The sequence below is a fragment of the Pyxicephalus adspersus genome, chromosome Z (genome assembly GCF_032062135.1).
Source record: "Pyxicephalus adspersus chromosome Z, UCB_Pads_2.0, whole genome shotgun sequence".
Taxonomy (NCBI): domain Eukaryota; kingdom Metazoa; phylum Chordata; class Amphibia; order Anura; family Pyxicephalidae; genus Pyxicephalus; species Pyxicephalus adspersus.
In genome coordinates, this window is record NC_092871.1 from 19,066,874 (window position 1) to 19,130,054 (window position 63,181).

The window sequence follows — 63,181 nt, forward strand, 5'->3', positions numbered from 1 at the left end:
TAATTAGCAGATTCGCGACCCCTATTGCTCATTATTATGAAGGCAGGAATCCGGCTGGCAGTGAGGAGGCGAGTGTACGAGCACACTCAACTCTGGACCACGGAAAACCGGCTCGCTGGAAGCGCGAAAGTACGCGCGACCAGCGTGCGTGGATTTCATTGATGAATTAGGGCCATTGACTCAAAGTGTGTTCCTTTAATCACCGATTTAAATTTAGGAAAAAGAAAAAAGTCAAAAGGTGCCAAAATCTGTTGAAAATGGATGACGTTCCAGCGTAGCAATGTGTTTGTCAGTCACAGAAATGCTGTGTGAGAAGGAGCATTGTCCTGGTGAAGTATTAAACCATTTTCCCACATTTCTGCCATCTTTTCCTGACTCTTTCTTTCAGCTTTGTCAAATATTCCTTATAATAATATTGGGACACTATTGTCTTTTCTGGAAACCATTCTGCCAAAATTACTCCCTTCATGTCACAAAACACGATGAGCATGGCTGTGCATTTGGACTTTTTTGATTCTTGGTGATGAAGGTTTCCAGTGCATTGACTGTTGTTTTGTTTTAGGATCATACTGGAAGATCCAGGTTTCACCACAAGTGATGACTTTTTGAAAAAGGTTCACTTCCACCTCACATTGCTGCAGAATGTCAAGTTTCCTTGCGACCTCTTTTTGCTCTGGTGTGAAATTTTACTTAAAATTGGAAAATGATGTGTTGCTCGAATTTTAAACTTATTTTAATTTCAGCACGAGGGGAAACACAACTGTATTAGGCAGTGACTAACAACAAACGAAACCACAGAGAGTGCCTTTGTCAAGTATGTTTGGAAAAGTTTAAACATTCATGGCAAGTGCTCATAATCAATTCTCAGTGATTTGTTTCAAAGATAGAAACACAGTCCCCTTATTTTTTTAGACAAACCCCTTATGCAATATAATTCCATTACATTTTTGTTTGTATTAAATATAGTATTTATATTTTCTAAAAAAAATTCCTGAAAAATTAAACATTTATTAAAATACATAAGGATCCTGTATACTATAAAATAATTTAAAAAACTAATATGTTAAATAACTAGAAAGAAAATAACATTCCAGGCTGTATCAGTCAATATTATTATTATTTTAAGCAGTGGGATCTCTTCAATATCAGAGAAATAAGAAATAACAGTTTAGTGCCTTTTATTATACTTATGGGTGTGTCAGAAAATCCACTATGGCAGAAAACCTTTTCATATACTGTTTTATTGATTTTTGTTCTAATTCTTCTGGTAAACCTAGCACCTTCTTTACTCAGATTCTAGACTTTACACACCCATGTACTTCTTCCTTGTAAATCTCTCCATCCTTGACATGTCATATGCAACCACAATTCTGTGTACTGTCATCAAATCCTACTTTACTGGAGACCAAACCATTTCCTTTAAAGCTTGCATTGCTCAGATTTATTTATATGTTTTATTTGTGAACTGTGAGGTATTTGTACTAGCAGCTATGAGTTATGACCGCTATGTCGCCATATGCAATCCATTACAATATCCTTTGATCATGACCAGCAGATCATGCTCTTCAATGTCACTCATCACTTTACTATTAGGGTTTAGTGATTCTCTTTTCCTTCCAGTTTCTATTCGTTAGATTATATTAAAACTGGTACTATAAACCATTTCTTTTGTGATTCACGAGCCGTCCTTCAACTGTCCTGTAACAGTACGACCATTTTAGACTACTTGATACTTACAGAGGCTGCAATCTTCAGTCTCCCTCCTTTGTTTTATACCATAATCTCCTATATGTACATCATAAGAGCTATTCTGAAGATCCGTTTAGCTTCAGGAAGACAAAAGGCTTTCTCTACTTGTTCATCACAGTTGATAATTGTTATACTTTATTATACCATTATATTTTGTTTGTACCTACGTCCCATGTCCATGCCCACTACAAGTTACGATAAACTGTTTACACTTTTGTACACTGCTGGAACACCATTGGTCAATCCACTGATATATTCTTTGAAAAATGAAGATGTTAAGTCTGCCTTTAAAAGAATTTTCACAAGAAGACAAAATTACTGATCTTCTGCTGATTTGCTGGGCAAAATAAATAAATATATAGACGCAGATTAATGTGAGGTATAATACCTTTAAGGAAGGGTAGTGAGGAGTTGCAACCAAGTGAATTCCATGTATTTTCCTAACATGACTTTTTAAAACAAACTCTTATTGGTTATAATTAGTCCTGTATTTTTTCATGGGTCCTGAAAAAAGGCCTAATGTATATTGCATTTCTGAAAGTATGTAGACACCCTAAAAATAATAAATTTAGGTGTTACGAATACCCGTTTCTATTTCGTCATGACTGCCCACTATGCACAAGGTTAGCTCCATAAAGTCATGGTTGATGCGTTTGGTGTGAAAGTACTTGAGTTGTCTGTATCTTCTACTGTACTCTCTCCCTAAATATATTATGATTACAGAAATTGTAAGAAAACATAGAATGTATCCCAGGGGAGAATATTTAGGTTACTACTGTAGTAGTTGCCAATCCAATTAATATGAATTTGAGAAGAGGGGAGAGACAAGTGTCTTTTTATGGCAAACTTGTATTGTTAAAAATATAAAATCCTTTAATCTAAACAACATGCAACAGAAAAATAATATACAAAACAAACATTCGATACAAAATGATACTTATCCCCCCCCCCCGCAGGGGAGTCAGTATTGTACATAGAATTTAGATATTGGACTTCCTACAAATTATTGAAGACTAATAGAAAAAGATCTTACAAGCTTAGTTGAAAATTGAATGCATAATTACGGTCTCATCTCCGACACGTTTCACCTTCATTAATTCTGAAATTGGTAATATATACTCTACTAACTTACATAGTGCATCATGGACATTTTGACCATAGGGAGAGGCAATGTGTTTCCTATTTCTCCAGAGCGAAACATTCCAATCAAAATAATACTGAGACAATTTGGACACTCTAACAGTAAAGAAAGATATAAAGGGGATGCACAAAGTTAGTACGCATTCAATTAAAGTAGGGTATATTTTAAAATAAGTATAGATATCTTACTTGAATACCAGTAGTTGTGTGTGCGGTTTTTATAGTGTAACAATATCGCTTGCTAATACTTGATGTATCTGAGAGTTTTTCCTGATATAAGGACTTATCTGGGGATTATTCAGGGAAACGGAGAGAAAAAAAGCTTTATTACTCAGGGGGAGATTTTGTTAAGCATAAGCTTACCTAAATAGAAAGATATACTCACTATATCTTAGGCAAGGTGTTTATATACTGAGTATATTCTGTAATATATTATATTAAAGGTTAAGTATAAATATTACAATTCTAACATTTGTAATATGTGTGTTTAGAATATATCATGTGTAATATATACACATATATTACACAGGGGGGGCATGCCTCATTCATTTCTATTAGGTATTATAGCTGTGATATGTTCGTCAGTTCTTGATATAATAAATCCTTTTAAGAAATATAGTTACATATATTCTTTTGTTACTATGTTATTTGTGTTATTGTACAATAAAAAATATAAATGTAAGAAAAAGAAGTACCTGTGTGAGTTTGGTGGGGCTTTTTTTTATTCCTATATTAGATGGACAAGCTGAGACAGGTAGATCCTAAAGAGAGAATTATAGGTGTTGTAAGATTTTTAATTTTTTAGAATTTGATTATCTTATAAAATGATTGTAAAAAAGTATACTTACATTTAAGTTGTATCGTTGTGGTATAGTGGTATAGTGGCTAACCCACAAATTCCTCCCAACTCACTACTCGTAACAATAGACGTGGAAGGTCTATATTGTAGTATCCCTCATGACAAAGGTATTAACATCATCCAAAGCTACTTAAAGGAATACTACCCACAACACAACCCGTTCAATTAATTTATCACTTCCCTATTAGAATACATTCTGACTAAAAATGTTTTACCTTTTAAAGATACATACTATCTTCAAACACATGGGGTTGTTATGGGTACAAGGTGTGCACCTTCTTACGCCAGCATCTACCTGGGCAAATGGGAGAAACAATTTCTCTCCAACACGCTTAACGCAAAATATCTTCTCCATATCTTCTACTCCATAGAAGATATATCGATGACATTCTAATGGTATCGACAGGCTCAGAGTCACTCCTTAGACAATCTTCCTTGAATTACAAACAAATTCATATACCCTTAGATTCACCATGTTTTCAAGCCCCAATAAAGTGCAGTTTTTGGACACTTTTATAAGAATTACTGAGGAAGGAACAATTAACACAACCCTTTTCAGAAAGAAAACCACAGGAAATACAATTCTTCATTCCTGCAGTGCACATCCTTACCCCCTGAAAAAAAGCATTCCTTTAAGCCAATATTAGGCTTAATACAGTTAGACATATAACTAGAAAGTCTCTTGTCCATATACTTCAGGGATAGACACAAAATATTGTCAATTCATAAACAATAAATTACTCTCTAAATGGATTATGTAAGATCATTGTATATATCAATATGTATGTATATGTAAGATCATTGTATATATCATAACATAAGAACGTATAGTACAACGGATAAGAATAATACCTGTGTATAAAGTATATATGCCTTCCTACAGACAGATGTACTTTTCAACATAACTTATTTGTTAATATAATTTTTGCATGACTCTAATGGCCCGTGTGCCTTTTGTACTGCATACAGTATGTATTATCATACCTGTATGACCTATCACCTGTATATTCATACAGCACTATATGGTACCTGATGCTTTTGCTTGCTGTTGTCTTATCTGTAAATTATGTTCAGCATGAAATGTGATTGATGTTATGTTAAATCTATTCAAATTGATTATGTACACTATTATTCTGATCATTTAATAATCTTTATGTTTTATGTGAGCCACTGTTATCTACAATTGGGACTACACAGCATACCTCTGGACAGTGGCTAACTATATAAAGGGACTGCAAAGTATCTTTCTTTTTGTAATTAACCTCCAAAACCAAACAATCATAGATATAATAATTCCTAAAATATGAATTTCTCCTCTTTTCTCCTTTTTCCCCCTCCACCACTAGCCTTACGAGGGGCGGGAGCACCTTTTAACTAGAGTGTACTAGGAGGCTGGACCCCACATTTTGGGCACTGCCCCTCCTCGTCCCACGTTTGGGCACCCATCCTAATGGTGCTTGGGGGTGATTGTTGGTTCCAAGGAATTTGAATATGTGATTGTGCTGTTGTTATAGGACAAGACACGGGGAGGTACAACAAGCTTTTGTAGTAAGCCCCATGCTGCATCTTTTCAAGTCACCAGTAGATTGACACAGTATGCCATGAAGGATATGTTGCATCTCTGCACATACTTATTTGTTCATACGTCTATAGTCAGGTATACCCTGCTGCTGGGAGCAGACATATTGGGGCATATTTACTAACAAATTATAGGCAATTCACATGGCAAAGTGAACTATCCCCTTGCAATAGATGCTTCACATTCCTTAGTAAATGAGATGAAGCTCTTCTGACTTCAGTAATCCAATATTTAGAAAAAATCCTGTTTTTTCAGATTTCCTTGACTTGATTGGGTATTTTTTGCACAGTGAATTATTACAAAATTCATTAAGCTTCATGAGTTATTTCTTGCAATGTGGTAAAACACAACATAGTAAGCGGAAAGCCTAAATATCTTTAGTAAATTAGCCACTATTATTTTCTATATGATGGTAAAGGGCAAGAATGGCAAACATATGAAGGATGGGTACCTTGGGTAGTTGCAGAGGCAGTAGTTTGATGAGTTAGCCTTAGGACACTGAAACTCTTGTGAGATTTCCTTACCTGGCACTAGATATAGTGGATGCAGGAAGATAATCCTGTGGAGGTCCGGTTAGGAGTGTGGAGCATGTGTCCTGTGGAGTCCTCGGGATGGCAGTCACCTGTACCTGTGGGGCAGATAATTTAGGATGGCTGCTTTAGTGCTCTGTAAATTGCCCATCCCCTGCCCCAGGGCAAAATCCTTTCCATTGTATTCTATACTTTTTGATTTTTTAATGACACAAAAATTACAATTCTGGTATACAGAACGAGAATGTAAATTAAATAATTGTCTTTTATATTGTTGCACATATTTATTTGTTTTTTCACACTTGAAGTTTTATTATCAGAGTGAGAGAATATTGTTTTCAGGACAACCCTCAATTGCAATCATTGGTGGATGAGAAGGAGGGCATGCACCAATGATAGCAATTGGGGGTTGTCCTTGACCTAGTATAATTAATAGCATTCTATGATTCACTAAATGTGAGTATTTTTATGGTCAATATTTTCTTATACGAAACCTGATTGTTAGACTAATGAACATCTTCTCTCCCAGTCCTAAAACGAATCTCTAGTTTCTGGCAGGAAAATAGACGGAAAATTTCAATGACATTTAATAAGTTATATCACATTCACATATTTCCTTAACATACAGCATAGCTTCTGTATTTGGCAATAAAATCATACCTAGACCAAACGCAACCTACTCCCTGTACGGCTACAAGGAACTTGACCAAGTAAGGACCTCAACTAATACACTAACTTTTGGTCCTGTTCCACCAACCAAGGTTACAATAGTTATACCAGTTCAATACTGTATGCAGTCAACATATACACTGGTCAATAAACATATTCTTGCCAAACAGAATAAAGCTATTTTAGGTTATGTTTGATGCACAAATTCTAAATATGGTATTGGTTTTGCTAGATTTTAGAATTTTTGAAATAATGACCTCAATAATAACCTCAAACCTATACAAAATTAATTTTTGGACAATCATCAGGACATCATGTTGAAGGCTCCAGCAGTAGTCTGCCATCATGTGTCTATCCCATCTGCCTTGATACCTTTCTTCCATCACCAAATTTCAAACTTTTCAGTTTTCAATTTTTCCACTGACATAGACACTCTACACAAGTTTTGCATACCATATGGGGAGCCCAATACTTATCTTGGCCTAACAGTTTAATACCAAAATATGCAAGATATGCTTGTTTCACAAATTCTGTAATGTTTTCTTCTCTGTTTTTGCTGAGAATATTCACCACAATTGTAGCAAAATACATTAGAGTCATTTAAACAATTTCCTCTCGAAAAACTCATATTTCTGTAAAAAAAAAAAAAAAAGGTATGAATAAAAAGAAGGCAAATGAAAGTTTCATGAAAATAATGCTACATTTATTATGTAAAATGCATAACATCGGTGTAAATAACATGCTGTTAACATGCTGTTAACATTTGTTCTTGTTAAAATCGCCTATTCAGATTCCTGTATCACAAGAACTAGAGCCAATTCAATAAAACACAAAATTTTGTTGAGCTGTGTAATAATTAATGCAATCCTCATCCTACATGGTTCCATTTTCTCCAGCCGTATGGATGTTTAAGGATTTTTAGTTCTCTAAGTCCCCTGAGGAAGCCAAAAAATGTGAAACGCATCAGGAAAAGAGATTTGGTAGAAATCCTTGCTAACAATCCAAATATTTGAGACATCGGGACAGGTTCTATGTTGATGAAACTGACAATGTACTGAAAAACAATAATCTGTGACTCTGAGAAGTTTATTGTTTACTATATTTTCATTTTTGTTTATTAAGTTTTTTTACAACTAATGAAATAAAATTTATGAAATTTTATCTGTTAAACAATTAGTGCCTTCAAAAGCCTTCCTCTCCTCCCTTTTCCCCTTCTGCAATTCATTGCAGAAATAAGGGTTGGCACTACATAGGTTTATCTAAATCAATATATACAATCCTCCTTTATGGTATCCCTCTAATTCCCATATAAAAAAAAATATACAGATTTGAAAAGTTTTGAACAGCATTCTTAAAGGTATATAGGGGTAAGCAAAATATCAAGGAGGGGTAATAGTCAATAGTTTAGCTTGTCCCAACAAGTGTATTTCTTGGATTTGTCAGGCCATTTTCTAGTTGAGGGAACAGATGAGGATTTCAAAAAGAAGGGGTTAAAGTTTGTGCTGCATTCAAAAGTTGTCTTTAATGACAGATCTCTCATATGTTAAAAGCCTGTTTCAGGAGATAGAGGGATGGACCCACCAATAATGTTATTGCTCATGCAAATGATTTTGAACAAAAAGGTTTTAATAAAAGGGCAGCCCCAGTATTTATAAAATATTGAGCCAATGCCTGGCATCACCAACAGGTATTAGGTATTCATTGGAACCATTTATAGAGCTTTTGATGGGATTACCAGTGGGGGAGAAGCTAGTATGATATTTCCAGAATTCCAGAATTCTAGCACTGACAGAACATTTGTGTGTCAAAAGTCAAGTGTCATGCCATCATGAATCAGTAAATGTATACTGTAAAGGTAACTCCTATTCTCTACTAAAACAATCGGGTTCCTCATTTTTCAGCTCATTTAAATGCAAACAGTCCCTGAGTTAAGGGCATCCGACATACTAACAACTCCTAGATATGAATGGGGCTTCCCTGCTCGTTTGTGTGCAAGACAAAGGCTTGATAGGGGGGAAGGGGATGGTTCACATGACTTGCAGAATAAATCTTTTGCTAAACACAGCTGAGACTGAGCTCTTCTGCAACATCTTGTAACTATTTAATGACCAAGACAAACTCTGCAGTTGTTTCTTTTAGCATATGAAAGCACAGCTTGCTGCAGAAGTTATTGAATGTATAGGCTCCATAAAGTTTTTTTGTTGCTTTGTTTTTTTTGCTATGTTTGTAAAAAACTCACAGCGAGGATTTCATACAGTAACTGACACCATGATGCCTAATAATATGTTGAGACAAACATTTGTCCTAATTGCATTTATTAAGTTAATGTACCTGTTCTGACTTGCATACAAATGCAACTTAAGGACAAACCTACAGTCCCTATCTTGTATGTAACCCAGAGACTACCTGTACAATAAATAAAAGAAATAGTATAACTAATGGGGTTCTCTTGAAGCAAAGTTGTTCAAAAGCAGTAAGTACATTAGATTGACCCAATTTAGTGATGTAGTGCCTAATCTGTAAATATGTCCACCAGGGGCATTCACTTCCTTCTCAAAAGATGTGTCATTTTACCATGGTCCATTAATCTGCAATTTTTTTTAAAAGATCCATCATTTTTGTAGGCATCTCTGTGGAAAAAATGCTTTGTCTAATTCTGGTGTGAAATTCTCATTTATGGGGCAGCCAGGAAAGACATTTCAACCCAGTATTGCTAAAGGTGGTCTCTAATGATACCCAGGCTTTCCTTCCAAGATGGCAATTCAAGCCTAGGATTCTTGCAAGGCCTAATGAAAAAAGGATCATTGGAAGGGAAGAAGTATTGGTATTGCAAAATAATTTTTGACTATCCCTACCCTGATTCTATTAAGGGGGAAGAGCTTTGATTTAGGACATATTACTTGGTGTTATTAGGATAAATTAGGATATTTTGCGGAATATCGACCTGGGTCCAAAGTCTCCAATGGTGGAAGTGTAATTAGGTAATATCTCAAACAATCTTATCTGAAGAAATATATTTACCAAAAAATAGTTGTTGTTAATTACCTTGCAATAAGTGGGACCTTTAAGGTTACAGTATCTAAAGAAGGGCCTATTGTCTACTAGAGTGTAATTCTGAGAGAATCCTAAAGCAAGAATCTTTCAATAGCTGGTAACTGTAAGGTTTAAACATGGGGTGATCATTTGGATAGAATAAAGAACAGCTAAATCCAACTGATTGACATAACAACCAGGGTAGCAATTGTATAATAGGAGTGATTCTTTAGTTTATCCCAATCTCCAGGAGGGTATCAGAGGATAAGTTATGCGGAAACTTTAAGAATATTCCCTGGATCTGTCCAAATGCTAATTTTCCCCCTTTAAAGAGGGATTTTAAAGATGAGTCTGATTGGGCTTGGTGGATTTGGAAGACAGGCTGGGGGATGTAAGATCTAAGCTAGGAAGTGAGAACTCCGCCTACAACTGTGTTAATAAATGTCTTAATGGTATCCAGAAAGAGGCACAGAAGAATTCCAGATCAGCTGGTGTGCGTAATAGAAGCAGCTTACCTTTCCTCATAACTTGTATTTCAATAGGAAATCTTTAGCTGTATGCCAGATTATTTTGTAAGAGTACCTGCAAAAGTGGTTTCAATGATTTTCCGTTTTTCAAAGTGATTGAAGACAGCTCATTAAATGTCCTATTGAAGGTAAAAGCTTGGTTTCGCCAACTTCAGAAATACGTATAAACAACAGATTACAAGCCATGGAAGTGAATTTTCTAGTGCTTTTGTACGTAAGGCTCTATGGACTCGGATAAAATCTGCAGGCCTTTCAAGTAAATCATTGAATATGGATCTCACTACATATTGAAGTTGGTTTGGCATGACCGTTTCAGGGATTCCTAGAATCCTAATGTTATTTCATCTTCCACGATTATCTAGGTCTTCTATTTGCCTGTTAAGGGCAATTAGGTGAGTATTATGCAGGAAGATATTGGATTCTAGTGTGGCTATGGCTTTATTTCTTCTAACACCTGCCTCCACTACCTCTTCCATCCATGTGCATAGACAGTGTAAGTCAGTTTTGAGAGCAATAATAGCTGCCTTTAATACCAACAGCTGTAGTAGTCAGGTCTTCCAGAGTCAGGGGATTGGCTGCCTTCCTTCCATAGAAGGTAAAGAGCCTGCGCTTGAGATTTCCTCATTACCTGACCCAACCATCTTAGATCCCGCAAGTTTATCCAAATCCACCTATTATAAATATTTTTGGCATGGTTATGACTCAGGGATGCTGGACTCAAATTTATTTAGAATTTTTGCCTATTGCTCTGTTAAAAGTGGCCAGTGAAGCATTAGTGTCCCGTGTCTGTGTGAGAGCAGATTCAAAATGCAGTTTCACGCTAGGGGAGACAGGGCTACTAGGGGGTGCTATGACTTGCACCACACGCAGAGTCTAAGCGGCAATCAGGTCTTCTCCAGAGCCTCGACTTGTGAGGATGTTGTGCTGATGGTTATCGCCAGGTTGCGGTTTTTAGGCAAACCAGGGTGGGCAGGAAGATACATGGTACCAAATCACAAGACAGACTAATTATCAAGGAAGGCCGGGGTCAAGGCAGGCAGTAAGCAAGAGAGGTCAGATCACAAGCCAGGGGCCAAATGCCAGGGATCCAGGAAATAGACACCAGTGACACAGGGGACAAAGGAGACACTGGAAGCAACAGGAGGCATAGGTGACGCAGTAATATCCACAGACAGAGAGGAACAGCACAAGAGAATTGTCTGGAAACAACAGACTTGGCAACAGGAGCTGGACAGAGGAAACATTGAATTAACCAACAGGTGCACAGGAACTAGCTCAGAAGCTAGGGGCTCGGCACTAGTGGAGACACGTTGCACGAAGGCTAGGTGCTGTGTCTGAGCTAGCTAAATAGCCAGGCATTATTAAGAGGCTATTTTCTGATTGGCCAGTGGGCTGTGCAAAACTGGTAAAGCTTGGAAGAACAGGTATGCCCAGAGTCAGAGCAGACGCCTGCTCTTTAGTGAGGAAGAGGTAATTGTGACATGCGGCCATCTTGCTTACGTAGTAAGCCATGCCACCCACATATTTCCTTAACGCAACAAAAAAAAAATATTGAAAAAAGAAAAACAAATTTAAATTAGGTAAAAATTTAAAATTAGAAAAAATCTCTATAAAATATAGGGGCTGATTAGGGTTAGTTCATGGTTAATAATCTGTTGGAGGAAAATATATATTTTTTAGGAAATGCTGTAACTTCATATTCCTCATTAAAGCTTTTGGACACTGTTTAAATATGTTCAGAAACCTCAATCTCTAGCCAGGATTTACCAGTAATGGTAGTAGTGGGGAAGAGAAACATGGAGTAAGGTCTATGACCGAGGTAGTTTATTGACGTTTTTCTAGGATATACTCCCAAAATCCGCACATAGTTTGTCAGCTTTACCTATCCCTTCCCTACTACAACTTCTAATACACAGACACTGGCTTTTTATACTAAGGGATCCAAAATCCTCGTATTGGCCCTTGAAAGCCTGGTCACCATTGTTTAAAGGCTGTTGGTGACTTCTCCAGGACCACAAATATTAAAGCGGCAGGGTTCACTTCAAATTTATGGGACAGCAGCCTTGAACTTTCTGCAAGTAAAATAAATATACAAATAAAATATTTTAGACTTCCTTATGCAAAAAAACATGAATAGTAGCATCACTAGGTTAGATTCCGGACCATGCATGGACGGGGAGCTGTGTGTCACTCAAAGGGGAAGAAACTTCCCCCCAGAGTGATATCATGATGCCTGAACCCACCCACTCTCCCATCGCAGGTCTGAGCCCACTGTCCCCAGCCTGTGATCTGTACGGGGGACATGGTCTGTCCTTCTCCTGACCCCGCTGGGGGGGTGCACTGGCCCGAGCCGCAGCCCACTAGTGCACTGCGGACCAGGGGTTGGGGACCCCTGCTCTAATCAACTGCTCTGGACCCAACCAGAGTTGCGTGGAACCATAGGTACCTCCAGAAAGTGCTAGGGGTTCCTTAAGTATAGAGCAGTTTGTGCCTCTCAGGTCAATTTATGTGACACCAATGATCTTTTTGGCTATGTGTGTGGGTGACATTCCTCTCATTAGCAAGAAATGTATAAGGGATTCTTCCCATTGATCACCATACTAACATACTGTGAGAGGTGGATATAGCAAAGGTTCCCTAAAAGTTGGGCCTAAAAGTTATTTTAAAGGTTCCCATATAGTAAAAAGGTCAACAAAGGCTCCTCTAATTTACCATATCCCCTCTTTAAATATATGGTCACTACAGGAGTTTAAAGCAGTGTTTCTTTTGTAACATGGGGAACCCCTTGAAATAAGTAGCGTGGGTGTCAGTGGAAGAATGCCTCTTACATTGTTGGCCAGTGGAAAGAACCTTGCAAATAGTCAAAAAGATAATTGGTAATACCTGATGGAATTTGCTCATGGCTGAAGGAACCCCTAGCAACTTCTGGAGGAACCTTAAGGTTCCACAAAACCGTGGTTGAAAAATGCTGGGTTAAAGTGAAGGTATTCTGCAATACACATGATCAATTCACATATGTTAATAATTACCTCATTTTACCATATTTTCAACTGTAGTTTTTATTTTATCAGCGTTGAAATTCTTCATTTTCATTTTGATTATTCAGTCTCATTCCAAAATGAATTTCTCCATACTATCCGCAGCTAAAGCAGTGACTTACTTTTTTGATAAGAATATGTAGATGCTTGAATGTATATATTATGGCTACATGGTTCACTTTAAGAAATTTGGTGCCATGAACCTGAACCTAAATTCTTACTGCCTTTCACCTAACTTTATATAGATGCCACAAATGCCCTTTTGTTCTTGTCATAGTAACATCGTTATTCTTCTTTACCATACCACATCCTTCTTGCCCGATGCAGTATTATGATACTAATAGCTAGCCAAGCAACGTAACATGTAAAGCTTCTTAAACCAGATCGATCTGTGATGCTGTACCAACAATCCCACTAAATATCATCCATGAACAGGTCTAAATCAAGAAAAAAATTCTTCTACCTACAATGCAATTGATGTTTTCCTTACTTTTCACTATACGTGTTGCCATGTTCTGGCAGCATTGAAGAGGTGGAGAAAAGCTTTTAATTCAAAGTAGACGATTTTACCAACAACAAATGTTAACACAGCATATTATTAACAATCTTTATTTACACCGATGTTTTGCATTTTATATATTAAATATAGAATTATTTTCATGAAACTTTCATTTGCCTTACTTTTATTCACACATTTTAATTTTTTACAGAAATGTCAGTGCTTCAAGAAAAAGTTATTTAAATGACCCAATGGTCCACATGTGTTGTTTTAAAAATGGTGAACTTTCTACTTGCACAGCAAAGTGGATCAACAAAGTACCCATGTTTCATCTGCTTGTGGGATAGTAAAGCAAAGCAGGATCACTCGCAAAAGGGGACATGGCCTCCAAGGGAAAACATGAATAAAGGTGCAGTGAACATCATTATTGAGCCAATGGTTGACAAATAAAAAATCGTTCACCCTCCACTACACAAAAAAATTGGGATCTAAGTGAACATTCACTTTTCAAATTAAATGTGTTCTTATATAACTCCATTGGTTCTATTACAACTTGAGAATTATAGTTTTTTACAGCTATTCCATTAAAGTTACTATTTTTAGGTAGCTAGACTCCAAATGATGGAAGAGAAGAATGTTACTTGGCAAAACTATTTCATCATTAAAGGAATTACTGACTCGGCACAGCTACAGGCCCCCGTCTTCCTGCTGATTCTAGTCATCTATTTTATTATTCTTGCTGGAAATTCAGCAATTGTACTTCTAATATGCATAGATCCGCAACTTCACACACCGATGTATCACTTCCTATCCCATTTATCTCTCATGGATGTTTGTTACAGTACAGTCACCATGCACAAGACACTGGAAATGTATATTTCTGGAGATAAACAAGTCTCATTTTCTGCTTGTATTGCTCAGATGTACTTCTATGTTGGTCTCCTCTGCTGTGAGTTTTTGCTGCTAACTGCCATGAGCTACGATCGGTATGTTGCCATTTGTATCCCCCTACGGTATGTTATGATCATGAACAAGAAGGTATGTACCCTTATGGCAGGTATAAGTTGGATTTTGGGACTCCTGGAAGCTCTTCCTGCTATTTATATCATTTACGACATTTACTGCTTTAAATCCAATATTGTTAACCACTTCTTTTGTGATCTTCTGGTTATTATGAAGCTTTTCTGCCACAATGCCAGTAGTATGGAACATCTCATATATGTGGATTCTGTGTTTGTTGGGTTTCTCCCCTTAGCCTTTACCATTTTGTCCTATGTCTATATCATCAGGACCATTGTTAAAATTCATTCTGATACTGGCAGATGGAAAGCTTTCTACACATGTTCCTCTCATATCACCGTTGTATTGCTGCTCTATGTGACCCTATTCTGTTTATATATGAGGCCCACCTCCACATTCACGCTGGATTCTGATAAATTAATTTCACTGTTTTATACAGCACTAACGCCCATGTTGAATCCGCTGATCTACAGTTTGAAAAATAAAGAGGTGAAAATGGCCTTCTGGCGACTGGTGTAAAAGAAAAATAAACTAATATTTTAGCCTTCCAACTTTCCATTAAAGAAGTTTTTTTTTCAGTTGTGTTATACATTCAGTAAATATTTCAACCTATATTTGGCTATACAATAAGTATCCTAAAATATATGTATATTACTCAATAGATAAACATTAGTTATAATTATTATTCCTTATCAACACTACTTGTTCTAAACATGCTTGGAATCTTTCAGCCTGCATAAAACAACCCCAATGTTGATTGATTGTTGATTGAACCCCATTGATTAAGAAGGTCATATTCCTCAGTATTTTTATTATCTATGGGTTACATGAGGAACCGTTATAGGACTTTCTATTGCCACTTTAGGTACAGTACATTGCAAATGCAACAATAGACAAAATCTAACTTTACCTTCATTGTACAGAAAATCTAATAAAAGACAAGCAAAATTCTGCAACATTGTAATTTTTGTTTAACTAATAAAATAAACAGCATTATGTTTTATATTTTATATATATATATATATATATATATATATATATATATATATATACATAGCCAGCGATGTAGGAGGAATTCTCCCTTCCAACAGACCACCACATTTATGCATTGTCAGCTGTTGATATAGTGATTATAGAAGGGCTTCCCTGAAAACCTGAAAGTTATTTCTATGGGTTTCCCGTTATAAAGGTTGAGAAACACTGCATTACAGTGACAGTCTGAATGCTACCATTAGGGAAAGCTAAAATGATCTCTGGTATCATGTTGCTGCCTCTAACACATGATTTTAGTGTAACATTTTTTTAATTTTGGCTCACATGCAAAGGCCAGGAAATGAAAGGTTACTTATTAATAGCTCAGGTAACAACTCACTTTTCACCTTACATCTTACTCTTTCTTCTAACCATCTGCTAGTTTTATTCACCCTGCCTGTTGTATACTACACTCCGCCACATCTTAGATTGTAAGCTCCATTGGGCAGGGTGCACTTCCCTCCCCGGGCCTGTTTTATTAGAGCTCTCCAAAGCTGGAGAGAATACACTTTCTTTAGTGAAGCTGGGTGCACAGATCCGGTCCAGGATTGAAAACATTGGCTAAAAAATACCAAATTATTTTTTAAGAAATCTATTCCAGGTTTGCTGGAGCACCAAGCTTCACTGTTGAAACTGTATCCTCTCCAGCCTTGGATAACTTTAATATATCGGGCCCCCTGTGTCATGGATTGCACTTCTGTGTACAGGTTTGTCACCGGCAGCCCTTATTTATTGCAAGGAGCTGTGTAATGTGTTCTTTAAAAATAAATATTAAATAAATTGTAAGCTCTTCTGGGCAGGGTCCTCTCCTCATCCTGTGTCACTGTCTGTGTCCCTGTCACTGTCCCTATTTATTGTGCAGCACTGCGTAATATATTGGTGCTTTATAAATACTGTTTATTATTGTTAATATTTTTTTTATTATTATAAAAAGGACAATATAATAATAATAATAAAATAAATAACAAGATAAGCCTATGATTAGAAAATGAAGGATATGAACTGCTCAGAACAGAAGTACAAGCACCAGGGACTCCATTGTCAAAAGAATTTCAGTCCAAAGACAGATCTATAGAATGAGGGTTTGCTCCTAGACGATGGAAGTCACCATGGATAAGGACAACCTGTCACCACTGGTACTTAGCAAAAGGCAGACATGGACTCTGTATTAGGAGAACTTACATAAACCTTGTCTTGATTCTGTTCAGCAGAGACTGCTGCAACCCTACACAAAAATGTCACAATGGATATAGCAACCTGAGATGCCACCCTTTTGGTGGTGATGGTTCAGAGAGCTGGCTGAAGGGTGAGCCACCAGCATTGCACACATTAGGTATCATTAGTAGAAGCCTTGTAAGTCAGAGAAATACCAAGAATAAACCATAGAGAATGGCTAGTACTACAACCATGTAACCAGACTGCTGAAAGCGGAACAATCACCACAATATTACTTTATATAAAACATGCAGTTAGGTTAATTGGCTTCTTCCTAAAAAATTTACCTTGAATTGCAATAAAGACATATGACTATGGTAGGGACTATAGACTTTGTACAGCGCTGCATATAATGTTGGTGCTATATAAATACTGTGTAGAAATAATAATAGGAAGAAGAAGATATAAAAGTGTGGAAAACCCTTTATGTAAGGGAAACTTTTGTTTTTTTAACCTCCCTAGAGGTATTCCCGAGTGTGGCTCGGGGTTTATTTTTAATACCAAAAGTGGTAACCCTGAGCCACGCTCGGGGTGGAATTGCCAGGGAGTTTTCTCAGCCTTACCTGGTCCCAACGTGCGTCCTCCAGCAATGTCCACGGCGTCTTCTAGTGATGCCCGGCGTGTGAATGTTGGGGGCATGAGGCCAGGGGACGCAGATGCCGGCTGGGCTGGGCAGTGCGAGCGTGCAGCTGGGAGGCAGAACCAGATGGGAAATTTTTAAATAATAAATATTTTTTAATGTACCGTTTTGACATAAAAAAATACTTATTATTCAGACCGCCAGGGAAGATAATACAAGTTGCTGTGGTAGAGAGTGAATGGGAAACCCAGAGCCTCCTGGGATACATACATCACCTATCCCAGGAAGCTGCGGGTTGCTTCTTCTGCACATGTCCGATCTCGTATGCAGACGTCTGTCTTTGGATGACTTTCCTGTGGGATATCCAACACAAATCAGATTGATCAAAACTTGTGTTTCAATATAAGATTGGAATCAGTGGCAGACACAGAAAATAGCGGGCCCCTATGCACAACTGAGTAATGTGGCCCCACTGACAACCAATCCCCCCCCCCATCTCTATCCCTCTCCCCTTTTTTTGCCACTCTCCATCCTCTCCTTTATTTGCTCTATCCCCATCTCTCCCCCCGTTTTTATCTACTCTGTCCGCCACCCCAACCTGGATCTTTATCAGGCCTTTTTTTGCCATTTTTCTCTTTCTCCCTCTCTCTTTTTACCCCCTTCAGGTCTTCCCTCCTTCGCTCTTTTTTTCCCTTCCTCATTTCCTGTGAAGCTGATAGTTTACTTGCAGGTCTGTGTGTGCAGCTGCACAAGGGCCCCTGGTCAGTCTTCGGTGAGTAGGGGCCCCTGCAGCAACTAACACAATCCTTTCTAGGAAGTCCATTCTTGGTTGATGGCTTCTAGCATGCACCTTTACCTGTACGACCTGCACTCCAAGCTGTCAACTGAGGGTGGGCTTGCAGCCAAGGACTGGTTGAGCTGCTGCAGGGGCCCCTACTGACCAAGGACGGACCAGGGGCCCTTGTACTGCTAGTTAAAATTTCTGAGTGGGGATTGACTCTGAGTGGAACTATGTGACCACTTCTAGTTTTTGGTAAACTATTGCGCCATAGGGTGTGGTGACTCTCCTTCCCCCAGAACACCCAGACTAATGCGTCTTCGAAATAGAATAGGGATGATTGCGCTCCAATGCAGCTCTACAGCCATCCAATGGAATACAAGGTAACCATGGAAACGGATGATGGTAACCAATGGGTTCTCTCATGTCTATGGACATTAATTGGGCTGTGTCTTCTTTTTATTGAGGGACACTAATCATTTTGGCGTTTATTTTAAGCTGTTTATATATATATGACGAGAAAGGACGGCTTTTTTTTCCTTTATACAAGAAACCCGCGTTCAGCATTGATTATGAAGGAGTTTATTTCACATTCCCTTTAGGAAATCCGCTTTAGGGAAAACCCGCAGTTCACACACGATTCTTTCCCCTCCCACAGCTGTCAATCAGCCCGAAGGGCGGCGCGCATGCGTATTGCGTGGTGGTTCTCGGCGATGTCCCGCCCTAAGGGGAGGTGCTACCTGTGCTCAGTTGACTCCCATCCAGGAAGAGAAGTTTTGTTTGGGAGAAGTTCGTCTTGTGAAAGGTGATTAGAAATCCGAAAATCGGGCGGTGGCGGAGTACAATGTGATGGGTGGCCGCTCCATATACTGCCTGTCAGCCTGTGTTCTGTACAGACAGTGTGTACATTATATTGACAGTGTGATCTACATGGGGGGGCATTATAGTGACAGTGTGATCTATGAGGGGGGGGCCTTATAGTGACAGTGTGATCTATAGGGGGCACTATATTAGCAGTGTGATCTATGGGGAGGGCATTATAGTGACAGTGTGATCTATAGGGGGGCATTATAGTCACAATGTGATCTATGGGGGGGGGGCATTGTAGTGTCAGTGTGATCTTTGGGGGGGGGGGAATTATAGTGACAGTGTGATCTATGGGGGCACTATGGTGATAGTGTGATCTATAGGGGGCACTATATTAGCAGTGTGATCTATGGGGGGAGGGGAGGCATTATAGTGTCAGTGTGATTTATATGGGTGGGGGGTTGTACTATAGTATCAGTGTGGTCTATAGGGGTCACTATAGTGTCAGTGTGATCTATAGGAGGGCATTATAGTGGCATTGTGATTTATATGAGTGGGGGGTTGTACTATAGTATCAGTGTGATCTATAGGGGTCACTATAGTGGCAGTGTCATTTAAAGGAAAGGGTCACTATAGTGGCAGTGTGATCTAGTGGGGGGGTTATTATAGAGTTATATGGGGGGGGTGAAAGTTGCCTTTCACTAACCCTAGAAATGGGGTGAAGTTGTGCCTTTAGCCCTCCAGTTACGTCCAATCAATAATCCTGTTCTTTCTCTTTTTTTCTCATTTTCTTTGCTCATATTTTTATCACCTTTATATTAATAACTTTTATTTGGTTCCCCCTCCATCACTAAGCCGCATTTGCAATGTGAACGCCCCCAGTTCACCCCTTCCTGCTCCTTTTGTAAATCATCCCCATCATATAGCATTTATCTATTCAATGATCTCCTCTTGTGTTATGTGATTTTATAATATGATTATAATATTATTATGATATATGTTTCATTGCAGTGACTTCACAGGCTATTCCGTACAATGGAGGGCAATTCCAAGCCACTTACCAGCCTCGCATGGACGTCCGGCCAGTCACTGTGCCCCAAAGGACACAACATAGTAAGTTATGTTTTTTAATTGTATAAATATGTAATTTAAAAATTCCAACTACACCAACACCTCCTTCTTACTCATTAGTCCAGCATTTCCCAACCAGGCTTCCATGGAGCCGTAGGGTTCCTTCCGAGGTTGCTAGCGGTTCCTTGAGCAATTTGTCCCTCTCAGGTCAGTTTAAGTGACATTAATGATACATTTAGCTGTCTGTAAGGGTGACATTCTATCCACTGGCCAGCAATGTAAGAGGTATTCTTCCCACTGACCACCACACTAATGTACCTGAGCTATGGATATAACAGTTATAATAGTAAGCTCTTCTCCTGTGTTACTGTCTGTATCTGTGTTTCATTTTAAACCCCTATTTAAGGTACAGCGGTGCGTAATATGTTGGTGCTATATAAATCCTATTTAATAAAAATAAATAGGGATCCATGAAAATCTGAAACTTATTGAAGGGTTCCCCTATGTTAAAAAGGTGGAGTAAGGCTGCATTAGACTATGCTATGTGTTGTACCTCCCTTAAAGCCCATCACCCAGTTATAACTAAGAGTCTTCATATGATTGGAAAATGGTATGGTTCACACACAGCAAGGATTCTAAATATTAATATTTGCTGAAGTTTGCCCTTAAGGTGGAACTGAACCAAACCTTTTGCACTTTCTAATTGGATAGCCTATTCCTATTCATAGAAGGGATATTTGGTGTCTTATCTGCAATAAAACATATTTACCTGGCTGCAATCTTCTGTACAATGCACAATAGCAGCATACCTTGGTGCTGGGAATGAATAAACTTCTCATATGTCATTCTGGACTGGCCAATCAGGATGACCGATGATCCCCAGTAAAGATATCATCACCGGTATTGGAGTGAGTGGAGGTGAATAAACTTCCACTTTAAACCAAATTTGGAATATTCAGCTCGTGGTATACACTCAGTAGCGGTTAGATCCACCAGCCACTAAAATAATATTTGTATAAATGCTTTGTTGTTGATATATATTTTGTTTTTTAAGTCTTTGTTAACTTATTTTGAATGATTTGTTGTTTTAACAGATTGTAGCCACCGTTGAAGGAGCATCAGCCAGTTTTCTGAAGGGATTTAATCAGAAATCTGCTTTGTATTTGACTTGCAGCACAGAGTCCACATCTGAGGTATTGTTAAACTCGTTTGACATGTTTTTGAAATTTTGAAACATTTCTGTCAATCTTGCACATTACCATTATCATAATCTGCTTATTGCAGCCTTCAGTGGAACACTTTGTAAGTAATAGGGAAAAAAAGTGGTGTCTGATATTGATGTTTTTAAATGATCTTTATAACTAAGGGAGTAGTGGGAGGAAGGAGAGTACCATGGAGCCGGAGTAGAAAATACCCTGGTGTTAATGGTTGTGGGGTTATAGAACTTGCCTTGGTGTCAGCGGCTGTAGGAGATGCCGTGGCGTCTGCAGTTGTAGGAGATGCCCTGGCGTCTGGAGTTGTAGTAAAATGCCCTGGCATCTGCTGTAATACATGATGCCCTGGCATCTGCGGTTTTACATGATGCACTGGTGTCTGCGGTTGTAGAAGATGCCCTGGTGTCTATAGCTGTAGGAGATGCCCTGGTGTCTATGGCTGTAGGAGATGCCCTGGTGTCAGCGGTTGTAGGAGATGCCCTGGTGTCAGCGGTTGTAGGAGATGCCCTGGTGTCAGCGGTTGTAGGAGATGCCCTGGTGTCAGCGGTTGTAGAAGATGCCCTGGTGTCTATGTTTTCCCCGGCTCACCATTTTTGCCCTGATTTTCTGTCTTGCTGACATTTTACCGGGCCATAAAGGAGGGTAACTCTACAGCAGCAGTAAAGACAGAAATATTACAATTCTTTTTAAAAACAATTTTTGTACAGTGAAGGGCTAGAACTCCAGATCTTTATTTCTGGAATATTTTGTCTTTATTTTTTTATATTTTTATATATTTTATATTTTTATGTTTTATATTTTTTATTTGTGTATATTTTTTTATTTGTCAGATCTTTAATTTGGAATATTTTATTTTTGGAATATTTTGGAATATTTTTTGGAATATTTTATTTTTGGAATATTTTGTTAAAAGTCTGATTTTTATCCTGCTTGTATCCCTATTGCAGATTTGTACCTTTATTCCTACTCTTTTCAAATTTATAAACAAGCTTTGAGCTTCATATATACTTTAATGTAACTTGGTTAACAAGTGATGTACTCGCAGATAGATAACACCTTAGGATGGCTGCTTCTCCTTCATTGTCCAATCACAAGCTAAGGTTTGAGTGGTTACGAGACGGAATTGCTTTACAGCAGTAGAAAAAAGGTGACTAACCTGGCTATATTGTCTGGTGGGCTGTGCCTTCTAAAGAAATATTTATTTATTCATTTGACTTTATTTTAATGAGTCTTGTGCATCACATGTTCCTGGGGCCTATTTAGACCTTCATAGGGGAGCCTTTAGTTGTACTTTGAAGTTATTAAAATTAGATAGGAAACTGAATATATAACAAAATACTGAAAAAATACAATACAAGCTCAATAAACAATACTGATCTCTATACATTGTATTTTATTTCCAGGCTATAGGACAAGTGATTACAGATGTTAGGATACTGACTGAAAAATCCCCTTTACCGGTTGGATACGCCTATATTGGGGAATACATAGATCCAAGTAAGTATGTGGACAGAACAGGTGCTTTAACACAACATCATTCTGTATATATTTGTGTGTTCTAGCTGACTGGAAAAACTGGTATAACCTGCTTGGACCATGTAGACTGCTTTATAACCTACGACTAGGTAAAGCACGTCATAGCAAGCTGACTCACAGAGACATTGTATAATATGGCAGGAGCAAAGTATTTGCAGGAGTCAGATCATTCTGCTTTATTGATCAACTGGACTTTGTACTAATCTTTTTAATTATTACATGGGACCATCTGATGCCTCCCATGCTTAAAACGGGCTTAAAACTCAACTTTTTACTTTACATAAAATAGACAACCCTTATATATAAACTAAAAATGTAATGAATTTTAAAGTTAAAGTTAAATTTAAAACTTTAAAGTTTAAAAAAAAAAAGGGTGCAGTACCTCCTTTTTAATGAATTGGAGCGCAGAGTCACCCAGGACACCTATGTGACGCATCCCGAAGGCTCTTGGCTGGTCCTGTGCATGCCCGATTGCGGGCATGTGCAGCAGGGGCATTTTTTTCCACTAAGGGGAAAGAGATACCAATCTCACGCATGCACAGTGAGATCAGCATCTTTTTTTTTTCCCTCCTTACAGTGGGCCATATCAGCAACCCTTAAAGTTAATGTTGGGATCCCAGGTGAACCCCTGCTATTATTAGGATATCCACAGCTCACAATATATTGGTGCAGTGGATAGTGGGAAGAAATCTTCCTACATTACTGACCTGTACAGATAGCTAAATAGATCATTGGTGTCAATTATTCTGATCCGAGAGGCACAAATTCCTCAATACTGGAGGAACCCCAGCAACCTCTGGAGGAATCCAGGCAGAAAAACACCACCTAAATAATGTATAGCTGTGTTAAAGATTTATTCTACACTATCCCTTTTACAAGTGTGTTTATTATTGCAACCTTAATTTTAAATATATATATACATATATATATATTTTTAAATAAACCTAATATTTCAGTATTTTAAAAATTGTGTATATTTTTTTTAATTACACAGTATACACTAGAAGTATGTAGAAGTACTATTAGTCCTCAGCTTAATTTCATTGAATAATATGGTCTATAGGTATTCCATTGCAGAAACTATGTTTTTTTAAAATTGTGGTCATGGAATATCTTGGAAAGAATTGCACAGAAGTAATTTTACTTAAAATAATAATAATAAAAAAATCCTCAACTTTCAATGTTGAAAGTTCCTTTCCACTTCCTTTATTGTAAGTGTAACTAGTGACATACTGTTAATAACCAGGGATATAATTGTTTATGCATGTCTAAGGTATTGCAATGTATCCCATCATTTATGCATTTAGATATTAACCACTGAGCTGCACATCCTGGCTTACTGCACAAAATTATGAACTTTGCTGGCAGGCAGAAAAAAGAACTTTATACTGCATCAGATTTTGTTCAGCTTTAAAGACCATATTAAGCAGTATTCAAGTCTTGTTGGTTAAGTTTACAAGTTATCCTTATTAACAGTTTTCTTTTTCTTGATCTCTCCAGAGATTACTGTGCCAAAGAAGAAAAGAATATGTATAAAGCTTACTCCCATACATACTGCTGAAACTGCTGTCGCTGATTTTAAACTGGCTTTGAAAAATAAGCCGCTTAGTGAACCCTATAAACGAATTGGGTATGTGTTAGAGACAACAAAATCTTTATAACAATTGCAGTATTTTCCCAACTCTTTTGTGGAATTCAAAAAGCAGCCTGGCTTGATATTGTTAAATTATATCCCTTTTTTATATGTTTTTATATAGCACTGGCATGGCACTTTAAAAGCTCCATAGTCCTATCACTGACTGCCCCTCAGAGAAGCTCACAATCTCTCACAATTCACTACTCTGGTCATATGTCATTACCTACCATAGTCAACATAGGTCAATGTAGGGGGAATATAATTAAACTACCAATGTATTTTGGGGATATAGAGGGAAACCGGAGTGTCCAGTGTTGCAAGCATAGGGGGGACATCTTAACCGTGTGAAGGTAGTGTCCTGGCCAAGAGTCAAACCTGAGGTCTTATTGCTAGGTGAGAGCATTTGACACTGAGCCACCAAGCTGCCCAGTTACATTTGTAGACTACATGCACATTTCCCAATGGTTTATTTAAAAACAGAAGTACCGGTAAACCTTGCTGGTGTATTTTACGTTATAGCACACTTACCTCTTAGTGTGCACTACTCCGGGGCTAGGATCTAGTCACTGCCCCATCCAACACAATCACCATGTTCCTCTCTACTTCTTAGCCTTGTGATTCTCTCTTTCAGCCTTTGGGTGCAACCTAATAAAAAACTCCTGCACATGTGTCCCCAGCTTTCAGTTCTTTTTCTAGATATGCTGAGATGCACTGCCATGTGCACTGTGCACTACTCATAAAAAAATATTGGATTATCATAACAGATGGACATAAATAACTTTTAATGAAAGGTCAGTGGTTGAGGTATTTATTTATCTTTATTCCGCCATCATCCAGGGTCACCATTTACTTCCTGGACCTGGATGCTGGCTTTAAGATGTTCATTGTTATATGCTACAAAAATACAATGTTTCATTCTGATCATCAGGAGGAAGAAGACTAAGGACATGATCCCTCTGGCTGGCAGCAGACTAATACATCCTTATTTTCAGGAACTCCTAGACTGCTTTTTACTATAACTGTAGAGGCTTTTCTAATAAATGATACTGTTGCTGTATATTGGCACTTGTAAGGAGTTTATGCATACAGACAGAGATTTACATTTTAATAATATTCTTTTTTCAGTGTTATATCATTTTTCTATTCTGTGTTTTATAACCACAGTGATATGAGCGGCCTGGCATTATGGTGCAAGCATGTTTTGGTAACTGCCCCAAAACCAACACCAAAACCTCGAAATGTTACAGCGGGCATGAGAGGACTTTCTCTGGACAACACCAGTCCTGCACAGCCAATGTAAGTGTCTTGGGGTTGGAGGTGTCAGGAGATGATAGTAAATGGGGTCTAGAAGTTGTGGCCAGCTTCTTTTTATCTGGTGAATTAAAGTAAACTGCAGGAAAGCAGTGTGGGGGATGCCACATTGACTTTATTTCAGCCATTGCTAGTTTCATGACTGTCATGTATCTATCTTATCCTATAGATAAGGTTTATGGCATGGTGCTGATCTGCCCAGCTATCAGAATTCTTGATGTGGGTGATTTGCGAAATAGTGAACTAATGGGGTTTATTTATATACTTACTCACAGATCAAGTCTATAAGAAATTCTTTAAAAATGGCAAAGGCTCCAGAGTTGATTTATTGGACCTTATATATGATAGCTCTCCAAGGCTGGAGAGAATACACTTTCAGACGTGAAGCTGGGTGATCCAGAAAACATGGAAACATTTTGAATCCTGGACCAGATCCATTCCACGGTTGCTGGATCACCCAGCTTTTTTGATGAAAGTGTATTCTCTCCAGCCTTGGAGAGCTTTCATAAATAAGGGCCAATGTTTTGGATGTGTACACCTTTAAGATTTAAGACAGAAAACCAGGTCTTTAGAGATGAGTAATGTTTGCGTCCTGTTTATCTTCCGTCTGTACTTCCCAATTAAAACTGTTGAAGAAAACGTCTCTGGATCCAGCTACTGACAAACATTTCTGCTTTTATTTGTGGATAGCATAGAGAACAGAAAGCTTCTGTCTGATTTTATTGCAGTATGTGTCCTCATTATTGAAATCTTTCCATACTAACTGGGACAGTGTGGCCATTGTTAGCCTGATGGAAAGTAAGGCAAAAACCCTTCCTTGTTACATTAAAAGAGTTTCTTGGTATTTGGCTTTTAAAATGGAACTAAAGTTATATTTGGCATCACGCAGGTCTTTCTTGTAGAAGGGGACAGGTGATGTTCCTTCTGCAAAACATATTCTTACCTGTCTGATTGTCGCTCATCTGTCAGAATTCGCTGAGCTGCAAATGCGCAATGAAGCGTTTGTTGCTAGGAATACTGAATAGACTCCATGCACACCAGTGTGGGAGTTAAGTCATCCAGGCTTGCCAATCAAGATGGAATGTGGTATGTGTGCAATGGAATGGAGACAGGAGAATATCCCCAGAGTTTAATCTCACTTTAAGGGAAAAAAAACGGGGGGCCTGCTACATTTTGTGACTTGACTAGGCAGCATACCGCCTTATAAAGGTTGACATGTTTGGTAAAATGTCTTTCAATTTTCGAAAATTATTGGGGAAATTGCCCTTATGCACAACAAGAAATTGTGACCATAGTCACCAAAACAAATGGAAAGAGTGAGTCTCCCCATCAAGGCGCACAGACAGCAATTAAAACCCACACACAAACAATCCATTCCATATCAATACTAGAGGGTGCCCGGCCAACAGTGATACCATGAGTAACATAGAGGAAGAAAGAGCTAGCACTCCACAATGCACCTCTGTGTTTTACTGAAGTATTATGACCAAAAAGGTAAATAAACACAATACCATTCTTTTTAATTTAGCTTTAGTAAAAAGATTTCAGTCTTGGTAAAATACTGAGCTGCATCATGGAGTACTGAATCTTTCTTCCTGTGAGCAATAAAAGCCAGCCATGGGCTATAGAGCTGCAGCACAAAAAATGTTTTGGCTTTACATTACATACATGTTTAACTGAGGGCAGCAATATTATCTTAAAGTACAAATAAACGGTTCTGTATAACAGCCTAAATCTTACATTCAGTTACCATGTGATACAAAAGCCAAACACCTACTGTATCTTCACAGGCCTACAGTTGTGCCTCACATGTTCCCCCTTCCAGACACTGCAGCTTTTAGTGGGAGGGTTACAGAAGCAGAGGCCGTACGGTCAATCCAGAAAGCAGTGGGTAGCACTACTTGAGGCTAAGTGTGGATAACCATTGCCAACTAATTTCATTAATCCGCAGTTGCTAGATTTTACTGGTGGGATCAAGATACTTATCCAGTAATATAGAGGTATTACCACACATATTTTTTAATGGGAGCTCATAGTTTAACTATTATTTTCTATTTTTTCATTAGACACGGCACAAATGAAGCTTCTGTTCCAAAACTAAGTCGAGGACCTTCCATCTCTGAGCATCCCATATACGAGTCTAATGTCTATGGAGTATCTGGTGAGTGAGATTTCAATATAATCAATCCCTATTTGAAGTACAGCACTGTGTAATATGTTGGCGCTATTGAAGTACTGTTTATTATTATTGTTAATATTATTTATAATATTAATGTCAATTATCGGTTGTGTAAAACAATTCATAGCCACCAATAAGTAGTTGGGGGTCTCATGGGGCTAGGAACTGACCCTAAAACATTTCAAAATACAAATCCTTTCTGAGAGGTAAATAATCTGGTAATCCTAATCTTATGTCCATACACTTATATATTTATTTCATTTACTGAAATCTGATATTTTAAATGGGTTTGTTTTGTACTTTTTTTGCTATTTCTCTCACTTGACCTCACACTTGTCTTCCAGCTATTGATGGAATTCCATTCACAATACACCCAATGTTTGAAAGCAGAATTGTAGAGCCTTCTGTAAGTATCCTTTAAATCCCTGTGAAAATTCCACCAGTTATTTGATACAGTTACTTGACACCAAATTATAAATGGATTTGCCAATTTACCTCTATTGCTTGAGCACGCTTTACTGTATAGTAAGTCTGTAGTATAGGATCTTAAAGACCTGTATCATATTTTAATGTATTATTTGTTAACGTCATTGACTTCTTATGTTGAATGCCATAGTACTTTACACCATAGAGTAAGTTATGTATGTTTGTATGTAGATACATGAATAAAGGGTATACCCCCCCCCCCAAAAAAAAAAAAAACACACACACATACAGGACTCTTCAGGGTAAAACATAGCAAATTGTGCATTGTTCTCCTCAGCCCCTTTTACCTGGATTCCACACCTAGTACTTTTCAGTAACCATGCAAAAACAGCCTGGGTTACTATACAGGGGCAGTGGACAGTTGGGACATAGTACAAAGATGATGGACAAATTAGGTTTACTAAGTGGGTATTTTATTATTATTATTATTATTATAGGTAGGATTTATGGGATTATATAAAGCTACATTGTATCATTTATGTCTGCATGAAGTTCAACATTCAACTTTTTCTATAGCCAAAGAAGGAAATGTTTATGGTGAATAATATTTAATTGCAATGTTTAATTGAGATGTGTTTTTATTGATTGCTATGCCAGATAATGTCATCTCATGACCTTCGAATCAAAACCCTGGCTGACATTGAGAATGAGGTAGGCCAAGTTACAGATCTGTATCACAGCTTGGGTCATGTGATTTTTTTTTTTTTAAACTACTTTTTGTATGTGAGATATTAGAACTCGCTTTATTAAAATGTAACTAAAAATATAGTCTCCTATGGACAGCATGGCAGTCACTTGTTGCTTTAAATATTTTAGGGTACTGGGATTATGTACCACCAAAAATACTATCTGCAAGGCTCTTTTATATTTTCTTTGTATTTGTATTCTTTGTATTTGTATTTCTGACACCAGTGAACATTTTGGCCATCTGTAAGGGTGAAATTCTACCCACTGGCCAGCAATCTAAGAGGAATTCTTCCCACTAGCCGCTATGCCAATGTACTTGGAACTGTGGTTATAGTTATTATTAAAGGGGATCCATGATGACCTGAAAGTTATTTCATAAATGTTCCTCCATGTTAAAAAAGTGTATAAAAACTGTAAATGATGTCTACACTATGCTCTGTACCTTTCTGCAAGTCTATTGCCCTGTTTCCAAAATTCAAACATGTCACGTAGTCCCAAACAGGTCCTAGTTTTAGCACTTTTTGCTATATGATACCAACACACTGTGATCTGCGTCTCCTGTATTGAAACCCTGTCACTTTCAATGGAGACTGAACAGCATTAACGTGATATGTAGCATGACCACTTAAACACTTTGGCCCTGATTTAATAAAGCTCTCCAAGGCTGGAGAGAATACTCTTTCACCAGTGAAGCTGGGTGATCCAACAAACCTGGGATAAATCTGGTCCAGGATTTAAAGCATTTGCTAGCAAATAGCAAATGACTTTGAATAAATCCATTCCAGGTTTGCTTGATTACCCAGCTTCACTGGTGAAAGCGTATTCTCTCCAGCCTTGGAGAGCTTTAATAAATCAGGCCCTTTGTTCCTGCAATCTGTATTGTTCCAGTGCTGTGTTTGTTTAATCTCAGAATAAAATGGATAGGACAAGGCCAAAGGGAGCCAATACAAAATCACTAAATTACAATTGCTTCCCTTGTCATTTTAGCTCCAGCACGCTATAACATGTACAAATCCCGGATCCAGAGTAATAGATTCTTAACACTTCTCTCCTGTGGTACTTTAACATCCCTCCAATTGTTATTACTTACCAAAACTTTATACATATACCGGTAGCCACACTGTCTGGTATCGGACTAGAGACCTCCTACTCGTATCCAACATCTCCACAGTTATTAAAGAAGAAACTAACTTGATCCAATAGAAACTCTTTGTCTAGTATACAGTCTAATCAAACTCTATTGATATGTATAGGGATTGGACTAATAATTATTTTTCAATTTATTGAAGATATGTAATAATATCTTATATGTTATCATCACTTGTACTAAAATACACATTTTTGCCAAGAAAAACCCTGCTGTCCTATTCTCTCCTCTATTTGTATAAATTACTGTACCTCTATTTGTATAAATTACTGTACTTACTGTAGGGGTCGGCAATGTATACTGATACAGAAAGGAGACAACTCTAATATTAACACTATGCGCCTAATTTATAAAAGCTCTGCAAGGCTGGAGAGGATACAGTTTCATTTCAATGATTAAAGTGTATCTTCCCCAGCCTTGGAGAGCTTTAATAAATCAGGCCCTATATATATATATATATATATATATATATATATATATATATATATATACCAAAGATCTAATTTCCAACTTGTTTTTTTTTTTCAGTACAACTATGGATTTGTGGTGGAGCGTACTGCGTGCACTAGATGACGCTGAATAAACTGATAACCGATGGACCCTGCAATAGCCAAATGACAAACGCTAGATATATAGCCAAAAGTTGTTTTCAGTACAGTTGCTCTACAGTGCATAGGCCACCTGTTATCTGTACCCAGCAATTTTGATAAGCATCTCAATTCAATGAAGTATGATATTCAGAGATGAGTGCAATCCCTTGGTCTTCGGCTGCTCCGTAAATTGTTTTCCTGAACAACACTACAGTAAACTCCCTGTTATACAGCTTTTGAATTCACAAAAATGCCTTTAATAATGTTTAACTCCGAATTTTAGGGGTTGATTAGAGAAACAAATTTTTATAGGCACACTGTCACCTTTCCCATGTAGGGCATACTGTATCTTTGTAAAATGTCTTCCCCTTGAACTCTATGCTAGTGCTGCCTCACTGCTCTTACTTCCGTGCCATCCTTTCATCCACCACTAAAGTCCCCTTGACTTGTTTCAAAAGCTAAAAGTTGTGTTAATGTTACTCCCTCAATCATGCAACAGTATTCAATAATACCTAGATATTGGCTACCAAACACTGTGAATGGGAATAGGTGATATACTCCCCTATACACAAAAAAAACAGGTAGTATTGTGCTGTGAGAGAACAGGAATCTGTGAAATTCTGGAAAGCTGAGTGTCAGGTTTGGAAAAGCTCTTTAGCAAAACACTACCCCTTTCCCCTGAATGGCAGGGTAACCCTCTCCTAAAGGCAAGGCGTAGAAGTATTTGACCTTCGGGATATACAGCCATATACAAAACTAGCCTGGGTTTTACCTTGCAACAATTTTTATTCTTTAATCAAGACTCTCATTTTTTTTACCCAACGACTCACAGCTATCCACCATGGCCATCCTCTGCTAAGCTTTTGGACCTTAAAATGAATAGGACACATTTTAAAAAAAGAAATGCAGTTATTGTGGCTCATGCATTGCCCAGAACAACTGTACTTTTTATTTTACTTTTTTTTTCATACTTTGGATTCCGTTGCAAGATTGACCAAAGTGTCTTTTACATGTAATTGTTACCTCTGTTAGTCTTTGATAACAGTGATCTTGCACTAAACAATTTTATATGGTTTGGACATGTGTTCAAGGTACATTTTGTCTGGTTTTCTCACTTTTCCAGTTCGAGATTAAAACACAGAGAAGATGACAGTTTAAAAATATACATTTTTTTTAAAAGAATGCTGGTCATGTGACCACTCAGTAGCGTATGGCCAGAATAGGGTAAACTACTTGCATACCCCTAGCTAGCCCTGGCAGCAAGTGCATATCCAAGGGGCAAGCAATTACAGCTAGCTTTCCTTAGGGGTTGGTGCTCATCTGCAGAATGAATGAGAGCATGCATCAGATCAGCACTAGATATATATTTCATTGTTAAGTGCATGTGTGAAAACTAGCGTGTATATGTAACCTACACATATATTTGTTACCCATGACAGAAATACCTGATTTGTCAATGTTCCAGAAAGTCCAAGTTAGAAATGTTGAAAAAATGTTATTAAATTCTAAATCAAAGATTCCAATTTGGTTTTGTACAGTGTTTTCATTACCGTTTTTACTATTTATGCATGTGCAGTGTGTTTATTTTCTTTCTTAATCAAACTTTGAAGCTGTTGAATGGCTGGTGTCATTGCTGATCACATGAACAGCACCACTGCAACTGCAGCAAAAAAGAGACCAAAATGACATGCATACATGTAAAAGTTGTGAGAGGTCCACACTTGCATTTGAGAAATGTAACACTGTATCACTGGAATTGCTAGTGATGCAGTGGTTTTATCTCTCAATAACAAGAATTTAAACTAACTCATGGAGCCATGGATCCATGTGAGCTTATCCCCTCTGTATTTACTGTGTTGTCGGCTAATATGATGATACACTGTAAACAATTTTACTACTATGCACTTACATTTTCGAATGGTTTTGTGCATGGTGTCATATTTGTTTTTACTGATCCTTGCGTCAAGTTTATAGATAATCTGTATTTTGGTAGTACCAGTTCACTTTATGGTATTCCATTTCATAAAGTGCACAGTGATTGTTCCTGTTCAGTTGTTCATCAATCAGCAGTCTGACCTGATACACTATATTTATTTAATGATTTTTTTTTTAGTTACTTTGAGCTGCTACTATTTCTTATTATCAAGTGGTTTGAAACAGGAAATGACCTGTGTAAGCAACAGCCACCATTAATAATAGCTTTAGCAAAGCTTACTCTTGAGCAATCTACATGTGCTCATCCACAGCTCACAGTACATTAGTGTGGTGGTCAGTGGGTAAAATGCCAGACCTACAGACAGCCAAAAAGGTCATTGATGTCAATCTGACCTGAGAGGCGCAAATTGTGCATTGCTTAAGGTACTACTAGCAGCCTCTGGAGGAACCCTAGGGTTCCGCTATATACATTTATATATAAATATATAGCTTTTTCGACAGTGGCAATTAGGACATTTGTTAAAGAAAACTCTAGCCAGGTAAATAAAAATGTAATTTATTCACCCAAAAGTCCAACACAATCTATTCTACTTGGTTCTTGAACAAAGTCACACAAAATAGTACGCTTCTCTTATTTGACCCTCATTTTTAATCACTACTACACAACCCTTCGTTTTTATTCTTTTCACAATTTAGCACTAAGCCTCACTCAGTGGCCTCTTTCCCCAAAATTCATAAATCTTTTTGCCATGTTTGTCCAGATCACTCCTAGAGGTCTTTTTACAAGGCAGGAATTTAAACATTCCCTCAAACATTCCCTGATGGAGAATCTTCCAGGTCCATGTGAATAATGGCAATAATTGATTCTTCTCAAGGGGCTTGTTAAATTCCCTGCATTATAAATAGAGCCACTGGAGTTCTTGAACTTAACCCAGACCTTTAGCAACCAATCTGTTGCAAAACCCCAATTGCTCTGGGAATTACTACTATATTTAAATCAGCCAGCTGTACTAATCACACTTGTTTTTATACATATCTCATATATCTATATACTGTAAATAAATCCATGGTATAAGTTAATAGAGTTAGTGTACTTGAAAGTTATAAATATATATCAATATATAATAAAATACCTATGATGGCATAAGCTACTGAAGTTAGAGCTCTTGAAAGTTATATTTCACAAAATCATTAAAAGCCCACTGGTACCTTTTATCCCCCGAGCTTGGCTGAGAAAGTTTCACAGTAATACTTCCAACTCCCCACCCATACTTTGCTCGTCTTGTTGTATCAATAGGATTCTCAATCTCACTGTTCTGTTCATCATGATAAAAATAGACGCCCCTCTATAATGAGCAGGGAAGACAGGTTAAGCTGGGAACACTGTAGGAGATAATAAACTTCATCTTGTATACTATTCTACTCTATCAAGCATTAAACAATCTTAAAAATAATATCTGTAACATAGATTCTGTCGTGATAATGCTTCACAAAGCCATTGAAATGCTTGGTGGTAATTGCGATACATAATCATGTTCCAACCCACAAAACGTTCTTCGGTTTCAACAAACCGGGTCCAACACCTATGAAAATCTGGAAGAAAAAAAAATAGAAACATCAAGACTGCAGTTTTAGATAGTTTGAAGACAAGATCTGCTCAATGGTGTCCTAGTCAGGAGTGAAATCCTTTCCCAACCTTTGTAACTCAAGAGAACCTCAAATATAATAGTTAGGTTTGGAAAACCCCTGTAAAAATAGTTGAATTTGCAGAATGCGGTATATAGTATATGTAATGAGAGGCAAAATAAAAAATCAAGGTGAACCTGTCAATTTGCTGATTATTTCTAGTATTAATAATTACATTAAAAACAGAAAATGTACTATGTATTATTCCCTTACATTAGTGGTCAGTGGAAAAGTCCCCACTTAACATTGGTGGCCAGTATGCCTCATAAATTGATTGGCTTGACTTTCTTTTTAAATCAACACATAAATAATACAATAACCCTTTGCTTTAGAGCTAGATATAAAATATCCCCAATGCAGGTAAAATGACAATTGGGATTTTGCATATTTAAAGTAAATAATTTCAGATTTTAATTAGTAATTTACCCTGCTGATCCATGACACGAATTCGCACACCTCTCTGGTAAAGCATTCGAACATTCCACTTTGAAGTTTGTCTGTGCAACTTTGCGAAATTGATCTGCAGCTTGACCAGTGGGTTCCTGGAAAGAAAATTGTTTAGAAGGATCTGAATGCAGTTGTCACAGGGGCTCCAAGAGATGTACCAGACAATCGTGCAGTTTTTCCATTCATCTCGGAACCTTTCTCCAATAAAAACCTCTTCTGCGTGTTCCTCGTCGCTGTTTGTAAAGTGACCTGAAGCGATTTGATTTCCCTGATTGTACACCTCAAAGCAAAGATGAGTTGCAGGGGGGTCGGTGTCAAGTCCATAGTGGGATTTAAAAATTTGAGGGGACATTGGAATCATCCTTGTAAAACCTGAAAGGTACAATATAAATTTATTTTATTATTTTACACAAAGATAGATAAAACAGGTAAATGTTTATAGATAAATTTTATTCCTTCATTTATATGAAGACGCTTTTATATTTTGCTTTTTTATATTCTTTTTTTATTCTATAAAACAATTGATTTTAAAATGTTTATATATTATATTACTTTTTATAATACTTCTTACTACCACTTACAATTAGTTTTTCTATTAATTTATGTGGCTTACAAGTTAGAAAAATATATACTTTTTTTTTGAGAATAGATAAATGTAAAGATAGCATAACATATGTCATGAAGGAGCGCAATTACCACATAAACATATGTTTTCTAACTAAAGAAATCGGAATGTACATTTCTTTTAAAAAATTACAATAAAACGAAAATTGAAACTAAAAGAATCGACCTCATGAATCATTATAGGTTATTATTAGTTGTACCCCAAGTATGAATATAATTTTAATTATTATTTAATTTTAAAAATGTTTATATAATAAACAATATTAACATTTAAAAAAAAGGAGCATAGCGAATACTGTATTATCCTACAGAATAATATAGTTTTTGTTTAGATACTTGTTGACCATGTCATATAAAAGTAATAAACACAGTTAATGAGTTTCCCAAAATAGGCTGAAAAAAAATTAAATCGATATATACTGACCTGGTGTGCCGTGTAGTTGAATTTCCTTTCTGGTGAGCGACTGGCAGTCCAGAATTATTAGTTTCATTTACAACTGAAATATTTTGTGATGATGTAAATGTTGATTTATATCCAAATTTCTTTCATTAGGAAATAACAGGTCGGGTTGAGTGGCATTGTTTTGTTTCCAATTATAATGTTTGTTGTAATCATGGCATCCAAGAAATTCTTTTGCAAGAGCAGGCTTATCTGAGAAATGGAAACTGAAAGAAGTGTGAGGCATGAGAATTAAGCCACTCCTTGCAAAGGGAAATTTTTTACTCTAATTGAAACCTCAGGGCATTCTGCCCGCCGTTATTGCTTCTGAAACATGCACATGAAACAAATATTCAGGGTTTTTCCATTTAGATCACTGTCATCACCATATGGCAGCAAATAGCAAAATTTTTATCCTCCGTGTTCTCTAATATTCTTTAGTGGTATCTGTCCCACAGACCTAAACTTTTGGAGACCTCTTTGTCTCTTCCAGCATACAAACTACACACAGCAACCTGACCGCTGACCAACCTGACCTGAAAGCTTTTGGTGGACATAGAGAGGTGCAAAGTGTGCTACCGCACGAGGACCCCATGGCCCATGGGCAATGGTGTGTCTAGTCCACCCCTTCCATATAATACATTTAGGGCACAACTACACTTATTTCTTAAATAATTGTGACAAAGCAGGTCATATATTGCAGGAGAATCAGGCAACATCCCTTTTTCAATTAAATAAACTTACCTGACTGATCGCAATCTTTCGCAATCGCAAATTACAAGACACAGATCCTGCCCTTTTTTGCAGCAACAAACTTGCCTGCTTGAATTTTTCTCAAATATCATATAAATTTAGTTAATTTTTAATGAGCTATGGTTTTTCGTATCTTTTTTTTTTTTTAGTGGGTTGGGGGTATAGGCAGTTTTCCTAATTTCAGTCATTGGAGCTTGTATATGATTTTGTAACGGTGGAGGGCAGTCTCTCTGTGTCTAGTGCTGGTGTTTAGTATCCCTGGGTCTTTTGATGGAGTCTAGTTTCTCAACTTATGATGATTGTAGTCAGTTTCTCTGTGTCTTGTTTTGGTAGTCATTTTCCAGTATCTGTTGCAGTGTTTCTCTACCTTTTTTACCCTTTCAAATAACCTTCAGGTCCTCGGGGAACTTCGATTATAATCACTATATCCACAGCTGACACTAAACTAGCATGGTGGTCAGTTGGAAGAATGCCTCTAGAATTGCTGACAAGTGGGTGACCTTTACAGACAGCCAAAAAGATCATTGGTATCTGTTAAACTGACCTAAAAAATACAAACTGCTCATTTCTGAAGGAATCCATACAACAGGGGTGTCCAAACTTTTTGCAAAGAGGGCCAGATTTGGTGAGGTGAAAATGTGTGGGGGCCGACCACTAACCAGGGTTAGTGTGGGCATGGTCTGCACAGCACACGCCCACTATAATGATGTAGGGGATTCCCTGTGCACACATGGGGACTCCTGTCCTGCCGATTATGCACGCCATGTAGAGGGACGATAATTGCAAGCCGGTTGATCAACTCAACAATGAAATATAAAATAGCTTTTTTGTACGTGTGTATTTTATACTGTGGTCAACAGTGTTGGCGGGCCAAATATTATTGATTTTATGACAGAGGCTATGGGCTGGTGGAACACTAAGCACTGGGCACAATTGGCTCCCAGGCTGGATTTTAGGGTCCACTGAACCCTGGTTGAGAAATACTAGTCTAGTGGCTGTGGCCAACTTCCCCATGTCTAGTAGTGATGAACATTCTTTCCTAATCCATTGGTAAAATAAAGTTTCTTACATTCAGTGGTTTTGGCCATTTTCAAACCTAAACTGAGAAATGCAATGCAGTGGTTTCTGACAAAAACCATCGCCAGTAAGTTGTTGCAGAAAGTTGGCAACATTGAGATACATTGGAGGATGAAAGAACTTCAAAATGGCATCCAATTTATTAAGGAGAGTTGAAATTGTTCATGACGTGTTATAAAGTTATAGCATATATGTTATTTGATTAGAGCTTGCAGCTACTTTAGGCTATGTTTGGACTTTTGGGGAGATTGTGGTGTAGTTGCCACTTCCTCAAGCCAGTGAACTGCCTCAGAGAAGGTGCTACAAGTGTCAGTGAGCGGTGCATCCCCCTGTCAAATATGCAAGATGTCGAGCAGCTGGCAAGGTGCTGGGAGCCATGCGGGATCGCCTTTGGAACACAATTTGGAAAAACTAATGATATTAAAAAGTGAAAGTGAATTGGAAATACGTACATAGTCTATACTGAACATAGAAGATTGTGCATTTAGATGACAATGTAGTATAAGATTCAGACTGTGCATTTTGGTGACTTTGGTGGTTAGCTGTAGGGTGAACTACATGGACAGCAATAGAGGGCAAAAGGGGAGAAGGGGAGAAAGGGAAGTAAGATAGAGAAAGATGTGGAAGAGAGAGCAGAGGGGAGCGCTACAAAGTGAGTAGGTAGGAATAGAATTAGAGAATTGAAGAAACTAGAGAATGTGGATGAAAAATGCAAAGGAGAAGGAAAGAGAGACGAGAAAGGGAAAAAGAGAGCAAGGAAAGAGCAAGATAGTAATAAAATAAAAGAGGTACAAAGGGAGAAAATGGAAAGAGAGGGTAGTAGAGAGATCGCGAGAGGGAAAGAGAGCAAAGGAGAAGCGGAATAAAGAGTTGTAAGACAAAAGAGAAAGGGAGTGGGAAAGAGAAATGGCAAAAAAAGATCAGGTAATACGAATTGATAAAAGGGTAAGATGGGTTATAGAAGAATAGAAAGCAAGAGAAGTGAAGTGAGATAGTGGGGTTGATTTGCTAAAGTAGTTTAGGCCGTTCACTTAGGACACACAAGGGATAATTTGCTTGACTTAGTGAATGTGGTAAAAATTCATTTTGCAAAGTCCACATTATCATGTGCAAGGAAATGCGCTTATTACCTCATGAAAAGTCTTGATCACTCAAATAGTCTAATTGGTTCCCGCTTCCTTATTCTTTTTTTATACCTCTTTGTGTCTTTCAACCTTTTTTTTCTTTTAAAAATGTGATGGTGAACTGATTTAGCAAGGTTTTTTATTTTTTTATATTTTTGTATATTTTTATTTTTTTATTCATTTATTTAGCATTTTTATAATAGTAGATACAATGAAGCTGTTTATTGAATTTACTTAATGACAGTTAGGAGTTTATTTATAAAGCAGCTAATTTGATATTCATACATTTCCTAGTAATTACCTGATTTTTGAGTTTTTTGGGAAAATATATTTGTATTACCAAATGTACGGTCAGCCACACCTAATGTTCGAGTGTTCTTGGAACATTAAAAAACTATTTTGAAAATAGCAAATGGTTAATATACATGAATGCATTCACTGGCTTTGTCTTTCATTGATAGATACAATGAACTATTGCTATTAATAGGCAAAATAATGAAAGCAAGTTCCATCTTGAGATTTGGACCAATGAGAATTAGGTATCTCAAAGGACCATTTTCAAGCTTTGCTGATGAGAAATAAATATTCAATAAATGACTGCACAAAAGAATATCTGTGGCCATACACTATACAATAAACCCTGTATGGAAGAATTAACTTTTCTGCCTTTATATATTTTTCCTTGGCTCCTTGTCATTGCAGTAGGAGTCTAACAAGTTATATGGTAAAATACTGTATGTTTCATAATTATAGTTGCCCCATTAGAATATGCACTTTACCTGGCTGTAGTCAGTTTTTATGGAATCCAATCATTGACTGTAACCCCTAAAATGTATTTATTCTGTCTTTAGAACTTTATGTAAAGAAGAACTCCAGTTAATGTTGCATTGGCATTATAAAAAACATAGGTGCAATATAATGTCATTCAGGAGGTAGTCCCTTTTATGAGCTGCTGTTATGTTTATTAAATTTATATAGACAAGCACATATAGTTATACTTTGATTTTTTTATTGTTGTATAGTTGACTTTTTGGGTATGTTTTGACTTTTTTAAAAAGATTCTTTAAAAGAGAATCTGATTTCAAATTTAAAACTAAAAGTTTTATTGCAATCCAATATTTATTGAATATCACAACTTGTGTAGTATCTTTTCTTTTCCTTTTTTCCAATTACCACATTATAGATTAGAATTAAAATTCATTTTTATTTCATAATGGGAATATATATTTCTTTTCTGGTTCAGATCTTCTGATTCAGACATGTAATAGCTTTAAACCAAGCACATGTGGGTGTAAGAAGTATGAGCAAATTATTTAAATGATGTTTTGTTTTCTTAAAATGAAAATATATTATTATATATTATTTTGGGAATATGTTATGCCATCCTCTAAATTGTCCTTAGATTTCTTATACTTTAAAGCTGACCTTCAGGCAAACAGCTAAAAGCACAGATAAATCACATATAAGCGAGTTGTTTTGCTTGCAGAAAAAAATTGCATTTCCGTCTATCCAGTCACGATCACCACATTTCTGGCAGGGGAGAAGACCTTATTTTTCTTTGCTGCATTTTTCTCAATAAAGTAATACTTATAGATCCTTAACCTCCTCGAAACTGGAGATTAAAGGAAGTAGCAGCAGACTGATAAGCTCATATCTCTGTCACACCTACTGACATGCTACTTGCAATTACAATTACCTAGAATTGTGCCTTCTCTTGCATCTAAGGTCTCTTTCAGACTTAACTTAGAAAACCACACAGTTAGCTACTCCCAGACACAAAATTGCTGCTATAAACCCGAGAGTGGCAAACTTTACTGCAAGGCAAAGTGTTCATAAATGTTGTCCTTCCCATGGCAGTGTGGTTCTTCTTCTAAAGAAGGAATAAGCAACCACAGAGCCAGAAGCAACATGCTGCTTCCAAAACCAATGCAGCAAGCCCACCAGAACACAAATGCAACCTTGTGCAAATGTGTGCACAGAGTGGTTCCCAACCACTGCAATACAGTTGTATGGGAGCATGGTTAGGCATGTGGTACATTTACTGCTATATACAGTGAATGGGGATTTAGGTCTGCAGTACAGGGATTAAAAAAGGGTTAATACAAAGTCACTTGCAGTTATTAAAAAATACTTTTATCATTGTCGTAATGAATACAGTCCGGTCCTATTTGTGCATTTTATATCCAACGAGAGATTAGATTTAATGTTAATATTTACATCACATGTCCACAGGCTGAAGATCATCTTCCAAGGTTACAAATAATATCAATGTAATTCTATTTGTAATGTTATTTTGTTTTGATTCCTTAATAAACCCTTTTTGGCATTAACAGACATGGTTGGCATAATCCAAGTAGTATCCTAGTCTTGGAATTCTAAAATAATGCAATACTTGACAAGTTCCAACTAACAATAAAACAACACATTGAAGGTTCTGAGATCAATGAATTCAACACACCAGAGATTTTTTAACTTTTTCATTATTGTGGGAATTTCGGATATTCCAGAGATGCAGGGCCCAATCTTTCTTATGGTTCTCTTCATCTATCTTATTACATTTGGTGGCAACATGACCATTTTATGGTTGGTCTGCCTGGATCATCACCTTCACACTCCTATGTATTTCTTCTTGGCCAACCTTTCAGTTCTAGACATGGCTTCCTCCACTGCAACCTTGTTCAGGATTCTTGCTAGTTTTGTTACAGGAAATACTATGGTTTCATACCAGGTTTGCATTCTACAGATGTATATTTGGGCATCATTAATTGGACTTGAACTCTTGATATTAACCGCTATGAGTTTTGACCGATATGTGGCCATATGTAATCCCTTGAACTACCACATGGTCATGAATCCCAGAGTGTCTGCCTTTTTGGCCGCAGTCTGCTGGTTTTGGGCTTTTCTTGAATGTCTACCACACACCATTATCATTATTAATTTTACTTGCTACAAATCTAACAGGATAAACCACTTCTTTTGTGACATTCTCCCATTAAAGGATCTTACATGTAGCGATACAACACTTTTGAGTCAACTCATTCTTGCTAGTGTGCTCTTTCATTTGTTTTTCTCATTCCCCTTGACTTTCATACCTTATGTTTTCATAATTACCACCATACTGAGGATTCCTTCCAGTTTTGGAAGACACAAAGCCTTCCAAACCTGTTCCTCACATCTGTCAGTGGTCACCCTTCTCTATGTCGTTCTTCTCTGCCAGTATATGAGACCAAACCAAAGTGATCAACTGAACTCGAATAAACTTTTCTCACTGTTCAACACAGCTGCTGTCCCTATGCTAAATCCATTGATTTATAGTTTAAAAAATAAAGACGTGAAGTTAGCACTTAGACGAGAGGTAAGGAAAATTAAAGTGTTACTTAAGTATGATAAATTAGAATTAAATGTTATAGGGGATTTTTAAAGCTAATGGTGTCATGGCTGCTATTGAGTTGGCCAACTTGAGCCCCTTTGAGGGACAGCTAGTGACATGACTATGGACTTTGTAAAGCGTTTTATGTTGGCACTATATAAAAACTGTGTAGAAATAATAATAATTAATGTATAATATGGCAAAATGAATGAGCCACCATAAAAGAACTTATAAATAAAACACAAAAAGTACTTTGGTCATTTTATACCATCTTGACAAATTATTGAGCTATATACAACTGCTTATTCCACAACATGTCCACAGTATGTCAACCTAAAAGACACTTCCACTGTGCATTGACATAAAGCCATAGTAATTAGTAGGTCGATCATCATAAAATCTCAATATTTGTATGTAGACAACATCCTATAAATCATGTAGAGGCAAAATAATTACATTAATATACGTAACTGCTAGAAAAGCATGCTATACTAACATAAAAACCATATTACAAAATGTGCTAAAGAAAATTTTGAAAACTGTGTGATAATAGATCCTTTATATAGGAGTAAAAATTAATTTAAGGGACAACTAGTGTCATGACTATGAACATGTATGTATTGGTGTATAAATAATACCTGTGCTATAAATTATCACCAGCAGTCCTTCTGTGAACACACCTGCACCTAAGCCTGCAATACCGGTCGTTGGAAAGGATCTTTCACGATCCTTTCCAGCGACTAAGGACTGCACGATCCATGAACAAGTGTGTACATACAGCACCGTTCTGCTCTATAGAGAGGGGAGGGGGAGAACGACGGAGCGGCACCCTGCTGAGCGCTATCCCCCTTCACTTCCATAAAGATTGGTCGTTGTCCGTCGTCCGTGGATCCGCCAGGACGGTCGTTCGAACGATGGGTGCTGTACACACGCCAGATTCTCGTCCAATATCGGCCCTAAGCCAATTATCGGACGAGTACAATTGGATGTGTGTACATAGCCTAAGGTCAGGGAAGTGATGGACAGCAGAGGAGACCATCAGGAGAGAAGGGAATACTTCAATGTACTACTTCAATGTACCCTAAGTGAAACAGTTAAAAGGTCATCCACTGCTAGGGTGAATTTTTTATTCAGCTTTAAAACTTTTTGCAGTTTAGCACAGGGGTCCCCAACCCCCGGTCTGTGGCCCACTAGTGGGCTGCAGCCCTCTGACAGCTGGGCTACAAGAGCACGGAGACCAGCGGTCCCCAACCTGTGATCCACCGACCCTGCTTGGGGGGGCACCCGGTCAGAGCCATGGACCATGTCTCCCGTGTTGGTTGTAGGCTCAGGGCAGTGGGTAGGTTGCGTCTCTGGACACAACCTGCCCACTCTCCCATCGCAGGCTCAGATCATCAATGATCTTTTTGTCAGGGTTTGGAAGAGTTTTCTCATCAGGAAACAGTATGGGGAAAGCCTGTAGAAGTGAATGATAAGGTATCTATAACACCTTTGTCATCACCCTATAGGCAAAGCAGTGCAAAAACAAAAACAGGCCTAAATGCAATTTGTCATACAGTACAGCAGTGTGCTGCTCCCATTTTCCTTGGTCATACTTCTGTTCTCACCTTAAGTGGTCCAAGTGGGAGACCTAAAAATGTTTTTTATGGGCATTTTGAAAACCTCTGGGACCTTTCAGCATCTCCCCCATGGTGGTTTCCAATAAATAATTTATCTTGTTTACAGGAGGTGTTTTAAGCACAATTCAGACATAGTTGCACAAAACCAGCAGGAATACACTAAATAAATGTTAAATAAAATTAAAAGTAAAAGTGCTCATGGACACAGTAAATATAGTACATACTGACCAGCATATAGTACTTTACTTTGCATTTTAAATAATGCCATTCACTTAATGACCAGAACACCTACTAAATCTGAATTTCTGATTTGTTGGTTAATGAAGAAACTTCACCTGGGCCAAGTACAAAGATAGATATGTTAACAGCTGCAAAACCAGCCCAACAAATTTGGGCATTTGACAGCTCTATCCAGCTTCTTTACTTTCAGAAATGAATAACAATATGCCAGTGAATGGCTAAGTTTATGAGCACCCTATATGTACATTTTCAAAACTAAACCTAAAAATAAAAAAAAGCAGACAGGCATTTTTCCAGCAAATAATTTCACTTATCCACAAGTTTTATCTGATGTGTTTAATTATCCAAACCATTCACACAAAATATACCACTAGTTTTTAATTACAGCCTTGAGCACAGTGACCCCGTTCCTTACAGATTTCCACCACTTTTTTTAATGCCTTAGTTACTTCTCACCACAATATTCAGAAACCAAACCCCAAAAATGGACACAACCTTTAACAATACATTTTCTTGGAGTGCAATATGGCATGAGACTATGAGACTGTGTTAACCACCTTGGTCTCATTAGAGCATACCTCCAGGGTCACTGACTCACCAATGCTGCCTACATTGTAGGGAGGATTGCAAACAGGAAGATACGTTTTTTTTTACATCGCCCGTCCCCCTCTATAAAGAAGAAACGGATTGTTCACAACTTTTATTTTAGTTTTTAGATTTAGCTCTACTTTAAAGGAACATATAATCACAATGGAAAGGCACAACTACTGTATGCTACTTCTAAGCAGCTGGATGAGCCTAGATACATGGGATAAAGTTAACTTATATGGCTACCAACATGGCATAAATACTCAGAAACAAATACCAGAAACATGAACAAAGATGAATGTTTATTTTAAGCATCACTATACCAAGCACAGGTAAAGAAAAAAGCTCCTAAAAATAAATAATAATGCACATTTACTGACTTCCCATGAATACATTGCTACTACTAAATTCATTACGTTTTTGCATAGATACATTAAATGAAAATAACCTTTTTTATAGATGACAATTTAAAGAAAATACACAAAAACAACATGGTGACACAAGTAAAAAAGTTGATATGAAATTAGTCGATATAAAAAATGTTGACCATCTCATTAACGCAGTCTAAGGCCAATTATGGGGGGAAGCAAAATAAGCTAACTGCACGTTTTTGGAATGCCGGAGGAAACTGGAGTACCCAGAGGAAACCCACACAAACACAGGGAGATCATGCAAACTTTATGCAGATATTGTCCTGGCTGAGATTTGAACCTTTTGCTGCAGAATGCTAACCTCTGAGCCACTGTGCTGCCCCTTTGGCTATGACATGAGAAGGATGTGGATAGGTCACATGCTCCCTCATACCCATTAGTTTTAAGCATTTATTTCACTTAGAAAGTGGTGGCATATGGATGTTGGGAAATTAAAAATGTTCTGCTGTGGATGGGTGATTTTTTCAAAGTCCTAGCTTTCGTCTCATAGCTGATTTTACATCTCTGTTTTTTAAACTATAAATTAAAGGGTTTACCATGGGAACAGCAGCGGTGTTAAACAATGAGAACATCTTTTTTGCATTTAATGACCCATAGGTTTTTGGTGTCAAGTACTGGGAGACAAGCATGATATAAAGAAGAATGACCACTGTTAAGTGGGAGGAGCAGGTATAGAATGCCTTTTGTTTGCCAGCACTGGAACGAATCTTCAGAATGGCAGAAATGATGAAAAAGTAGGAGATGAATGTGAGAATAAAGGGAATTAATGTTACAATGAAAAGACCTTGGATAAGTATCATCCTCTCCAAAAATGAAGTGTCATTACAGGTAATTTTCATCAATGGTACCATGTCACAGAAGAAGTGATTGAGCTCTGTTGTAATGTAACAAGTGAAATTTGCAAAGGTGATGATAGGAGGGAGAACTTGTACAAAACCCAACAAATAACAACCAGCAACAAGCAAAGCACAAACTTTAAAGTTCATGATAGCATGATAATGCAAAGGTCTACAGATGGCTAAATAGCGATCATAGCTCATTGCAGCCAAAATTAAAAGTTCATGACCTAATATAGATGCAAAGCTGTACATCTGAATTATACATGCCGGGTATGAAACAATGTGATTACCGCTAATGAAGATGAGAAGGATCTTATGTAAAGTAACAGTGGAAGAAGACAAGTCCACAATGGACAAGTTGGCCAGGAAGAAATACATAGGAGAATGGAGGCGATGATCCAGGCAGATAAGTAAAAGAATGGTCATATTACCACCAACAGTGACAAGATAAATTAGTAGAACCAGAATGAAAAAAACAGTCTGGAGCTCTGGTATGTCTGTGATCCCTTTTATATGGAAAAAAGTCACCATGGTATGATTAAACTGACCTGAAACCATAATTATTTTCTTTTATCTGGACTGAAGTAAGATAAATCAGTTAGAAGTGGAACAGAAATTACAAATTCCCTGTTTCTAAAGATTTGTTAGACCATTGTTACTGTTGGTTACTTTAGTTACTATTCACATCCCTCTTTGAAGCCTGATTGGAGGAGTGCTTTAGATATTAGCTACCTTCCAAACATTTACATTTTCTTATGTACTGACCTAGTGGGCAAATGCACCATATTTCCTAGGCCAGTCTTTACCTGACCATTTTTCTTTTATACTACCCTAGTAATATACTTAAAAAAATAATTTTGTATAATTGTTTAATTCATTAAAGATAATTTATGAATTAGTTATTTTTTAACTGATCCACTCACCTTCTTGATCAAGTAGCTGACTCTTTTTGTCTTTCTCTTACAATGTTCCTTAGTGCTTTATAATCATTTATTCCTGAATAGTGTATAGGCAGCCCCATGAGAGCCCTGCAGCCCAATATTACAACCACCCTGGATATTATTTTAGTATTATCCTTTCTAATGAAAAGACACTGGCTTATTATAAAAATAATTGTTTAATTACATGGGAACGCAGGTATTTGATTGTGGATAGAAGGCATATTATTTTTATAGTGACACTGTTTTGAGACACAGTACATATATACAGACAGAGCTGACTGTATAATAAATCCCTTGAGCATTCAGGTATCTGTAAAGGTTAATGATCCCATGCAGCTTTTTTAATTCAATGTCAGTCAAAATATGATGATATAAAGGTTCCATTCACAAGACCAAAAAATGCAGCCATACACATGTAATGTTTCAATAAATGAGTTTATTTTAAGTTTCAATTTAATTAAAAAGCATAGAATCTTGTGAAAAGCTAATGTAAATTGAGCATACCCAATCAATTTTTGATTGATTTGTTGATCGAACATTAAACATTATTACCCGTTCTTTGTCTGATCCAGTGCTTGAAACCCCATCCTTTCTATACAATCCAACAGAATAATATAAATCAGTGAACAGAGAATGTTCCCAATTACCTAACAGCCAATGGGAACATTGGGAAGTGTTACTATTGTCTGGTGGTTGGCTAAATTACATTTGCCAACCTAAATGGTGGGTGTGAATTTGCAGCACTTTGTTGGGCTGGTCAATGGCTGCACAGTAGTTATACCATATAAACGAACGATATGAGCAATAAATCTATCCTTTAACTGGCTGTGCACATATTATTCAGTATATGGCTACCTTAAAATGTATGGGAATCTGTTTGCTTAAGATAATTGCAAACTCTGCAGATTCTGCAATTCATCTACAGATTTTTGGATTTTTGCTATTTGCTATTTGCTAGCAATTGTTTTGAATCCTGGACCAGATCTATTCCAGGTTTACTGGATCACCCCACTTCACTGATTAAAGTGTATCTTCTCCAGCCTTGGAGAGCTTTAACAAATCAGGCCCAATGTGCGAGCATTGTCAAAATAGGAAATGGAATGTATTACAAGCAGGAGTTTGCATTATTCACCAGGTTAAAAAAATAATAACAGAAACATAGGAACATAAAGGAAATGTAAAAATGAAAACAAATGCAGCGTGAACGAAATGTTTTTATTTTATACACTTGTGAGTGAGTAAATCATTCAACATATACTGCCCCGGTATGAAGATCCAGTGTTGGATGTCATTATTATTATTAACTAGTATTACCCAGCATTAATGTAGCGCTGACATATTAGGCAGTTAAGTCCATAGTCGTGTCACTAGCTGTCTCTCAAAGGGGCTCACAATCTAATGTCCCTACTATAGTCAAATGTCTTTAACACAGCCTAAGGTCAATTTTAGGGGGAAGTCAATTAACCTAACTGCATGCTTTTGGAATGCGGGAGGAGACCGGAGTAGCCGGAGGAAACCCACACAAACACAGGTTGAACATGCAAACTCTATGCACATAGTGTCCTGGCCAAAATTCGAAGCTGGGACCTAGCGCTGCAAAGGTAAAAGTGCTAACCTCTCAGCCACCATGCCACCTATATCATTAACAATAAGGGAGAGTCCAGGAAGGCGGTGAGGTTTTGGTGGTGTTACTTTCTTCCTCATACCCATGAACTCTGCCCAGATGTAGAATATCCTCCATGGCCAACCACAGAGAATCAATGGAAAGGGTAGTGAATGGTTCAGTACCCCCTACTGCACTGCCTGTCTGGACGAGCCGTAAAGTTTCTCTCCAGACTTCCCCTTGCAACTCCACCACCTATTTGAAGCCCATAAAAATAAGAAAACTTAATAGTGTCTTAATATTTTTGACCCTAGTTTTTTACATCTTCTGTAGAGAAGAAATAGATTAATTTTTAGTTGTCCATATCACTTATAGTGTAGCAGCTCAGGATCCAGAGGTGGTGATGATGATGGGGTGTATCTATTTTTGTCCAAAGGAAATAGGTTAGAAAGGTGATGATGATGGTAGGGTGTTGGTATTTTTGTCTAGAGAAAATCTTTAAGTAAGTAATGTTATCTTTCAAATTTGTTTTTACAATGGCATTTATATTTAAAAGATAATTGAAACAGAATACCTAGGCACCAATGATGGTAATCATAACATTCCTTAGCCTATGATTTTACAAAATCCCAGCCTACGCTTTACAGCTGATTTCACATCTTTATTTTTCAAGCTATAAATTAAAGGATTTAACATTGGAACTGCTGCAGTATTGAACAGAGAGAACATCTTCTTTGCATTCAATGTTCCCAATGATGTCGGTGTCAAGTACTGGGAGACAAGTGTGCTATAGAGAAGAATGACCACAGTTAGATGTGAGGAGCATGTAAAGAAGGCTTTTCTCTTTCCAGTGTTGGAATGGATCCTCAGTATGGTGGATATGATAAAAATATAAGAGATGAAGGTAAAAAGGAAAGGGAGTAGTGTTATAACAAAGATTCCTTGGAATAAAAACACAATATCAAAGACAGAAGTGTCATTGCAGATAATTTTTATTAAAGGTACCATGTCACAGAAGAAGTGGTTGATCTCATTAGAGGTGTAGCAAGTGAAGCTTGAGAAGATTGTAATAGCAGGAAGGACTTGTATAAAGCCCATTAAGTAGCAGCTGACAGCAAGTAACAAGCAAACTCTACTGTTCATGATCATGTGATAACGCAAAGGGTTACATATGGCTACATATCGATCATAGCTCATTGCAGACAAAAGTAGAAGCTCATGTCCTATCAAGGATGCAAAAATGTACATCTGAGTTATGCATGCTGGGTATGAGACCATGTGATCTCCAGTTATGAAGATGATCAGGACTTTATGCAAAGTAATAGTGGAAGAAGACATGTCTACAATGGACAGGTTGGCCAGGAAGAAGTACATGGGATTGTGAAGATGATGATCCAAGCAGATGAGCAGAAGAATGATCATGTTGCCGCCAAGAGTAATAAAATACATAAGTAGGACTGGGATTAAGATTAAAATCTGGAGCTCCGAAACGTCCGTAATGCCTTTAATATAGAAAAATGTCACCATGGTGTGATTTAATGGACTTGAGTACATTACTTTGTTCTTTGAACTGGAATACTTTAATCACATGTATAATTTGGTTAAACAATAAACCCCAATACCTATAACAGGAAAATAAATAATAATGTTACACAGTTGGTGTGAATAAACAAACTTTTGAAAATAAATATCATGGCAGGAAGGGGCACATTCATGTGAATTAGTACACCTGTTTCTAGACCTTTTTACCTTAAATGATTTCTATGTCCTTATGCAGTTCATGTAGAGATATGTTTCATGTGTGAGTTTGGGATTTATAATATTATATTGGGAATAAATAAGCTCCCTGGCATGCACTGGGAATTTAAATTGCAACGACCCCTTGGATACAACCGCCACTTTGGGTTGATGCTTGTTGTCACTTATTAAGGCTACCTGTACTGTCTGGCCATTCAGCAATATCTTTCTTTGTGTCCTGCAGAACAACCTTTGTAAACGAATAATTTTGTATTTATTGTTTTTCCCTTATGAATACATTTGGAAGGAAACTTGTTGAGTGAGCTTAATCCTCAAAAGCTCTTTTTGAAGATATACTGATCAGCCAAAGCATTTAAAACACTGACAGGTGAAGTTAAAAAAAAGTTATTATCTCATACTATGATATATGTCAAGGGGTGATATATATTAATTAGTATATTATTATATATCAGTATATTGCCGAAAAAAACTAATCTTAGCCATGAGAGAAAAGTTATAGTGGTTTGGCATAGGGCTGCAGACCAGTTAGAGCACCCAAGAAAATGTTACTGCCGAATGTGTCTAGAATGTGCATTTGTATATTAGTACTGGTCAATGGAGCAATGGAGGAAGGTGGCCAGGTCTGATGAATTGTGTTTTTATTTAGATCACATAAATGTTTCGGTAAATGTGTATCATTACCAGAGGAAGAGATGGTAGGAGGATGCACGGTGGGAAGGAGGCCAAAAAGAATAAGCAGTGTAACCTAAGAATTTAAAGTATCTGCTGCCAATGTCTTGGTGCCAAATACCACAGGACACCTTCAGAGGTTGTAGCGGCCATACTTCTACAAGTCAGAGCTCTTTTGTTAGCACAAGGAGGATCTACCCAATGTTAGGTTTTATTGTTTTGGCTGAAAAATTGAGGACTGAGGACTAAAGATTACTGGCTATAGGACACATATTTCTAAATTTCAACAAAATATACATTACTAGCAGTGAAATAATTCTTCTAATGTCAATGGCCTGTTTCTAATACTGGTGGACTTTCCAATCAAATATGGACCACCATGCTCACAACCTGATGGTATCACCAGCATTCCACTTAGAAGGATAAAAACCATTTAAGAAGCCTCTCTGGAGTAGTTTACCAATGGGTTAGAACCTTGTAGTCAGTTTCTTGTATTCTGGAGCTGATAAAACATTTATGTGCCAAAAGAAGGGCCCTATGCCATTAAGCATCAGAAAACATGACATTTAGAATAGCAATACTTATTCTCTCAAGGTCAGGGAGATGCTGCTTGCAAGAAGACTTAAAACATGAGACATAGGGAGTCAGGGGACAATTATAACAACAAACATAGACATGTTTACAAATGATTCCAATTTTCAAAGGAAATAATTTTAGCTTATTTATTTAAGCTTTATTGTGTGCTTATTATATCCTATAAAAAGCTAAAAAAAACATACACGCCTGTACAATGGCCATATTAAAATGGATCTATACTGAGAAAGTATGTAAGCTAATATCATTCTATAGCATGTTAATTGCCTGAATGTAAAGCTGAATGTAAACATGAGGTGCATCTTCATTCTGGGTCATTGATTCAGAAGATAATAATGGCAGATAACCAGAACATCAATTAGATGACAAGCTGGATTTATTAGAACCAGATCAGAAAAGGCAGAATAAATAATTTCTCATTAAAAGGTTGGCATATATTGCAATATTGATTACTTATATAATATATGATTACTTATCCAGAAAAAAAATTGAAATACCATTTATTCACTTTGGTCAAGAGATTGTTAAAGATTTGTTAAAGAGATTTTTCACTTAGTAAGGTGAATGTAAATGTTACAAAGTAAATTAGCTATCCAATCATGTACAAGCTTGAATGGTATTTGTATACTTGCTCATGATGGGATCTCCAGAATAAACCCAGCTCCAGCTTATATGGTAAACCAGGTAAAAATATACTTAGTAAACTTAAGAGCCTCTACTGCGTTAGTGAATCAACACATCATCAAAACATATTATAGCATTTCAGAACATAATACCAACTCACTTACTTACTTTTTCAGTCAGGTAGCAGACTCCTTATAAGTTTCTGCTTTAAGGAGACTTTGTATCTTATATTCACCTAATTATGAATATTGTACCAACAGCCCCATGAGAACAAGGAAACCCAGTATAGGAGATAGGCTCAATATCCTCGGCTATTCCAGTTGCAAGTGTGACTTATTTACAAATAACTCAATGAATTATTAAAAACTAGTCTTTGATTGGCCTTAAGAAAACATATTTTGTGGTTGGAAATAATGTACGCTCAAGAAATTTATGTATGCTTGACACTTAGTGATTGATTTACTTTGTCTTATATATACATCTGTACATATTTAATTAATCCATTGGGTATTTGAAAGTCATTGATCCCATAGGACATTTTGCCTTGAAATTAGGTTTCAGACAAATCATTTTTTTTTTACATTTGTAATAACTAAACAGGATTTTATTTCACTTTCATTAATTTATATACTTTCTTTAAAAACATACTTTAATGAAAAGAAATGGAAGAAATGATTATGAAATATATCAAGGCAAAGGAAATACTACCAGAAAAGTATAACAAAGTGTAATGACCAGTAGCATAGTTGACATTGGGCCTCATTTACTAAAGCTCTCCAAGACTGGAGAAGATAGAACAGGAAAACCTGGGTGATCCAGCAAACCTGGAATGGATCTAGTCCAGGACTGCAAATATTTAACAACAAATAGCGAATGATTTTGAAGAAATTCATTCAGCGTTTTTTTGGGTAAAAATGCCTTGTCCATGCCAGAGGTAAGAGAAGAATGGCCAGACTAGTTCAATCTAATAGAAAGTCAACCGAAAATGCAAAAAATACATGTTGCAACTGAGATATGCATAAATGAATCTCTGAAAGCACAGCACGGTGAACCTTGAAACAGATGGGCTACAACAGCAGGATACCACACTAGGTGCTCCTGCTTTCCTCTAAGAACAAGCATCCAGACTACAATTTACACTGGCTCGCCGAAATTTGACAGGAGAAGTGTCGAAAAATATATCTGTTATGATGAGTCTCAATTTTTGCTATGACATTTGGATGATAGAGCAATAATTTGGTGGTTCAGTAATAAACATGTTGCATATCTCAGTTGTATTTTTTGTATTTAACAGTTCAGGCACGTGGTGGTGCATTGGTGTGGACTTTCTTGGCACATTATTAGTATCAACTGAGAAAAGTTTAAATGCCACAGTCCATCTTAATTTTCTTGTTGGCCATGTTCATCCCTTTATATCTGCAGTGAACCCCTTTTTCTGGTGGCTACTTTCAAAAGAATAATGCAGTAGAAGAATAATTCAGTAGAGCACCTTTAGAATGTGGAGGGGGATTCACATTATGGATATTCTGCTGACAGATCTGCAACAACTGCATGATACTAGCTAATAATATGGACCAAAATATGGAGCAAAAGATGGTCCAAGTACTGGCAAGGTGTACTAAATAAAGTGACTGGTGAGTGTTTATTGGGAACTGCTGGAATAAACCAATACAAAAGCTGTTTTATACCACCAAAACACAATCTTATAGCCCAGATATATATGGCTAACATAGCACATATACCTTAGTACTGGTCAATGGAGAAATGGAGGATGGTGACCAGGTCCGATGAATAGTGTTTTTATTTAGATCACACAAATGTTTCAGTAAATGCGTATCATTACCTGGGGAAGAGATAGTAGGAGGGTGTACGGTGGGAAGGAGGCGAAATAGAATAAGCAGTGTAACTTAAAGAATTTAAAGGATCTGCTGCCAATGTCTTGGTGCCAAATACCACAGGACACCTTCAGAGGTTGTAGCGTCCATACTTGTACAAGTCAGAGCTCTTTTGTTAGCACAAGGAGGATCTACCCAAAACACAATCTTATAGCCCAGATATAAATGGCTAACATAGAACATATACCTCAGAATGAGAATCAGTTCTTGTTCTTATAGCATACTGTAAGTGTGATTCCTAGCTCTGATTAGCTGACAAAAAGAGGAATGATAGAAGGGCACTGTTAAACAGAGAGTAAAGAAAAGGGGTTTTGTGGGTATTGCCACTACCCATACAGAGCAACTCAAATGATATTGGAGGACAAAGAAAATATTGGCACCAAGAGAGAGAGCCTAAAAAACTGAGACAGCCAAAGGGTTCTCCAATAGTCCAAAAAAGGAAGCACAAGACAGTTTTTGTACTTTGAGAACAAGGGGTCATGATGCAGAAAATGTTGGGCCCTGCACAGTTAGGCAGGCAAGTGGGTAAAGCCCAAGCCTGATACTTCAGGTGGAAAGCAGGGGGTTCCGCAAAATTCATAAACAATGGGGATTTTCAGGTACTTTAGATATATATTTGATTTTATTTTACATTGACTTAATTTTTCATTTACTTTCCTTAACTAAGTCCGCACTTTCTAATACAGACTTTTTTATCATCATATATATCTTTCACCTAAAATACTTCTATTTATTTTATCAAATAAGATCAATTACCAGGTTCTTGATGCAATAAAATTGCCAGTAGCGGAATCTGGCCTTGAAACATTTCATTCATTTTATATTGTACACACTTGAACGGCAAGCACCTGGTACCTGCATTTGTTCCTCAAAGTTTTGCATTAAGACCTAGCATTGTTAGGGACCCAGGGGTTTACTTTTGCACCATCCTTCCTAGTAGAAACAGTTTTCTTTTTAAATTAGACAAATATCTATTTACCTTGAAGATTTCTGTTTATGAAATTTGATGGCAGATTTAGATCTACTTTTAAGAAGAGAAGAACTATTCCTAATTTGAAAATATATACATTTCTGCTCCCAAAGGTTTGAATTTGAGTTAAGGTTATTATCTATAGGCTTTAGGCTTGTGCTGATGAACAAATAGCACTTGCTTCTAGACACATTCCACTTTTATATTACTTTAATTTCAAATGCTTTCAAAAATCTTTAAGGCTTATTCAAATATATGACCAGCAGTAGCATAAGTAATATTTTGCACCCCAAAGTATCTTGCCCAATGCAGCGAAGCATTACATTATGTCTGCTCTGCAGAAAATAATGCAGGCCTGGTTTTTGTATATTCAAATGAATGGGCTGCTCTTACACAACATATGGTAACTTGCAATGCAAACACACCATATACATATACACATGTACTGTAGCCACGCATATGCGTAAATGGGCCCCTAGAGTTTTTTAACAGGTGCATTGAACCTTTAGTTGCTCTTCTGACCTGCATTTGACCTTCTAAATTTAGAGGTGCTCAGTAATATTTTGGCATCTATTGCTCTTCATACTTTGGGTGTCACATCGTAACATCTGATCCACCCTACACCTGGCTGAATTTGGAAATGAGTGGAAATAACTGTATTGCAGTGTACAAGAACATTTGATCTTTGAATCAAATATGCTGTCTACTACTTTGATTCTATACACTTTTTGTATTCACCTATCACACTAATTACCATTAGAATTTGCGTTGTGCAACTTTAGGTTTAGTTGGGCTTTACATTGGATGACGTTTAGACACATTTAGACACCTGATTCATTTAAACAAGTTTGCTCACAACTTGAAGACTGAAAATTTTTAGACTTTATTAATATTGCTCTGTAATTAGAGTAGGGATGCCACATAATGATCCCAGATTTTATCCTCTTCAAAACACTACAAGTAATTAACAATATTGGATGACCCTGCCAGGTATTCATATAGATCCTAACTTTTTGTTGTAGAATGACAATGATGCCTCTGTCGCCCTGAAGTCCTATGCACCATTGTCAGCCCTCCTTCAGAATTGTCCCTTGATAGACTACAGAATTCTAACTATCTATTCTATCTGAATGTTGAACACCTATAACCCCCCATTATTTTTATTGTTCTCTTTTCTGAGTGTACGGCTCTGTATCTACGTTTACACCAATCAGTGGCAGATATAGCCAACAGTGAGCCCCTGTGCATACCTGACCTGAAGCTCCCCACTGAACTGATTTGGGGCCATTTTGGGGGCCCCTGTTGGTGGAGTGGGGTCCAGAGTCCTTGTAAAGCAGCACACTTTTTACCGCCTTATGTCCGTCCCTGATTCAATAAGCAAGTTTCTGTGTTGTGAGTTCCGTTTACAGTTACAAAATTCAATAAAACGTTTTTAAAAAATAAAAATCCATTGTATTAATTAATTGAGTGCTTTGATACATTAACATTAAAGCCAAAGAAGACATGAAACTTTCAGACACCTTCACTGTTTTAGAATTTTATTATATTTGCAGATTTTTTTTTACTTTATACTTTTGGGAAGTACACAGTGTTCTTATGGAAAATACATAATACAAGGAAACTCAAATCATGTCACTATATAAAATATTTAGGCTTTTCTAAATGACATATAACTATTAAAAAATATAGTCATTAAAATAATTAGGTAACTGATATTTTTATAGTTGTACAAAATATATAATCAAGCTAATGTAAGCTACTAAATTGGAATACAAATAAAATCTGGTCATATATATATATATATATATATATATATATATATATAGATTTAGTGTGTATTGGGGGCACCTTTGTGGAGTCCAATTGTGAAACCCTTTCTCCAAAAGCTGGACCTCAAAGCTAAACACCGCTTTTTAGCTCAAATGTGTAGCCGCAATTTACACTACACCTTCTTAGAAACCTTTGAAGAGCCGATTTCACATCTTTATTTTTTAGGCTGTAGATTATCGGATTTAGCATAGGGACTGCAATTGTGTTAAAGAGCGAGAAGAACTTTTTGGAGTCTGTAGAAACTACTGGAATAATATACTGACAAGTAAGAATCACGTAGAGAAGTACTACGACAGTCAGATGGGAGGAACATGTGTAGAAGGCTTTACGCCTACCGGCACTGGTTGGAATTCTTAATATAGTAGATATAATAAAGGCATAGGAGATAAATGTCAGAAGGAATGGAGTCAGCGTTGAGACAATTAATCCTTCGGTAAAGTTTAGAAGTTGTAGAACCGAAGTGTCACTGCAAGTAATCATTGTAAGGGACATCATATCACAAAAGAAATGGTTGATCTCATTGGAAATATAGCATGTAAATCCTGATACACTAACAGTTGGTGGAATGACTTGTGTGAAACTCAACACCCAACAGGACACGGCCAACACTACACAGGTCTTATTGTTCATGATGGCATGATAGCGTAAAGGGTTGCAGATGGCCACATATCGGTCATAGGACATAGCTGTCAATATGAAAAGCTCCTGTCCTGTTATTGAAGCAAACATATACATTTGAGTCAAGCAGCTAAGGTAAGAAATAATTTTGCTCCCTGTTACATAGATGGCAAGACTCTTATGTAGTGTGATGGTGGATGAAGACATGTCTAAAAAGGACAAGTTGGCCAAAAAAAAGTACATTGGTGTATGGAGATGACGATCACAGCAGACCAAGATCAAAATGGTCATGTTACCACCAAGAGTGAGGAGATAAATAAACAGAATAAGAACAAAGATCAGATCCTGAAGCTCTGGAACATCTGAAATCCCCTTAATAATAAAGAAGACGATGGCTGAGTGATTTGAAGGATTTATGTTCATATCTGTTTAACAGGTTGATTCTGAAAATGTAACATCAAAAAATTGGTTTTTCATTGACATTTGATTGTAATAAAAATGGTGATGAACATTTAACTCTATTCATATACACAAATGTTGCAAATAAACATTTTTATTATAACAGCTGTATATGGGATATAAAAGAAAGAACATGCATGAAAAAAACAAAGTGCATGAAAAACATAGAAAAAGCATAAAGAAAGAGAAAAAAGAAATATAAAAAATAAATAAAAAAAGAACAAAGATTTCAAATAGTTAAATCAGCAGTTTAAAGTGCATGTCCCAGCAAAATAAAGAAAAAAAACAGTACATTTCTACAATACATGTAGATTTTCTCATATTTAGAAATCTAGTGAGCGATCACTGCCTTGCGCCTGAAATGCAATGCAATGGTATTAGCACTGCCCAGTTGATATCATTGGACTACTTAACACAAACACCTGTTTTAGAGATGAGAATGGAAGGTGTTACAGTCCAAAACAAGAGTGGACAGTTTAGGTTGAAAATATTGTGGATTTTTGATATAGTTAAGGTTTAAGTGTTTTTTTTTTTCGACATTAACAGTAGTTATGCTAAAAAATGCTTTACTGCAGTGTTTCTCAACCCTTAGGTTGAACCATTAAAAAATTAACTTTCAGTTTGTAGGGAATCCCTCCTATAGTTACTATATTCATAGCTCACACTACAATAATATGGTAGTCAATGTTCTTACAATATGAACTAATAGGAAGAATGCCAAAAAGATTATTGGTGTCTGTTGGTGTCAATTAAACTGACCTCATATATTGCTCTTTGCTCAAGGAACCCCTAGCAAGCTCTGAAGGAAACCTATGGTTCCACTGAACCCTGGTTGAGAAACACTGATCTACTGAATATGGTAGTGATAACAATGCTCTGCACATCACAGCTTGGTTAGTACTAATTAGCGAATTTACTACAAACATGATTCCCTTGGTGACAAATGTTTATGTTTAAGGCTGTTGTTGTAAAGTAGTCATCAACTGCTAAAGATATATATGCCCATGGGGTTAATTGGATTGTTAGTTACAGTACAAAGTGATTGTTTAGGTCAAAAGTTCAAGGGTTTATTTTAGGTAAACTCAAGTGCTAAGTTGTTCTGTGTATCAAACTTTATAAAAGCATATTTTTAATTTACTCTATGTGTAAAAACAGATTCCTACTTTCTGCACAGAACAGTTCAACATTTAACTTTTAGAACCCAAATTCTAATCTTCCATGGTTGTAAACCAATGAAAAACCCAAACTAAAATCATGCATTTAAAAGTTTTTAGTAAGGACCAAAATTCCATGACTTTCTAGGCTTGACAGTTTTTATGAAGTAAAGAAAAAAACACAGAAAAATCAGCTTAGCTCCCCCTAGTAAACTAAATTGCCCTTCATCTTTTCCTCACACCTCAAGACACTGCAGTCTCTAGTGGGGGGGTTTCAGCAACATAATTAAGAAAGTCATGGGGAGAACTAATTGAGTAGATGGCTATCTGCGGGCATGGCTATTAGCTTTGGAGAAGACACTCATTCCTCTATTTCACAATGCATTGCTTGCCTGAGTAACCTATAATATTGTCCAGCAGTAGGCAAGAGTGTGCTTAGTCATATGCAAGTACAAACTATTGAGCAAACTGGCATTCATATAGAAATTTTTTGTACAAATTTGCCTCAGTTGTGTTTGAGACCTATTTGGTTGAACTGAGGTTAGACTGTCGCCCCTGGGTACATTAGTAACAAGCCCACTGCTGCTTATATCTAATGTACAATTTGGTTTTCAAGTCCATTGGTAAGGTAACACGTGGTCAGCATTCCAGCTTTGATAATAGAATAGATAATAAAACCATAGAAAATATCAAATGTTTAGGGTGATCTGCACCTCAATCTGAAAAACAACTCTTTCAAAGGAATAATTGGAGCATTGAACAGACCATTATTTTTTCAGGTGTTCTATTCATTTTCCAGGCAACTCATATTGTATATGATGAGCAAACAGGCTGCACAAGCCATGCTAAGCTCTTGCTTTTCTATTCATGCAACACAAAATGCATTATCTTGCAGATTTACTATGTTTACATGAGGTTCATTTCTCTTTTTTAAAGAGGAACTAAACTGAAAAGTGCCAAAAAAAAGACACCCAGCTTCAATTTCGCAGGGCAGTCCGATCCATCTGGGGAGTCTTGCATCGGGTCCCGTGTCGTCCCGGCATCTGTCTCAGAGCTTGCGTTCTGGGCGCTCTGGGCGCCGCCATCTACTCTTCTTCTTCTGTTCTTCTTCCTACGTCACCTGACCCAGGTGCGGAAAAAAAACTTGCCGATCTCACTGCGCAGAAGGAGCACCCAAGAGCCCCCCAGGATGCGTGATGTACCGGTAGGTATCTCAGGAGGCTTTGCAGCCTTTCTATTCTCGATTGCTTAGGCAAGCCTAGCAAATGAGCAGTTCTTTTTCCTCTTACCTGCCCTGATTCGTGGGAAGTATATGGTAAATATAATTGACTCCATTTCACCAAAACAGATGCCAATCCCAGTTAACACCAAAGTCAAAATAATGTTTTTATAAATCACATTTATAACTGTACTATGGAGACGGGAGGACAAGCAGGTGGTACCCCGCTGTGTTCTTCTCCACATGATTGAAAAGCAGTGGTTGCCAATCAGACGTTCCCCCACCACCAAGGTTCATCATTAGGGTCCACTGTACAGCACAACTCTGTACGTATTTTACATTTGTGAGTGCCTTTTCTTAGAATGTTTTTAATAATTATAATAGTACTTTTAGTCTTTTTTAAAAAAATTTAAATAAATTGTATTTTAGTTTTTTTTTGGTGTGCACAAAGGAACAATTTTGTAAAGTTCTTCTAAAAATACATTTCAGTACTGAAATGTATGTTTTATCATGTGTAAAAAATTAAAAAAATATATTCAGTAGGGAAACTGCTAAGAAACTTAAAATGGGTTACAACTATTTGGACTTTATTTTATTTATTTATTTTCATATTGTTGTGTACAATTGTTGTTTATTTCACACCAATCCCTATGTTATGTTAAAAATGTAAAATTGAAATTGTGTGGACACCTTTCAGACTTCAGAATAAAAACTCTTTTATTTCTACACAGTCAACTATAGCATTTCACAACTACTTTGCCATGCTGTGAGTGAAGTGCAGTTAAGGTTGATGTGAGGTTCTTCCTCCATTGGAGGAGAAGAAACTGTGCAGCTGACAGCAATTTGTTGCTTCCAGGAACTGCTCTGAAATCCTGTGCAGACGCAGACAAGTACAAGGTCATGCACATAATGGTTCCCAATGCTCCCTTTTAGTTGAATGGTAGCGAATGGGAGCATTGTTGAGCCTGCAGTAAAACATTGCAGTCAATTGCAAGTCTCAAATGGCCTTTAGAGTGTAACACGCATAAACAAATTTGGAGGTTTTAAGTTTCATGTTGAACTACAACAAACCCTTAAATTACTAGGCCCAATGTGCCCAAATGTAATTTTTTGCTTTAATGCTGACTTTACATCTTTATTCTTCAAGCTGTAAATCAAGGGGTTAAGCATAGGAACAGCAATTGTATTAAACAATGAGTAAAATTTATTTGATTCTATGCTGTCCATAGAATTTGGTCTGAAATATTGGCAGATGAGGCTTAAGTGGAGCAGAGTGATAACTGCAACATGTGAAGAACATGTATGGAATGCTTTACGTCTTCCAGTTCGGGAACGTAGGATAGCAACAATAATAAAAACACAGGGGCTAAAAGTAAGGACAAATGCTACCGTTGCATGAAAAATTCCATTTACTAAAGGAAAAAGTTCCAAAAAGTTGCCTCTGTCACATGCGAGTTTTATAAGTGCTGTCAAATCACAAAAGACATAGTTGATGACATTGGACCTGTAGTATCTAAACCCTGACAGTGAAACATCAAAAGGAATAATCTGAATAAAACCCACCAACCATGAAGAGTGACTAAGATAGAACACATTTTATAATTCATTACTATTTGATAACAAGGGGGGTTAAAAATTGCTGCATACCGATCATAACTCAATGTCAGTAGATGTCAGTATCAATAGTTCATCAATTGTAACTGAAGAAAATGTGTACATTTGCACCATACGAATGAAGTTGATAAGTATTCTGTGCAAAGTGATGGTGGATGAAGACATGTCCATGATGGGTAAATTGGCCAGGAAGAAGTACATTGGAATGTGGAGATGACTGTCCTGGTAGACCAGGAGAATGATAGTGATGTTACCACCAAGAGTGGTCAGATAAATGAGAAGAAACTAAAGGAAGATTGGAGCTTGTAGTTCAGGAAGGTCGGAAATTCCTTTGAGAATGAAATACTCCACCATGGTGCCAAATAAAGGAACACATCTGTGTATAAAATAAAAAAAACTAATGTACAAATTATCTTTTCAAAATATTACAGTTAATACAATTCAAAAAAATAAAATTTATGGTAAAAGGCTAAGCTAAAACTAATTTAGGAGAGCCATCTTCAGTCATTCATCATTAAAGTCATTAATAAACCATAAAAATGAAACATTTTGGGAGGACAGGCTATTTTATTTTGGTACCAAAACCCAGAAACAGTGAGATCAGGCTATTGACAAGGAAAAGCCTCAAGTGACCTTTCACCTCATGACGTAAAGGACCAAAGTAAAAAAAAAAAGTCTGCCCAATAATTCTAAAAAAATTTTAAAGACAGTTGTAAAAATTCTACATGAGTCAATTCATAACTGGTTGTTTTTTAGGGATCTAGTAGAGAATCTGACATTCGCCAAATATTTTTGGTGGAGAATCAATTACTGACATTAAAAATACATGATTCTGAAAGATTTTCCAACATTGTATATTTGGTAAATGTCAGATTGACTGTCTAATAAAAATACCCTCTAGTATGTGTCTGGGCAAAATAAATATAAAATATATTTAGCACATTCCTGCAATACATATTTTTTCCCTATATTGTTTGTTTGATTTACTAAAGAAATATGAGTTGTTCACTTGGCAAGATGTAAGAGTTATCCCTTAACATGAATGGTCATGCTTGTCTCAGGCAAAAATCTGACATGTGTACAGTGGTCCCCTAATGATGTACCTTGGTGGATAGAGGAACGTCTGATTGGCAACCACTGCTTTTCAAT

The 63,181-nt window shown here is 37.0% G+C and overlaps 7 protein-coding genes across 8 annotated transcripts; 3 read left to right on the forward strand and 4 right to left on the reverse strand.

Moving 5' to 3' along the window:
- Positions 1 to 14,241: 14,241 nt before the first annotated feature.
- LOC140343955 (olfactory receptor 8D1-like) lies at positions 14,242 to 15,162 on the forward strand. Its single transcript, XM_072430861.1, has one exon. The coding sequence runs from the start codon at positions 14,242 to 14,244 to the stop codon at positions 15,160 to 15,162; it is 921 nt and encodes a 306-aa protein (XP_072286962.1).
- A 3,797-nt stretch (positions 15,163 to 18,959) lies between these two features.
- Positions 18,960 to 32,435, forward strand: MVB12A (multivesicular body subunit 12A). Of its 2 annotated transcripts, none has more exons than XM_072429936.1 (10): positions 18,960 to 19,053; positions 20,067 to 20,168; positions 21,221 to 21,319; positions 22,744 to 22,837; positions 24,377 to 24,506; positions 25,677 to 25,808; positions 27,890 to 27,984; positions 28,347 to 28,408; positions 29,086 to 29,139; positions 30,851 to 32,435. In XM_072429936.1, exons 2-10 carry the CDS (start codon positions 20,091 to 20,093, stop codon positions 30,893 to 30,895), a joined length of 789 nt encoding a protein of 262 aa, XP_072286037.1. In that variant the 5' UTR covers positions 18,960 to 19,053; positions 20,067 to 20,090; the 3' UTR covers positions 30,896 to 32,435. The 2 variants fall into 2 exon arrangements, with proteins under 2 accessions (XP_072286037.1, XP_072286038.1); XM_072429937.1 differs by lacking the exon at positions 18,960 to 19,053 and adding an exon at positions 19,127 to 19,147.
- A 1,791-nt stretch (positions 32,436 to 34,226) lies between these two features.
- LOC140343530 (C->U-editing enzyme APOBEC-1-like) lies at positions 34,227 to 36,224 on the reverse strand. Its single transcript, XM_072430226.1, has 3 exons — positions 36,029 to 36,224; positions 34,960 to 35,352; positions 34,227 to 34,440 (listed from the first exon to the last, which is right to left on the reverse strand). The coding sequence occupies exons 1-3, from the start codon at positions 36,093 to 36,095 to the stop codon at positions 34,292 to 34,294; spliced, it is 609 nt and encodes a 202-aa protein (XP_072286327.1). The 5' UTR covers positions 36,096 to 36,224; the 3' UTR covers positions 34,227 to 34,291.
- A 5,216-nt stretch (positions 36,225 to 41,440) lies between these two features.
- On the forward strand, positions 41,441 to 42,418 carry LOC140343956 (olfactory receptor 6C74-like). The gene has a single exon (XM_072430862.1). The coding sequence runs from the start codon at positions 41,441 to 41,443 to the stop codon at positions 42,416 to 42,418; it is 978 nt and encodes a 325-aa protein (XP_072286963.1).
- Positions 42,419 to 45,709: 3,291 nt separating this feature from the next.
- LOC140343957 (olfactory receptor 5AR1-like) lies at positions 45,710 to 46,642 on the reverse strand. Its single transcript, XM_072430863.1, has one exon. It carries the CDS (start codon positions 46,640 to 46,642, stop codon positions 45,710 to 45,712), a length of 933 nt encoding a protein of 310 aa, XP_072286964.1.
- A 2,592-nt stretch (positions 46,643 to 49,234) lies between these two features.
- Positions 49,235 to 50,182, reverse strand: LOC140343958 (olfactory receptor 5V1-like). The gene has a single exon (XM_072430865.1). It carries the CDS (start codon positions 50,180 to 50,182, stop codon positions 49,235 to 49,237), a length of 948 nt encoding a protein of 315 aa, XP_072286966.1.
- Positions 50,183 to 57,037: 6,855 nt separating this feature from the next.
- LOC140343960 (olfactory receptor 5AR1-like) lies at positions 57,038 to 58,009 on the reverse strand. Its single transcript, XM_072430867.1, has one exon. It carries the CDS (start codon positions 58,007 to 58,009, stop codon positions 57,038 to 57,040), a length of 972 nt encoding a protein of 323 aa, XP_072286968.1.
- Positions 58,010 to 63,181: the final 5,172 nt, after the last annotated feature.

Excerpts from the sequence above, each read along its gene's own strand:
- LOC140343956 (XM_072430862.1), top strand. The coding sequence starts at position 41,441 with ATGAATTCAACACACCAGAGATTTTTTAACTTTTTCATTATTGTGGGA.
- LOC140343958 (XM_072430865.1), bottom strand. The coding sequence starts at position 50,182 with ATGTACTCAAGTCCATTAAATCACACCATGGTGACATTTTTCTATATT.
- LOC140343957 (XM_072430863.1), bottom strand. The coding sequence starts at position 46,642 with ATGGTTTCAGGTCAGTTTAATCATACCATGGTGACTTTTTTCCATATA.
- LOC140343530 (XM_072430226.1), bottom strand. The coding sequence starts at position 36,095 with ATGAAACTAATAATTCTGGACTGCCAGTCGCTCACCAGAAAGGAAATT. Across the intron at positions 35,353-36,028 it reads TCAACTACACGGCACACCAG|GTTTTACAAGGATGATTCCA; the intron begins GTCAGTATATAT and ends TGTACCTTTCAG. Across the intron at positions 34,441-34,959 it reads TCGTGTCATGGATCAGCAGG|ATTTTCATAGGTGTTGGACC; the intron begins GTAAATTACTAA and ends TTTTTCTTCCAG.
- LOC140343955 (XM_072430861.1), top strand. The coding sequence starts at position 14,242 with ATGATGGAAGAGAAGAATGTTACTTGGCAAAACTATTTCATCATTAAA.
- LOC140343960 (XM_072430867.1), bottom strand. The coding sequence starts at position 58,009 with ATGAACATAAATCCTTCAAATCACTCAGCCATCGTCTTCTTTATTATT.
- MVB12A (XM_072429936.1), top strand. The coding sequence starts at position 20,091 with ATGGAGGGCAATTCCAAGCCACTTACCAGCCTCGCATGGACGTCCGGC. Across the intron at positions 22,838-24,376 it reads TGGGGAATACATAGATCCAA|AGATTACTGTGCCAAAGAAG; the intron begins GTAAGTATGTGG and ends TGATCTCTCCAG. Across the intron at positions 27,985-28,346 it reads TAATGTCTATGGAGTATCTG|CTATTGATGGAATTCCATTC; the intron begins GTGAGTGAGATT and ends CTTGTCTTCCAG.